We start from the raw sequence: 72,089 nt of genomic DNA on the forward strand, positions 1-72,089 counted from the left end.
TTCAAAATACGGAAAGTGCAGGGACGTTTGTGCTTACTCCTAACAGCACGTGGGACGTGTATGCACTAGCTTTTTATTCACATTAATAAATACATGTAATGTATTTTTATTCTATTAAAGTGTAAAGACCCCCCAAACCATATGGGTCCCTATCAGCAACATGTGGCACAAGCATGTCCGATACCACATATGGATATAAGCCCTGGACCAATCAGAATCAATCAGAGGACAGAGAGACACCCTTATGCACCTACACAAAAACTGAAAGAACCACCATGTGCCATAAAGGACAGAAAGATGAAAGGAACATTCTCAAGTAGGGCTGTCACGATCACGTTGTGATGTAATCGCGATTATATATTTGTTATGAGTAATAATTAATCTGCCATTAAGTTGTTTTTAAAAATTTGCTAATTGTGAGCATGGCCAGATGACAGGAAACGGTAATCTAGGCCTACCTGAGTATTGTTTATTTATCTACTTTTCAAAGGACAAAAAATGAACAATAGTGTTCATTCTCTGTAATTGAAACAGCTGTTATAAACCAAGCAGTAGAGAAAGTTTTGATGACAACTTTAAGTGTGTAGTTCTAATTAGGCTGTTTTATTACTATTATTATTGATATTATTATTATTGTTGTTATTAACAAATAATAATGATAATACTTATTATTATTAACAACAAGGGTTATTCGCATGGGTTTTCGCTGGGGGCTCCGGTTTCCACCCACGGTCCAAAAGAGTGTGGGGTAGGCTGATTGGCATGTATAAATTGGTCCTGTGTGTGCTCAGCGGTGCCCTGGTGCCTGCCCAGGGTTGGTTCCAAGGATGGCCTCCATGACCCCAGTGGGGATTAAGTAGTTAGGATAATGGATGGATGGATTAATGAATTAAGTACTAATAAAATCATCAATAGTAAGTACTTGCAGTTGAACTGTGATGGGTTGAATTTTGCAGACCTCTGACTGAAATATTTGCATGTTAACTGTCCTGTACTGTCAATGCAAGGGGTTGCCCAAGGTAAACCCTCATTCTGGCCCCAAAGGACAAAACCTCTGCGGGCCTTGCATGGGCTTACATAATGGAGGCCTCTGTGGGATTAGAGTGGGTTTGCACTGTTTACACTGGCTCACAGTAAACCCACACCTGCTGATTCGGGGTATGTCTGCTGGGTCGCTGGTTCAAATTCCATCCATGAGAGAATAGTCACGTCACCATTGGGCCCTTAAGCAAGGCCCTTAACCTCCTGAAAAATACTCCAGGGGCACCGGATAAATGGATAACCCTGTGCTCGTGCAGCAGTCAAGGATTCGACCAGAGCGGGCACGCAGTAGTAGTCGTGGATTCGACCAGAGCGGGCACGCAGTAGCAGTCGTGGATTCGACCAGAGTGGGCACGCAGTAGCAGTCATGGATTTGACCAGAGCGGGCATGCAGTAGCAGTCGTGGATTCGACCAGAGCGGGCATGCAGTAGCAGTCGTGGAGGCCATAGTTTATTTTCTAAAATAAAATGTGAGGGAGCAGTCAGTGACTGCAGGTAGGTAAAAGGCTGTCTCAGAAAATTACCAAATAATAGTTGGTGTACGCAAGCCAGATTGAAACCTATATAATCAAGTAATGAAATTGACAGAGACACTAAGGCAAAATATAGACGCAGAACACTGAACCAAATCAAATCACTGAGACAGACAGTGACCAATGCTGGAAACATCAGGTCATTTTATTAGCATAGCATCTAATCTAGTGCAGGATTACAGTGTGTACTTGGTTATCTTATATATTGGATTATATTTGAGCATCATTCATATTCACGTGAAAAGACAATTCATCCAATCCAGGTTATGAAAAGGTTTGTGTGTCAGGAAAGTTACAGAAATAGCCTAATGCAGGTTTACAGGGACCTAAATTGTGGCGTAAAACACAAGGACATGGACAGAGTAAGGCAATGGCACAACCCCTCAATATGATAAACTCATCTACTCTGTGTTTACCTCATAGTTTTCCAAATAATTGTCAGCAAAGTTGAGCATTTGCTTCATAGCCATGAGGAGCAGGATGTCACAGGTGTCATTCAGCTCAATCTCGTCATAGTAATTCTTCACTGGAATCACATTTGACGGTGGGATGCCCAGAGAATTGCCAGCTCTGTAGATCTGCAGTGAGACAAATACATTCATGTATTTTTTTCAGCTGCTGTATCGCAAGATTAGTGTCAAACAGGGTTGTAATAAGTCACAACTGAAATGGTATAAATCTGCCTTTAGTAGATGCTGCCAATTGTGAATGTACAGTAGAACCTCAGAACTCGAACACCTCTTAACTCGACCAACTCTGATATCAAATGGGTCTATCGATTGTTTTTCAACTTGTGCCTCAAGCAAAATCTTGGAACTCAACCATTCCTGCTAAAACGTGTATGGGTCGAGAAGCATTCAACTCTACCAGGTCAGACCTCTAAAGCGTCTATGGCGTTTAATCAGTCTCAAAACTCGTGCACGTAAAAACCATGTGCGCATATGCACTCGCCAGCAGAAAAACCATCCTCACTATATATTTGCATCTGCACAACACTTGCCCGCTCTCTCAGCGTTAAATTATTATTCTCAAAATATGAGGCACGTGCATATCTGCCTGTAAGCAGAAAATGCGCTCAGTGCACCTTCTTTAGGACATTTTGGACCAAAAATCTTAAATTCATCGCCAAGAGGTGGCATTATTTCAGGGCTACAGACGTTATATTTTTACCTCTAAAGACAACCATATAACTCCATGTACAGGCGGCATTATGCAATGTGTCTTGATGTCAACAAAGTGATCCTTCAAAATAAAAGCACCATTAACTTCTAACCACAAACACCATAACAAAGTCAGGTTCTTCACTGTTTGCTTATTATTCTGTGTGATTTTTCTTATGTGCAATGAAATAGACCAGGGTGACAAAATAACTATGACATACGATATTGTCATGGAAATACATCCATACTTATGTTTAATCAATTAGCCTATGATTACAGGTTAAAAGAAAATTGTAGAGCCATTTTCCTTTGCGTCCCAATGATTTTGATTTTACACACCATAAATAAAAATACATATTTGTTGATAGTGATTCATTTGTGATTTTTTTCTACAGATCAGCTGCACTATAGGGAGCCGCTAAGGGTGAGAAAATATATTTTTTAATAGTTTTGTGTTTCCTCTCAATAGTTTTGCCCTCCCTGGCAATACTTTTCCATTACTAATAATGACGGAACTGGGCACCACGATCAGCAAGAACCTTAAGTGGGAGATGAACATCTGTTCTCTCACAAAAAAAGCCCAACAGAGAATGTTCTTCCTGAGGCAGCTGAAGAAGTTCAGTCTGCCTAAGACTTTGATGGTGCACTTCTACCCTGCCATCATTGAGTCCATCCTCACCACCTCCATCACCGTCTGGTACCCTGCTGCCACTGCTAAGGACAAGAGCAGACTACAGCGCATCATCCACTCTGCTGGGAAGACGATCGGCTGCAACCTTCCACCTTTACAGGACCTGTACGTGTCCAGGGCTCTGAAAAGAGCAGGAAGGATTATGACTGATTCCTCTCACCCTGGTCACAAACTCTTTTGGTCTCTCCCCCCTGGCAGAAGGTTGCGGTCCATTGGGACCAAAACATCACGCCATAGGAACAGTTTCTTCCCCACTGCGGCCCGCCTCATCAATAAGGCCAGGAACACTCCTTCAAATTCTATTTCTCCATCCTAGCACAAGCATGCACTGTCTTAAATATGTATATATTTCCACTGCTGTATCATATTCAACATACACTAACTATTTATTTTTATATTAGTACCTGAACATGCTCCATGTACATATATATTTATATATTAACCTCCTCATCTCTTGAAGTCTGGCACCAACCACCAAAGCAAATTCATTGTATGTGTGAACGTACTTGGCAGTAAACTCGATTCTGATTTTGATTCTGATTCTGGTACACATTTGTGGATTGTCTTCTGTGGGTTACAAGTAATAAAATCCAATAAAAACATACATATAAGTGCCACATCCCATGTGATAGCGTGTAACATTGCAAACCGTCATCCAAATAATGAAAAAAATGTTGTCAAAAACATTATATTTTGTACCTGATACAGCATAACATGAAATGACAGATGTTTTTGTTTCAGCATCAGATATAAATCGTCATATCGCACAACCCTATATATAGTAACATAATGCATTTTGGTTATGTATTTTTTATGTACCCTGAATGTATACATATATATATGTAAAAGGAATTCAACTGGAAAGTGTCTCATCCACATAGTTTCAACAAGATGGTAATAAATTGTCATTTATTTCATGTTTATTGCTTTTGTATGTGTGGTTTTTCACATCTGTATTAGTTTTTTGTTGATTGATTGTATCATTAGTTAGCTAGGTTGATAGGTTTAAATAGGTAATCAATTGGGGGTCTGGAATGGATTAAATTCAATTACATTATTTCTTATGGAGAAATTTGACTTGGAACTCGACCAGCCTTCTGGAATGAAGTAAGTTCGTGTTCCAAGGTACCACCGTATAATTAAAGTGCTAAAGCTCCTGAGGGCAATTAAATGTCAAAAAATTGTACTACTTGCCAACAGTGTTTTTTAGTGTGATAGTATTCTTAACCCAAATGCTGTAAATGTAAATGTATATTTTGGACACAAATTTGTCATCCATCCATCCATAACCCCCATTCAGTGCATGGTGTGCCTATCCGAGGTAACAGAGGACCTGAGGAAGGAGACACCCAGGCCAGGATGCTGGGTTATGGAGGTGTGAGGCCACAGTGCTACAGACAGGGTCATTTTGCTGCCTGAAAATATGTTTTATTGAAATTGAAATTGAGATAAAGTTTTGTGAGCCATTGGAATATAATAAGCCAAAGGTTCAGACACCCCAGGGCATCTGCTGCAAGTTTCCACCAATACTGTACTGATACGTCAGTGCAGGCTTTAGTACTGATTACAGTGTTAGACCCTGAAACTCACCAGATCCTTTATGTAACAGCTGCGGTAGACCTTCGTCAAGTCCTTTTCCACATGAGGACATGCTTTGTCCACTTTGGTCAGTAGTGCCACTAGAGGCACATCTAAAAACAGCAACAGAAATGTCTCACTAGTGACATATTATATGTTCTATGGAATAAGCCGTCATCAGGTGACAGATTCTTAAGCAAACTCATAGCAATCAGCACACTGATGTCTGTCTTACTCAGAAGCACCTGCCAGCATCACTCTGCCCTTCCTGAATCCACATGTGTTCAGTTGAGCTCATGTTTATGTCCTAACATTCAGTCCCAACTCCTTAAGTGGGCCTTATGTTAAAAAAAGCCCTCAAGCTTCTCACAGATGGAGCAGCTCTATAGGGAGGAACGTCCAGGAGCTCCTTCAGTTATGGCATGAGTGCTGTTTATGCCAAAGCTATGGAAAACATTCAGTTTGCCATTTTCCAGTCCAGTAAACTGAACTTCTCTGTGTTCTTACTGAATATCCAAATACATTATTAAAATCATTAATTCAGGGGTGAACTTACATTTTTACTTTCCTGTATGATAATTCAGTATTATTCATGGTTCAGGAAAAGCAGGTGTTAAAGCATATTATAACATCAACATAAATAGTTGCTTATGAATTTTGACCTCCCCAGATCCAACCCCCCTCCCCCCCCACTGACACACACTCAGTCACAGATGCCACCTCCCTCCCTGTTCTCCTCACTGACTGACCTGCCAAGTTAGTTATCTTTTTGATTTCACCAATTTTATTCTTCGTTCCTTGAATTCCAATTGTGGTGGCATCTATCACATACACCACACAGTGGATCCTGTCCTTAAGAGCCAATGTGCTGCACGCCTGACAGTCATCAGCTTTCATTGGCTGTGCAGGGTTGAACTAAACAAAAAGGTGTGAATGACATACAGACATGCATTGACTCTGAGATCATAGGAAATTCAAGCAAAATGCAATGTGAGTCCTTTCGTATGACATTTATGTAACAACAGTACATTATGCCAAAAACAATGAATGAGATTTAATTTCCTGTATTCATATAGCAGTTGTTTTTGAGGCCTGGTTAGATACACAAGTCTTACCTGGTATTTGTCTGGTACATAGCCCTTCAGGATGCTCACAAAATCTTCAAGTTTCATCCCTCCATCCTCCCTTCCTTCCAGGCCCATGGTGTCACACAGTAGGAATGCCAGAGGTGGTCCACCTCGACCTGCCCTCACCTGGTAAGTGCGATACTGGAAGAACACACATGATGTCATTCATCTTCTAGCTGCTTATCCAGTTCAGCAGGTATCTCAAACTGATATAACTTGGTGGCCAATGGCAAGGAATTCTTCAGCTCAGGTGACCCACTTTTTTTAAACAATACAAGAATAATGTACTTAACAGCCAGCGTTAAGGGGGGGGGGGGGATGGCAGAACCAAAGAAATGCAAGATATCAAGTGAGTGCAGAAAATTTCAAACATGATGGGAAAATTAATACTTCTTCACTAAAGTCAAGGGGAAATGTGTCTTATTTGCAAGGAATCTTGCAGTCATGAAAGAGTATAATGTATGATGACACTATGAAACTAACCATCAAACCTACACATCCTACAATGATGCCATGCGAGAACAGCAAGTCAAGCAAATGGCAGCTAGCCTGCAAGTTCAACAACACTTTCTTTCTCGTGGTAACAAAACACAATAAAATGCCACACTGGCCAGCTACGAGGTAGCTCAGCTCATCGCCCAACACAGGAAACCTTTCTCGGATGGGGACTTTATAAAACAGTGCCTCACTATAGTTGCAGGAATAATGTGCCCGGAAAAAATGCAGGGCTTCAACAACGTTAGCTGATTTTTAAAACATAAGAAATTTACAAACGAGAGGAGGCCATTTGGTCCATCAAGCTCGTTTGGGGAGAACTTAACTAATAGCTCAGAGTTGTTAAAATCTTATTTAGCTCTAATATGAAGGAACCCAGGGTTTTAGCTTCCGCTACACTAGTAGGAAGACTATTCCATACTCTAACTACACGCTGTGTAAAGAAGTGCTTCCTCAAATTTGTTTTAAAATGTTCTCCCGCTAATTTCCACCTATGGCCATGAGTTCTAGTATTTAAACTAATATTGAAATAGCCATTTAGTTGAACAGCATCCAGACCTGTTAGAATCTTATAGACCTGGATCATGTCCCCCCTTAATCTCCTTTGCTCAAGGCTAAACAGATTCAGCTCAGCTAACCTCTCCTCATACGACATTCCTCTAAGACCAGGAATCATTCTTGCAGGTCATTCTTGCACCCTTTCTAAGGCAGCAATGTCATTTCCAAGGTATGGTGACCAAACCTGCACACAATATTCTAGGTGGGGTCTTACCCAAGGAATTATATAAGTGTAACATCACCTCCCTTGACTTAAACTCCACACATCTAGAGATGTAACCCAACATCCTTTTGGCCTTTTTAATTGCTTCCCCACACTGGCGAGAGTGGGACATGGAAGCATCAACATACACACTGAGATCTTTCTCATAATCAGCTACCTTTATTTCATTGGAACCCATAAAATATCTGTACTTTATATTTCTGCTCCCTGCATGGATTACTTTACATTTATCTATGTTAAACTTCATCTGCCAGGTATCAGCCCAGTCGCTAATTAAATCAAGATCCCCTTGTAGCCTCTGTGCTGCTAGTTTGGTATCTGCTACACCACCCACCTTGGTGTCGTCTGCAAATTTAACCAGTTTACTGTATGTATTGGTGTCAATATCATTAATGTAAATTGGGACCAATAATGGTCCTAAAATTGAACCCTGCGTTACCCTACTATGAATGCAGACCCACTGTGGCATTGAGCCTCTAATAACTACCTGCTGCTTCTTGTCAGTTAACCAGTTTTCGATCCAAGCTGCTACAATCCCTAAAATCCCTGCAGCTTTGAGCTTAAGCAAGAGCCGTTTGTGGGGGACAACATCAAAGGCCTACTGGAAATAGTAGTAGATTGTAGGCCTTTTTGTCATGAATTTCTCTTGTAGATTCCCCAAAGAACTCAAGTAAATTAAACAGGATCTACCTCTCCTAAATCCATGTTGGTTATCCCTCAGAATGTTATTTTAATCCAGGTAATCTACCATTTTCACTTGGATTATAGCTTCCATTACTTTTCCAGTTATGCAAGTTAAACTGATTGGCCTATAGTTTGCTGGATTACTTCTATCCCCATTTTTACATATGGGCGTTATATTAACATGCTTCCAATCAGAAGGTACCACACCAGCAGATAACGATTTCTGGAATAGTAAAGTGCAGTGTGTACTGAATAAATCTACGGAAAATAATTTCAAACAATTTCGGCAGATTATGTACGATGATGGCCGATTGTGATTGATGATTTGAGAAAGTATTATCGTTAGTCTACATCAGCGGTCACTAATAGGCGGACCGCACACTGAAAAAAATGAAACATTGGATCAACTTAAAATATTACTTCATTTTTTCACACTTAATTTTTTCAAGTCAGTTCAACTTAAAGTAATCAATCTAATACACAGGTGTCAAACTCCAGTCCTGGAGGGCCGGAGCCCTGCACATTTTTGGGTTCACCCTCATTTAACACACCTGATTCAACTCCTTGTACTAATTACCACACAGCTCTTGAACTGAATCATTTATGGTGGAACAGGGAAGGGACTAAACTACACAGGGCTCTGACCCTCCAGGACTGCAGTTTGACACCCTTGCCATAGAGTGTTAAGACAATGTGTCTCAACCTCTTCCCAAATTGCAAGCCCAAAATGGGTGGCCCATATCTGCCCCATTTTAATGTGCACTCATTTGAACTTATTTGGGCATTCAGCTGCTGTGTTTTACTAATCCACCATAATAAGAAAGACTCAGACCAACATAGCCTTTTCTCATTTAAGCATAACAGAAAAGGTGTTTTCAATCAGGTTAAGAACCAGTCATGTTCACCTGAGAACTGCATGTGGTGTAAAAGTGAGTTAAATGTATGGCACCAAGCATGGATTATAAAGCTAGACAATGTTAGACTGCATATCATAATTATTTAGCAGTGCTGCGAAAAGGTGAGAGGTTAATGGTGGAAGGAGTGTGTTTCTGCTAAAGCAGATATAATGGTTGGTGGCCTTATTGCTTTTAGACCACAACTTGGGATAGAAGAACAAATCAAATCACTTTGCTCATTTAATATTCAGAGTTTCATTTAGAAACCCACCACGATTGAGGATGGTATGGCACTGATATTAATATTTACCACCTGTTGCGCTCACTTTTTCCGGGTTGCCTGTGTTGGTGTATGTTAATTGGTCTCAGTAGTGCATTTTAGTCCTATATATGTGTATCCACAAAGAAATCTTCTCAATTGTATAGGTCTAGTAATATTTTAAGTTGATCCAACGTTTCATTTTTTTCAGTGCAGTCCGGGTCCGGACCCAGAAGCTGTCCCATACACAGCAAATGTGCCAGTGTTAAATTAACACTGCATGGTGTCTATATGTGACCACAACATTCAGTGTTACCTTTAACACTTTTCAGTGTGCAGTGAGTGTTGTTTTTAAAGTGTTAATATTTATTAACTCTTATAGTGTTCAATTTACAACCTAGAGTGTTGTCAAAGAGTCTCCACCTCCACATATCTGCCCCATTTTAATATGCGAACAAGACATCATGAGGATCTGAAGAGCCATCCCAGATTTACCCACCATCATGAGAAAGACTCTGACCAAACAGGACCTTACAGCTTTTTCTTGTTTTGTATTAAAGTTTTGCTGACTTGGTTCTGACTGATCTTGAAGGTTAGAGAGTTGGGTGCATGTGAGGATGTGTCTCCAGATTGGTGTATATGTATTAATAGCGTGGGAGAATGTTTGACTGCCTATCCTGCCTTTGGAAGATTAACATATGTGGAAAAGTGTCAGGACAGTTGTGATACCCTTTTCTGTGCAGCTCCTAGTACCACCCACTCCCCTGTAGACCAATGGTGCTAGATGTATATTTGCATAGCATGACACAGTACTGTTTTTGACTTAATAGATTTCTTTTTTTAATCCACCGCGATTGTGATGAATAAGGCAAGAGAACAAAAACCACCAAAATGGCTCTTGCATTCCAGCCAAGGACCAGGTGGGGTGGTTTAGCCTCTATGGCTTAACTAGAGAAGGCATTGGCTGGGAGGAAAATGCTATGGAAAACCAATCATTTGTTTCTTTTATATGTCTGCTCTTTCCAGGAAGATAATTTGGGTCTTCTGTATCTTTACAATTCAGATTACTTCAGGAATGCCCATATGCAAGAAATACATACGCTGCCCCCATCATTTAACATACAACAGGCACCTCAAAAATGCAGATAATGAAATGTGGTAAAGACTAATATCAGTGCCATACCAGCCTCGATCGTGGTGGGATTCTAAAAATTAAGCTTAATGAAAATCTTAATATTAAATGAGCAAAGTGATTTGATTTGTTCTTTTATCGCAAGTTGTGGTCTAAAACCAATGAGCCTACCACCCATTATATCTGCTTTAGCAGAAATACACTCCTTCAGCCCTTCTAAATAATTATGTGATGCAGTCTAACAGAGCCTAGCTTCATAATCTGTTTGGTGCCATACATTTCACGCACTTTCATACCACAAAGGATTCTCAGTACAGTTTTTTGATTATTATGAGCTGAACTGAAATAAAACTTGCATAAAAAGAAAAAAGGCTATATTGGTCTAAGTCTTTCTTATTATGGTGGGTTAGTAAAACACAGCAGCTGAATGTTCAAATGAGTTTAAATGTGAGAACATTAAAATGGGGCAGACATGGGCCACCCATTTTGTACTTGTGTGCCACCCATATGGGCTTGCAATCTAGGAAGAGGTGGCGACTCATTGACTTAACACTCTAGGTTGTCAATTGAACACTATATGAGTTAATAAATATTAACACTGTAAAAACAACACTCACTGCACACTGTAAAGTATTATAGGTAACACTCAATGGTGTGGGCCCATATAAACACCATGCAGTGTTAATTTAACACTGGCACATTTGCTGTGTACAGACCCGGACCAACAGCCAAAACATTTAGTTATTATTTAAAACCTGACGGGGCGCTTTTATTTTAACCGGCGCAGCGTTTGTAGTCTTTCGGTAGTGGTTTAGCAGTAGAACCGCCGTTTCCCACGCCAATGAGTTTATTTATATAACAGCTAGATAACATTACTTTATACATATGTTAAAATGCAGAAACTTTGTCTGCGCTAATGTGCCTTTCCTGTTAATAGCAGCAGTGAAGCTAACACCCGCAAACAAAAAGCGTAATGTTCCTAACAGAGTGCACGGCTGCACTCTCCTGAAATCATAAAGCTGAAAAGTTTTCAAATACAATATGTATTATATAACACATTGGATAAATAGACATAGTTTATTGTTGATTTCATGTTCGTTGAAGTTTCTGCATTTTAACATATGTATAAAGTAATGTTATCTGTTATATAAATAAACTCATGTGAAACAAAAAATTTACGTTTTCAGGGTTGCCAAATCTCAAGCATCTGGCATGACACGCTTTCAGACTCATGCTGGAAATCTTACGGCAAATCTATACTATTCCATTATAAAGCTTAAAATTAGCTACGTCAAAAGTGTATTTACACGGTTAAATACAAAAGCAGACTATTTACAAGGTAAGAACTGTTACATGTGTGCAGACATCTCGAATTGAAAATTTCACTCCAGCCAGCTGGCCGAAGTTCTATGTCACGTGACAATAAATAATGTCAAAACATTTTTGAATTGTACTAAATTAATTTGATTTGACAGTCAGGTACTGATTACATACAATGTTGATGCAACTAATAGGCTGCTTAAATATATATCACACTATTAAATAGTTAGACATTATGATCTTCTGGACCTTCGCTTCAAGAATTTTTCTCTAACTGGACCTCTTTAAATTTTAGTTGAATACCCCTGGTCTACATGATGCCCGCCGAAGATGAACAGAGTTCCCGAGCAATGCCGATTAGGCTGGCAGGTATCAATAATTGGATATTTGTCAATGCTGTGACCACCAGACAACGGATACTAGTATATTTGACTTGAACAAAGTCAACCTATCAGTACTCAGCCATCAGCATATTACTGAGACAGAAAAATGATAAATTTCAATACCTGCAAATCTACATGTACTTGAGGCAACAAAAACACAAAACAAGACAAGAAGAATAGTTGTGAACTATGAAATTTATTATCTAGTGTTTTCGTAAGGTGGGCGACCAGATTCTTTGGATGTGGTCACCCAACAGAGGTCTCCCAGGCGATATGTGGGTGACCACAGAAAGAGCTGCTGGGGTCCCACTGGGAGACCACCTTTGAACTGTAATTGTCCACCCCTGATCCTCCTGTCAGAGCAAAGCGTTGAACCTGGGGTGACCAAGCCTTCTCTTTAGCTGCTCCTTCTCTCTGGAAATTTTTACCACAACTCCTCAGACAATGTGAAGACCTGGCAACTTTCAAGTCTCTTCTCAAAAACCATCTCTTCAAATCTGCCTATAACCACTATAACCACTGCTCTCTGACCCACATGCATGTGCTCCTCTGGTTCATTCATTTGTTCTTATTTGTGCTGCTTTCCTATGTAAGTTTTCAGTACATTTTGTTTTAAATTTTTTGATTTTATGTAAGTGTTTTATTGTATATTTTAACTTAATTGTATCTCCAATTTCTATTCTTTGAGTACCTTGAAAAGTGCCCTATAAATAAAATGTATTATTATTATTATTATTATTAATTCTTAAATTTCCGTAGTAAACCACCTTGGTTGCAGCTTCCTAGATTTAGTTTTGCTTGAAACAGGTTTGAAGTCCTCTTGCACTTGCAACAATGTGCTTTTAAAAAATTCCCATGCCTCTTCAACAGTCTTGCTATTTAACTCCATCCAGTTTACAGTTTCTAGTTTCAGTCTCATACCATTAAAGTTAGCCTTTCTAACATTATATACTTTTATTTTGGACTTTGCTCTTCGCACACTAAACTTAACCTCAAATTTAACCATGTTATGATCACTACCGTCCAGTGCTTCTAAAACCTCTGATTTTCCAGTCCTGTCTTGGTTATTAGAGAAAATAAGATCAAGAAGGGCTTCTCCTCTGGTAGGGGTATTAACAAACTGAGTAAAAAAACAATCCTGTACTAATTCCACCATCTCAACTTCATTTACAGAAGAGCCAGAGACTGTGTCCCACTGTATCCCAGGTAAATTAAAATCACCCATAACCGCCACATCATTTTTATTACTCATAATCCTGATATCGTCATATAACATTCTGCTTTCCTCTGCATCTACATTAGGTGCTCTATAACAAACACCGACAATTAGGCCATCACTATAGTGATCATGAAATCTTTTAAGAGGAAATCAGTTAATGCAACAAACTGGAATTATATCGCCAGAACTTAAAATGCTCCAAAAATCTAAGTACACTCAAAACAACTGAGTTACTACTCAAACAATTAATTTTTGAGTAAAGTCAAATTTGTGGAAATGAGTGAATCCAATTTTTAGGCAAAATTAAGTTCTATTAACTTACTTCTTTTATTAAGAAGTACTGTTAGGTTTTACAGTGTAGGAGTCTAAAGGGCACAACAACAGGGAAAGACATGTTTGAAGCTGTGTCAGAAGCAATTGACAAGATGGGACTTGAATGGGGCAAGCTTTGTGGAGTTACAATGGATGGGGCTCCAGCTATGACAGGTGAGCGCAAAGGAATGGCTGCTATGGTGTGTGCCAAGGTGCAAGAGAGCGGAGGCGAGGCTGTTAAAATGCACTGTATAATCCAGCAAGAAACTCTCTGTGCCAGTACAGTGCAGCTTGGTGATGAGATGAACACTGTTGTGAAAATTGTCAATACATTCTGATCACGAGGGCTCTACCATAGAGAATTTCAAGCTTTCCTATCTGATGTTGATGCTGAATGCGGGGACATACTCTATCATTCTAATATACGCTGGCTAAGTCGAGGCTCCATGCAGCCACGTTTTTTTCTCTGACATCAGAAATCGACCAGTTTTTAAAAAAGAAGGGCCGACCTCATCATGAGCTGAGTGATACTCTATGGTTGGCAGACATGGCATTTTTAGTTGGTCTTACATGTCATCTTAATACACTGAACAAGAGCATACAAGGCAAAGACCAGCTTGTACAGCAACTTCATGCACACTTGAAAGCATTCTGTTTGAAGCTCCGTCTCTTTGAGACCCAGCTATGCAACTTCAGTGTTGCGCACTTTCCCACGCTGTCCCAAATCAAATTTGCTTTTCCAAAGGCCAACCTTTCTGCCAAAAAGGGGGAATATGTCTCTGTAATTACCTAATTACAGATAATTAATAATTAATTATATCTCATGACAGAATTCAGGCAACGCTTCCAAGATTTTTCTGTCATTGAGAAACAATTCAAGTTGTTCTCGACTCCTTTCCTGATGGATGCAGAATAAATGGAAGAGAGTCTGCAACTAGAAATCATTGAAATGCAGTGTGATAACATCAGCTTCTCTCTCTACCTGCCTTCTACCAGGGTTTGGAAAAGCACAAGTTTCCTCTGATTTGACGCCACGGTAAAAGAATGATCAGTCTGTTTGGCTCAACATACGTACACAGCAAATTTGCCAGTGTTAAATTAACACTGCATGGTGTTTATATAATTCTCACCAAATCAGTGTTACATTTAACGCTTTACAGAGTGCAATGAGTGTTGTTTTATAGTGTTACATTTTATTAGCTCTTATAGTGTTCAGCTGACACTATAGAGCGTTAGATCACTGTAACTCCACCTCTTCCCAGATTCCAAGCCCATATAGGTGGCACACAGGTGCAAAATGGGTGGCCCCTATCTGCCCCATTTTAATGTGCATACAAGATCTCATATGAGAATCATAAGAGCCACCCTGATTTATCATCCATCATGAGAAAGACACTGACCAAGAAGGACCTCTCAGCCTTTACTTATTATAGGCTGACTTTTTTTTTTTTTTTTTTTTTTGGCTTAGTGCTGATTTTTTTTTGAAGATTAGCGAGCTGTGTGCCACGATGTCACACAAAGCCTTGCTTTTTCTTGCATTTGATTTTTAATAAAAAAAAAAAAAAAGCTATATTTGTATTTATTTTAATGGTGGTTTGGTGTATTTGTTGATGTAAGCTGATTTTGGATACCTGTTCAAACCTTGGTTGATGGGTTTTATATATGGAAATGTATTACGAGAGTTGTGACACCTTTGATATGCATCTCCTGGTACCGCCCACTTCCCTGTAAACCAATGATGTTGGGTGTTTATTTGCATACCATGATATTGTACAGCCTTTTAAGAGATTTCTGGGTTTGTTTTTATCCACCATGATGGGGTTGAATAAGGCAAGTGTAAGAAACCTTAGTAAACTCCAATAATGTGAGCAATTACTGAAATGGAATTTCCATGGGCTTAATTCTGTAGGCTAGTGAGTGATTGATATTGCAGCTGGAGATAAATGCCATGGTAAGGCAAATGCTCACACACACACCATAGGTCAGTTCTAAACCCCAAGCATATGTTTACTCGTATAGAAAAAGACCTGGATTAATAACGCTAAAATGTGATCCATAACATACCATCCTAGAACACAGTGTGTTCTAAAATATAAGCCCAATAAAAAATCTGAATATTAAATGAGCAAAATAATTTGATTTGTTCTTCTATCCCAAGGTGTGGTCTAAAAGCTATAAGGCCACCACCCATTATATCTGCTTTAGGGAAAATGCACTCCTGTAGCCACTAGGGGAGCTCTCACCTTCTCTGAGCCCTGCTAAATAATTATGTTATGCATTCTAACAAGCTTTATTATCCGTGTGAATGAGCACTGTTGTTACACTAACACTCCTGCTGAGAGGCTAGTTTGATTGCCAGTCATGGCCTTTTCATTAGGAACACATGACAATTTGCCCAGTGCTGTTTCACAGTGGATTCTCACTGGTTTTCCCCAAAAGTGGTATTATACATTTTATTCAGTTTCATACCACAGGCAATTGCAAGAGGGCTCAATTGGTTTAGTCTTTTACTGGTACAAAGAAACTATTTTATATATTAAGAAATACAACTAACAGTTAAATATTTAAACACTATTTCTCTAAATAAATCCCCACTTTAATGCACAAGAAAGGTAACAATCAGAAGAGAGAAACATGTGTTGAGCTTACAAGAACACAGTGGGCTGGTCTTCAGAAAAATCAGAGCTAACCATATAAAGGTCATATAACAAGCGACAAGGCCTTGTTGGTTATAGTCTTTCTTATGATGGTGGGGTAATCAAACACAGTAGGCTGGCTGCCCCAGACATAAGCCACCCATTATTTACCTGGGTGCCACCTACAGTATATGGGCTTGGAATCTGGGAAGAGTTTCAGTGATCTAACACTCCATGGTGTCAACTGAACACTATAAGAGCTACTAAAATTTAACACTATACAAAAACACTCATTGTAGTGTTAAATGTAACACTGATTTGGTGAGAATTATATAAACACCATGCAGTGTTAATTTAACATTGGCAAATTTGCTGTGTATGTGAGCAATCATTTTCTCTGTTAAATCTGAACAAAAACAGATTGAGAACAAAAACCAAAGACAGACATCTGTGTGATGACCTTCGCATCTCATCCACCAAACTTACTCCTGACCTGCCAGCCATCTTTCAGTCCAAAGCGCAGCATCACTGCTCCCACTGAGTGCAATACTGTTCCCATTATATAGGTGAGATATAATAGACAGTATTCATGTTAATAAGCATAGTTACCTAATAAATTCAGTAAATTAAAGTTAATATTTCATAACAAACATTAGTGGATGTCTTAACAAGCCCAATAACTTATATAACAAGCTTCAAAAACACCTCTTTCCCCCTATTACCCCCCCCCCCCCCCCCTGTTTATAGAGGGCCGTGAAGGGGGATCACCATCCTGACTAAGAAGCAATCTGAGACTGCCATTTTCTGAATGAGCTGCCAACCATTTTTGTCACAAAATAAATCAAAATCACAATTAACGGAAAGTTGTGATGCTGGATATTTTTTAAACACATTAAATTATTAAGCATAATTATAATTTATTGACCAAACTTGATTGATTGAACTTAAATACACAAGAGATGAGCCAATATACCTAACGTCTAGTGAGTTGGCCCAGCCCTCTGAATATTTTTCTGTATGTGGCCCTCAGTAAAAAAAAGTTTGGACACCCCTGATGTAAACCAATCACTTGATCTGCGGACTGGATTTAATAACCATTAAGAATCGCTGGTCATTGCTCGACCAGTACGATATGATTTCATAACACGGAAAATAAATTTCAGCACCAAATGTCCTGTGGGTAATGGCAATAAGAACATGATGACAGAGGCTCAGTGGATGGTGCTGCAACTTCACACTTCTAGGGATTGGAGTTCAAATGATGCCTCTGGCTCTGTGTGTGAGGAGGTTGCCTGTTCTTGCTGTGTTATGTGGGGTTTCCATAGCTTCAAACTAAATATCCTGCAGCAGAGTTAATCCCTTCCTAAAGCACAATGAGGATAACAAACAGCAACTGAAACTAAAAATAACAGATGTAGAGCAAACACCAAACCAGAATATCGTCCTTCCTCTCAAGCAAGAACATTATATAAAGACGTTTGGATACATGAATGTTATACCAGGATATGAAAAGTTACACAGTCACATTACCTTCAAAGTCAGGCTGATTTCCATTTCTCCTGCTTTAGCTTGGTTTGTAATGTTGCCACGGAAAATGGAGTTGATGGAGTTGAAGAAGCTTGATTTTCCAGCTTTAAGCTGACCAATTAGAAGAATCCGAGCCTGAGGCACTGAATCAATAGTGGGCTTGTAATCTAGCAGGTATTGCATGAGATCGGTTCGTGTGCTAAAAGAACAGAAATTGGAATTGGAAATGGGAATTAGTCAAAATTCACAAGGAATATAAACAATCCCACATCTAATAAAATATTACTATAGCTTCCTTTACATTTCATTAGTCAACTGCAACTGAAACCACTTAATGAAGTATCATACATTCTTATTAGAAAGTGTTTATTTATTTATTAATATTTCATTTACAGGTGCTTTTAACCAAAGCCATGCAAATTTGAGAAGGCAAGAGTTAAGGGTCTACTTCAAGGGCCCAATGGTGACGTCACTCTGCCGAACATAAGAACAGAATCTTCAGAATCTTTATTGCAACATAAAATTGGCGTTGGCACAGCTTGCTACAATTGGAGACACCATGACAATAGAAAATAAGCAATTAGGGCATAAGAAGACAGATTAAATATAAGGCAAAGGATACACAACAGAGATGTATAAATGCAAGGTAGGTGATAAATACAGTGATCAACTGGTGAGCTAACCTGCAGGGCTGCACACTGGCCAGTGTTTATATGTGAGCTTGTGTGGGAGAAGGATGTTATAGAACTCATGCATATTTAAAAAATATATGCATAAAATTATGTGATGCTAGTAAAAAATAAACAAGTTGTTGATTATATTTGACAAAAACAGGCTTCATACCTATGGTCCCACACAACATTCCTCCAAGCTTTATCAAGGAGCTCTGGTTTTTTCTCCACTGTCACTGGGGTACTTTTTCCACTTCCCATTTTCCAAACACTAACGTCCAGACCTGTTGAATGAAAGCATTGTGTTTTCATTATCGGTTCACTAGTCCCTGGAGAAATTGGGGTTAAGGGCCTTGTTCAAGGGCCCAACAGGAAAAATACTAGGCCGATCAAATGATCTGAACCAGTAGGGCTGGGCGATATCATACCGGTATTATTATGTCACGCATGCGCAGTAATCACTAGTACTTCAGATGACAGGCGCAACATTTGGCAGTGCGCCAGCTTTTCTGTGCTATACGGACATTTATTTACGCCCACAATTTAAGCAGCTTAGTATGGCTAAATTATTAATGAGGCTTTGTATCAGAGCATGTGATACATTTAAAAGAGGGACAATTTAAAAGAGGGACAAATATTCTGCATGCCTAACAAATGTCACCTTAAACCGAAGCCTTATATCATAAAGTAATATGAGCCACTCAGAAAATATTTATTTTTAAGCAACATACAGGTATAGGCAACAACGGACAGGTTTGGCAATGGCATTCCACACAAAAATAGGCTTAACAATAAAGGAATCAGTGAGCTTAATAGCCTAAAGAATATACAGGCTAAGCATCCACGTTTTAAATTCCTCAATTTTTTTCTGTTGATGCTGCTGCTGCGTCTCTACAAAATAAAATGTCACTGATAGCATTACGTGAAATTTAAAAAATCCTATTAGACCTACTTTGAATGACAAAACGAATTTATTTGATTAGCAATATTAACTTTATAGGCTTTTATACTTTAATTTACTTTATAGACTTGATATGCTACAACCATATAAAACTTGCTCACGTTTTGCTTGCTTCCGCCTGTTCGCGTACACTGTAAAAAAATCAATTGTAAAATGTCAGTCAAAAGTCTGGCAGGTCCTGAAGACCAATAGTGCTGATGTATATTTGCATAGCATGACAGGGTACTGCCTTTGTTTAAACTTTTAACCATGACGGTGTTGAATAGGGCAACAGTATAATTGTGGAGGCGGCCGACCACAGCTGTGGCTGTAAGGTGGTCGGTGCTTGTTGCAGTGGCAAACCCACTGGTGGACACTGATGGTGCGGGATGCCTTCAAGCTGAAGAAGGAGTCCTATTGGGCCATTTTGGAAGCAGTTGATGAGTATCACCAGGCCAAGCGAAATGTGGCTTCGGCGGTCGCTGATCCAAAAACTCAGGTATGGGAGGAGTTATGCGAGGTCATGGAGAATGACTACGAGGAGATTTTGAACCACCATCCGGCGTCTCAGGGCGGGAAAGCGGTGCAGCATCAACACTGTTTATGGTGGGGATGGTGCGCTGCTGACCTCAGCTCAAGATGTTGTGCACTGAAAAAAAGAACGTGTTGGATTTACTTAATTTAATAGTGGACAGTGGTTGCACACAGATGTTTTGCTTTGGCAGCAACTTGAACAATTGAGTTAAATTAACACAAGTTATTCATATTCAATAAACCTGTGTATTTTCTGTTGATACAGTGTGATTGAAACATGTTTTGTTAAAGTAATTTGAGCTCTTGGAACATTTTAATCCTTCTTGATTTTATCACTTTATTCCATCACTATTCAATAACTTTTCCTCCAATACTATTTGGTCACTTAAATACTACAAGTTATTTTCATATTACATGTTAATATTATATTTGAGTGTCAATTACACAATTTTACAATGGTATTTTTCTTTTTCTTTCCCATCATTATAATTTAGAGCAGCAAAACAACTCTCCCATTTTCCAATGGTTTCAGTTCTAGACAACAGTTGATTTATTTTCAATTTCTAAACCCAAATGAATACAAAATGAATAATGAAGAAAATGACAAAATCCAAGTTACGTTATTTTTTGCAAAATATTTTCATTCATTGTGCGTTGTTGTAATTTTCGTGTTCCCAACATTTTGATATTTTATGTACACAGCAAATGTGCCAGTGTTAAATTAGCACTGCATGGTGTCTATCTTAGCACTGCATGGTGTCTTTACAGTGTGCAGTGAGTGTTCTTTTTACAGTATTTATCTTTATTAACTGTAATAGTGTTCAATTTACACCATAGGGTAAATCAATGAGTCTCCACCTCGACATATCTGCCGCATTTTAATATGCGCACAAGTCATGAGGATCAGAAGAGGATCAACATACACACCAAGGTCTTTCTCATAATCAGCTATCTTTATTTCAGTGGAACCCATAAAATACCTGTACTTTATATTTCTGCTCCCTATATGGAGTACCTTACATTTGTCTATGTTAAATTTCATCTGCCAGGTGTCGGCCCAGTCACTAATTAAATTAAGATCCCGCTGTAGCTGCTGAGCCGCTAGTTCAGTATCTGCTACACCACCCACCTTGGTGTCATCTGCAAATTTCACCAGTTTACTGTATATATTGGTGTCTATATCATTTATGTAAATTAGGAACAATAGTGGTCCTAAAATTGAACCCTGCGGTACCCCACTATGAACGCAGGCCCACTGTGACATTGTGCCTCTTATAACTACTCGCTGCTTCCGATCCGTTAACCAGTTATCAATCCAGGTCGCTACAGTTCCTAAAATACCTGTCGCTTTAAGTTTAAGTGAGAGCCTCTTGTGAGGGACAACATCAAAAGCCTTGACTTACCCTATGGTGTAAATAAAGATTAATACTATAAAAACACTCACTGCACACTGTAAAGTGTTAAAAGTAACACTGAATGGTGTGGACCCATACTGTATAGACACCATGCAATGGTACAGTTGCTGTGTACATAAAATATCAAAATGTTGTGAACACATGTAAATTACAATAATAATGCACAATTAATGAAAATATTTTGCAAAAAAAATGTTACTTGGATTATGTCAGTTATTTTCTTCATTGATTATTTTGTATTCATTTGGGTTTAGAAATTGAACATAAATCAACTGCTGTCTGGAACTGAAACCATTGGCTGCCAGGAAAATGGGAGAGTTGTTTTGCTGCTCTAAATTGTAATGATGGGAAAGAAAAATTCCATCTAATATTCAGTTATACTGTTTAGTTGTATAATATTCACCTGCTGTAAAAATTGGTATTTTTGTTTGAAAGGAGTTTTGAAAGAATTGTGTTTATAGCCCAACTGTTATGCACTTTTTAAAATGTGCTAGCTGTTGCTCAGTGGAATTTTGACAACTTGTTAAATCAGCATAGTTATGAATATTTCTTGTCATATCTATTTTAAATATGCATTTAATTCATGTTTCATTTAGAGAAATGGACAAAAAAGACATTTATATAGTTGTACATAATAAAATCTGAAAACAAAAGATTGTATAAATTTTTTTAGTAAATGCATTTCATTGGTATTTTAAATATATTTAATGTAGTAAATGCAAGTATACAAAAAAGACTTCTTGAAATCATACTATAGGTTGTTATGGTGCAGTATTTAACTTTTCTATAAAGCAAATGACTGTGTTGTAAAAACTGCAAACTTTAAATTGACTTGTCTAAAATTTCACTTCCATTAATAAAAACTATTGATTTGAATGTAATCAGATTATTTGGTACACCTAACCTAAAGCAAATGGGTTCATTAAGCTTGATTTGTGTGTTACCAATTGAAGCAATTTTTTTTAAGTTGGTCCAACAATTCTCTTTTTTCAGTGTAAGTGACCAAATAGTATTGGAGGAAAAGTTATTGAATAGTGTTGGAATAAAGTGATAAAATCGAGAAGGATTAAAATGTTCCAAAAGCTCAAATTACTTTAACAAAACATGTTTCAATCACACTGTATAAACAGAAAATACACAGGTTTATTGAATATGAATAGCTTGTGTTAATTTAACTCAATTGTTCAAGTTTCTGCCAAAGCAAAACATCTGTGTGCAACCACTGTCCACTATTGAATTAAGTAAATCCAACATGTTCTTTTTTTCAGTGTGGGTTGGTGGAAGGAATACTTCGAAGACCTCCTCAATCCCACCGACACGCCTTCCAATGAGGAAGCAGAGTCTGGGGACTTGGGGGTGGACTTACCTATCACTGGGGCAGAGGTTGCTGAGGTGGTTAAAAAGCTCCTCGGTGGCCGGGCCCCGGGGGTGGATGAGATCCGGTTCCTCAAGGCTCTGGATGTTGCGGGGCTGTCTTGGTTGACACGCATCTGCGGCATTGCGTGGACATCGGGGGCGGTGCCTCTGGATTGGCAAACCAGGGTGGTGGTCCCCATCTTCAAGAAAGGAGACCGGAGGGTGTGTTCCAACTATAGGGGGATCACACTCCTCAGCCTCCCTGGTAAGGTCTATTCGGGGGTGCTGGAGAGGAGGGTCTGTTGGATAGTTGAACCTCGGATTCAGGAGGAGCAGTGTGGTTTTCGACCTGGCCGTGGAACAGTGGACCAGCTCTATACTCTCGGCAGGGTCCTGGAGGGTGCGTGGGAGTTTGCCCAACCAGTCTACATGTGCTTTGTGGACTTGGAGAAGGCATTCGACCGCGTCCCTCGGGGAGTCCTGTGGGGAGTGCTCCGGGAGTATGGGGTGCCGGACTGCCTTATAAGGGCTGTTCGGTCCCTGTACAACCGGTGTCAGATCTTGGTCCGCATTGCCGGCAGTAAGTCGGACTCGTTCCCGGTGAGGGTTGGACTCCGCCAGGGCTGCCCTTTATCATCGATTCTGTTCATAACCTTTATGGGCAGAATTTCTAGGCGCAGCCATGGCGTTGAGGGTGTCCGGTTTGGTGACCTCAGGATTAGGTCTCTGCTTTTTGCAGATGATGTGGTTCTGTTGGCCTCATCAGACCGTGACCTTCGGCTCTCACTGGAACAGTTCGCAGCCGAGTGTGAAGCGGCTGGAATGAAAATCAGCACCTCCAAATCCGAGACTATGGTCCTCAGCCGGAAAAGGGTGGAGTGCTCTCTGCGGGTCGGGGAGGAGGTCCTTCCCCAAGTGGAGGAGTTTAAGTATCTCAGGGTCTTGTTCACGAGTGAGGGAAGGATGGAGCGGGAGATCGACAGGTGGATCGGTGCGGCGTCAGCAGTGATGCGGGCGCTGCATCGGTCTGTCGTGGTGAAGAAGGAGCTGAGCCAAAAGGTAAAGCTCAAGATTTACCAGTTGATCTACGTTCCTACCCTCACCTATGGTCACAAGCTGTGGGTAGTGACCGAAAGAATGAGATCGCGAGTGCAAGCGGCCGAAATGAGTTTCCTCCGCAGGGTGGCTGGGCTTTCCCTTAGAGATACTGTAGGGTGAGGAGCTCGGTCATTCGGGAGAGACTCAGAGTAGAGCCGCTGCTCCTCCGCATTGAGAGGAGCCAGATGAGGTGGCTCGGGCATCTGCTTAGGATGCTTCCTGGACGCCTCCCTGGTGAGGTGTTCCGGGTATGTCCCACTTTGAGGAAGCCCCGGGGAAGACCCAGGACACGCTGGAGGGACTATGTCTCTCGGCTGGCCTGGGAACGCCTCGGGATTACCCCAGAGGAGCTGGATGAAGTGGCCGGGGAGAGGGAAGTCTGGGTTTCCCTGCTAAGACTGCTGCCCCTGCGACCCGACCTCGGATAAGCGGGAGATAATGGATGGATGGATGGAGGAAAAACATGTTTATTGTGCTTGATTTAATGGTGTAACTAACACATGCATTAAATACAACCAATATGAAAATTCAAATAGTGTCCACTGAATATCAAGTAGATTCAACTTAATATAGCTTTTAGTGTATTTAATGATTTCTGTTAGTGTAATAATGATAGTTTAGTAACAATTACTTAATAATACTGAATTGGGACAGTTAAATTGGGACATCTTAAAAAGATCAATGCAAATAGTTAACATAACTTTTTGAGTAGACCCAATACATTCTTTTTTAGAGTGTAACCGACTGAGTCACACACTGCTCCGTTACCCTTTTGCATGACCCTTTTTAACAATATACTTTATACATTTTCAATATGACTTATGCTACAGGTAGCTAAGGAGTAAAATGTTTGTTAAATGGATTTTTACAGTGCTTGAAGCAGGAAAAAACGGGTGCTGATACTGGCCTTGTTATCTTTTACTGATACTAGAAAATCATGAGAGTTGCCAACATACTAGAAATGTTGCCGGTTCTCTGAAAAGAAAGACAAAGAGGTGCTGGTACAGCCTCTCTCTGAGCAGCCCACTTCAAGCACTGAATTTGTACCAACAGCGCCCCCCCTCCCCACCACTAACTACAAAATAAATGCATAAACAATAAGAGTGAAAAAATAAAAATGCTGCAAAAATACAAATACAGTTCTAATTTAACAGCTTTCAATTGCATGAATAATTAATGTACTGATATTTATTTTGAAATCAGCTCCCCATTAATGGCACAGTTTGAGAACATTGGAAACTCCCATTTCCAAATAAATATGCCCAGGGCTAGAATGGAATTAAAAACTGGCTTTGGACTTTTGTCCATAGAGACCTACCACACATAGAAATCTATGACAAAATTTAACAACCCACAACCCCATTGACCCAAACTTCCTTTTTGTAAACGTTCTTCCACCCCCTGACTTTTTATAGATTATTGTGAAAGTGAAAGTAGGAGTTCAAACATTTTGTATAGTTAGACATGTTTTACTCCACATTTAATAAATGCTTCATGGAGCAATTCTCATTTCAGGGTTACCGTACGGTAATTTAAACAAAAACATAGTTACGTACGTCTTATCTTATAAGTCGCTTTAAAGAAAACATATATTTATGATTTCGCTGACGTAAACTTTGCTTTTTTAAAAGGAAAAAATAGCTTAGTGGCTACGGTCCTTATGTTTACTTAAGAATTCCTAGAATTCATTTTTGTATTAATATCAGTCTACATGAGTTACCCAGGAATAACACCTTTTTAGGACAACGGTGACTAAAATTTCCGGTCAAAGATGTCTAAAAAAAATCTTGTAACCGGACATCTCATAAAACCACTAAATGAACAAGCTATAGGGTTTCTTACATGTTGTACGCTGTTGAAATATATAGGCTACCAATTTGACATCCTCACGTTTTCCTAACGATCTTCGACCGATTTTGATTTTACAGATTATTGTGAAAGTAGGAGCTAAACTCTGTAGTTCATTACTATTCGAATGAAGGAATTAAAACATTTTGTATAGTCACAGACGCGACATTTTTCACTTCGTAGTTCATAAATATTTCATATTGCAGCAATTCTCATTTCAGGGTTACCCAATAGGCCACGTAAACTGACAAAAGATGCTTGGCTATAATTTAAACTTAATTACAAATTATCTTATAAGTAGATTTAAAGTAAATCGTTCCTCAAATGGATTCTTGTATGCAGACAATCCTTGGTGTCCGCGGGTTTTGTACCTGCGGATTCAAGAAGCTGTGGACCGAAAATAAACAGACAAACAAACAAATAAATCACAGAAAGAATAAATTAAATGAACAAATAAAACCGAAAGTTCCAAAAAGCAAAACTTTAATTTCGTTGTCTCCATGCGAATGAGGTGATGTGTAGGTGCAGAGGGAGAAATAATTAAAGAGAAAATATAAATTAAATTTATGTACCACAATGACCTCGTCTGTACTGAACATGTATAGGCTGTTTTTTTCTTGTCAGTATTCCCAAAACAAATCATTAGGCCTAAAACCGCTATTTACATGCTGTTTACATTGCATTAGGTCTTATAACTAATGTAGAGTTCATTTAAAGTATAAGAGAGGATGTGCGTATAGAGGTCACCAGGAAGAAGCACACGCTGATTACAGCGCGTTGCTGCACCCGCCACAGGACAAACCACCTCAGGAATGAGAACCTGAATGCAGCTGTGCAGTGGGTGATGCCTCAGCAGCCCACTAGTCCTAATGGACCAGTGTGAGTTTTTTTCCGGTGGCGAGAGTGCCAATGTGCGTAGGTTATATGCAAATACTACGCCATTTTATTCAAGGAAAAATACAAGTACGGTTCTTATTTAATGTTTGCTAATTATTAGAAGACGTTTTGTATTCGTATTGGTTATGAAATCAATATTAGTTCCAAAGTAATAACACGGTTTGAGAACAATGGCAACTGCCGTTCCAGCCGAAGACTTCTCAACAGAACATAGTGTATCTGGAGATATCCCAAGACCACTACATTTACGGGGTTTCTTACATGTTGTACGCTATTGAAATATGCATATTTATTTGACAAACTCACCTTTTCCAAACTGTCTTCAACACCACAGTTTTTACAGACGGTTGTGAAAATGAAAGTAGGAGATCAAAGGCATTTTATATAGTCACCCAAGGAACGTTAACCACACCATGGTTCATGAATATTTAATATTGCAGTGATTCTCATTTCAGTGTTACACAAAAAAAGCAGACCATGGGTGTCTATTATATTATCCTAAGTCTAACATGTAGCTTCTATTACATAAAATCATGTTTTGTAGCTGAACAGTTTTAAATCATGTAGTTTTAGCACAACATGCAACGACTTAAAATTTAATAGAATAATTTTTGTTAACACATGGTTTAGGTCAATGGTTTAGGTGACATTTTAAGAGTTACTGTTTTCATTAACTTTTTTAAATAGCAAGATTCAACTGTAATATTTCAAGTTGCCTTGTTTAGAGTACTAAAAAACATATTACTATTAGAACCTACAGGCTAAAAAGGAAACATTGGATCAACTTAAAATATTACTTAATTTTTTCAAACTTTTTTCAAGTTTTTTCAAGTTTGGTTAATATAATTTTTTCAAGTCAGTTCAACTTAAAGTAGTCAAGCTAATACATTAGATTTTTGCACTTAAAACCAATAAAACTGCTCATTCTCAGCTAATAAATATAATTTGAAAGAACTAAATAACCCAAAGGCCAGTTTACTACAACAGTCCACTTTATTACAACACATTGTTGCATCCTTGCATAAATAGCTATAAACAAGATACAGTGGCCAGAAACAGTACCTTTTGTCTTTAGACCACAACTTGGATTGAAAACCAATGAAATCATTCTGCTCATTTAATATTCAGATTTTCATTAAGCTTAATTTTTAGAAACCCACCACAATTGAGGATGGTATGGCACTGATATTAGTCTTTGCCACATTTGATAGCTGCTGCTTTTGGTTTGATGTATATTAATTGGTCTAAGTGCTGTTATTCTTATGTGTATGCATCCCCCAAGAAATCTTGTTGTGCTTTGTGACACATTCTTTTGAAGTATATCAATTATGGAGGTACATACTGTATGGTCTGCATGCATTTCCTAGAGGGTCTTGGCTGTGAATCAAAGCGAAGCAAATCATCTTCCATATCATTTTATCTGAACCATAGAGGATACTCCATCTGAACTACTCACTGGCAAGCAGACTAAAGCCATGTATGTGGCTTTTGTTCTCTTTCCCTATTCATCACAATCATGGTGGATTAAAAAAATCTTAAGTCAAAGACAGTACTGTGTCATACTATGCAAATATACATCCAGCACCATTGGTCTAAAGGGGAGTGGGTGGTACCAGGAGCTGCACAGAAACTGTCCTGAAACCTTTCCAAATATGTTAATCATCGAAGGGCGGGACCTGCAATCAAATACACCACTACAACATTAAAATACAAATCACTCGGGAGACACACCCAGTACGTTTCCTAGAGTTTTTCATCTGTCTTGATATCAACATGCTATAAAACCACCAAGACCACAGCTCTCTAACTTCTAAGATCAGTCAGAACTGAGCCAGCAAAACTTCAATAAAAAGAAAAAAGAAAGAAAAAAAAAAGCTGCAAGGTCCTTTTTGGTCAGAGTCTTTCTCATGATGGTGGGTAAATCTGGGATGACTTCTTGTGCGCATATTAAAATGGGGCAGCTAAAAAACTGAAGTTGAATACATTACAGAAAATTATACATCAATCCTACGTGAAATTTTTAGGTCAGACCAGCTACACCCTTGTGACACTTTTTTCAGTGGGTTCTAATGGTAATATAAGTTTTTTTATTACGCTAAACAAGGCAACTTGAAATATTACAGTTGAATCTTGCTATTTAAAAAAGTTAATGAAAACATTAACTCTTAAAATGTCACCTAAACAAGGCAGGTTTATTTAACCTCCTGAGACCCGACCTATTCATTTATGTCCATTGTAGTGGACATTGTATTTTTGCATTTATTTTTTCACTGATGTTGGGAAACGTATTTATTCTTGTTGTGTACTAAAGAGGACATGCTGTGAAATTAAAATAAGAATAAATTTGAAAAAATCTAAATTGTAAGATGTCTTATTTCCTCCAAAGACAAATAACCTACAATTGAAGGACACTTTTTTCCTTGGGTCTCAGGAGGTATTTAATTTGACTCCTCAAACAAAGTTGACTAAACCTCTGTATCTATGTTAATCGAACTTGCAAAATAGTGTTGACAATTTAACAATCCAAGTTTATTGAAACTTTGTACCTAGGTTAATCTAACTTGTATTACAGTGTTGCCTTAACTCTGAAGTCAAAGTTAGCTGAACCTCTGTCTATAGGTTTGTTAAACTTCTGTAATTGAGTTGGCTAGCTTAACTCAAAAATGTTATCGCAGCATGTTGCCTTGAATTTTTGAGTTGGCTGAACATTTTTTTTTTACAGTGTGCCTTAATTTTACGTGGCATTGATTCAACAAGGTGCTGAAAGCATTCTTTAGAAATGTTGGCCCATATTGATAGGATAGCATCTTGCAGTTGATGGAGATTTGTGGGATGCACATCCAGGGCACGAAGCTCCCGTTCCACCACATCCCAAAGATGCTCTATTGGGTTGAGATCTGGTGACTATAGGGGCCATTTTAGTACAGTGAACTCATTGTCATGTTCAAGAAACCAATTTGAAATGATTCGAGCTTTGTGACATGGTGCATTAACCTGCTGGAAGTAGCCATCAGAGGATGGGTACATGGTGGTCATAAAGGGATGGACATGGTCAGAAACAATGCTCAGGTACACTGTAAACACTGTTACTTAGATTCAACTCAAAAAAATTAAGGCAACATTTTCCAACTACTTTTTGTAAGTTTAGTGAACTTCTTGTTATTTTGATTTGGTAAAAACCAGTATTATTCATTTTACTGTATGCTAAAAAATTAAGTAGAGTCTACAATATAAAGCAAAACATTTGAGTTAACCATTGTGACAAAGAGCAGCATATTGACCAAATCATACTTAGTTAAAATAAGTAAATAAACTTTTTGATTTTAATTAATTAATTTACTCTATTAATTTAGACAATTTCTTCAATCCACTTGAAATAATTAGTTAGCATTGCCATAACTTTAAATTAATAAGGAAAGAGAGGTATTCGTTTCCAACGTTTATTACTCTATAACAGCGGCCATATACAAATTTTTATGATACGTTGCAGAGAGAAGTGTCAAAAATATAATGTCCTCATCTTTTTAATCATGTAAGGGCAACAACTGTGACTACAAATCTATCAGTTAACATAACCTTTAACTCAGTGTTCCCCAACCGTTTTATCACCGCGGTCAAAAATTTTTTCGCGGACCGGGGGGACGGTTGCTCTCGTAATGGTGCGCGACACGTATCCGAGAGAATAATCCGGTCATCTTTCAAAATACAAGGATTTTCAAAATGAAATACCGGTACCCGTCCGCGGCCCGGTGGTTGGGGACCACTGCTTTAACTGACACATGTACGAGGATGAGAGACCATGCTACTAGTGTTTTGCTAGCTATTTCAGAAAGAGGCAGAACATTTAAGACGAGTGATTTGAGACAAAATAATTCACATTCACCAAAGCTAACGATATTAGACTCCTTAAACAAACAAAATGCCGATGTTTTTTTTAAGTACCCAGACTGAGCAGAAACATAATCTGGCAATATATCTCACATATACCTATCCTACGTTAACGTTAACGATAGTTGTTTTAAGATTAATGTTAATTTCAAGACCTTTGGTACGGCCGCATGGCGCCTGCAAAACTGACAAACTTAACGTTATTGTCTGAAACCTGGTGACGCTTTTACATTTTATAGTGCAATAAATGCGTGCTCATTCAGCTAAAATCTAACTTTATGCGATGTAAATAGTTGCTTACATGTGTTGCACGTTGTATAAAGCCCCCAAAAACCCCAAAGAAATCCGAAACTGGTCCGGTACAGGTGACAATGAGCAACGATGTCGTTGTTCTGCTGCAGCATGTGAGCGGGTCTAGTTTTACTTTGGATATAAACACTTAAATAGAGTTTTGTAGAAGCAACTTATTGTGAAGGTCAGTAAAAAACAATTTTTTGATAGGTACTAATAAGTTACAAAAACAATCACACTTTTTACTTATGTAAAACTTAAATGAATTCAAAAAGAAAAGGGAATCAATTTATTGGAAGAAATATACTTTTTAAAATTAATTCCTATAGACAACACCCCTGAAGAGCTTTTTACAGTGTAGGCCGTGGCATTTAAACGATGCCCAATTGGCACTAAGGGGCCTAAAGTGTGCCAAGAAAACATTCCCCACACCATTATACCACCACCACCAGCCTGCACAGTGGTAACAAGGCATGATGGATCCATGTTCTCATTCTGTTTATGCCAAATTCTGACTCTACCATTTGAATGTTTCAACAGAAATCGAGACTCATCAGACCAGGCAACATTTTTCCAGTCTTCAACTGTCCAATTTTGGTGAGCTTGTGCAAATTGCAGCCTCTTTTTCCTATTTGTAGTGGAGATGAGTGGTACCCGGTGGGGTCTTCTGCTGTTGTAGCCCATCCGCCTCAAGGTTGTGCGTGTTGTGGCTTCACAAATGCTTTGCTGCATACCTCGGTTGTAACGAGTGGTTATTTCAGTCAAAGTTGCTCTTCTATCAGCTTGAATCATTCTGCCCATTCTCCTCTGACCTCTAGCATCAACAAGGCATTTTCACCCACAGGACTGCCGCATACTGGATGTTTTTCCCTTTGCACAGCATTCTTTGCAAACCCTAGAAATGGTTGTGCGTGAAAATCCCAGTAACTGAGCAGATTGTGAAATACTCAGACCGGCCTGTCTGGCACCAACAACCATGCCACGCTCAAAATTGCTTAAATCACCTTTCTTTCCCATTCTGACATTCAGTTTGGAGTTCAGGAGATTGTCTTGACCAGGACCACACCCCTAAATGCATTGAAGCAACTGCCATGTGATTGGTTGATTAGATAATTGCATTAATGAGAAATTGAACAGGTGTTCCTAATAATCCTTTAGGTGAGTGTATATATATATATATATATATATATATATATATATATATATATATATATACAGTATATATATTATTTATTAAAAATGTCTTCTCAAATGTTGAAATTTAGTCATACACTGAGCTGTTTTACTAGTGAAGAGCAACTTCTAAACATGATAAAAATTGAAAGAAGAAAAAACAAATCATGAGGGAAATTCATATATTTGAAAGTACATGCTGACATTTGCAGATGTGCCTAATTATTAAGCATGTTTTTCAACCCTGCAACTTCTGTAACATGGTTTCCCACTCCAAATGGAGAATGACCCAACCCCAAAAAATCATGATGCATGTATAGAATTATGAAAACAGGCATATCTGTTGAACTTAAAGACAAAGTTGACAAGTTAATTAATATTTGCCAGAACAATTAATTTTTATCACAGCTCTTTTTTCTCTCTTTTAGGAAATATCAGTGGCAATGGGTATAGTGACAAAAGGTAAAAGAGTAATAAGTAATAAGGAAAGATCTATGGAATGGAGCTGGTGGAGTACATGCTGTGGTGCAAGAATTTTGCAGTTCCTGGATCTTGCTGAAGGCATATGTTTCAGTTCTGAAAATTGGTCAGCAATGGCAAAAAGATTATTTGGAGATTAGTCAGAAGCAAATAAAAAGTGGCTAAGGACAGTATGGAACCAAAACAGGAACAAAGTAAAAGACAGAGTTCTGGAGCATCAGACAGTGTTCTCAGGCCATGCAGAAATGAATCTCTCAAGCTTATCAAAATTGTGTTGCCCCATTGCACTTTAAGTGGATGCAATATATTAAGAAATAACTATTACAGACAAAAATAATCTGAAAAAGCAAGGTGTGTGCATTGTCCCCCAGGTTCCCCTGATCAATGCACACTTCATAGGACATGGTATGGAGCTAAATTAGGGCCAAAAGTTTCGTTAATTTGAAAAAAAAATCTGAAACTGAAAGTTCAAGTTTTGCTGTTGAACTTTAAAAAGTACAACGATGTATTCAAAGTAGGGCTGTCAAAATTAACGGGTTAACTCGGATTAATCCATCATCATGATTAATTTGATTAAAAATTTTAATGCAATTAACCCATCTGCAGCGCAGAATGACTCAAAATCCCTGAAATGTGTATGTCAACCCGTTTCGGGCAGTTTTGGTGCGTTCCATTTGCCCTGGGAACTCGTATTCCAAGTCGTATTCCGGAGTTTTGAAGCCGGAAGTGACAACATGCCCGCTCCCATTTCTCGGACATCTAAGAAATATCTCGGAACAGCACAGATGATCCCGAGTTCAGAATCGGAGATGGCTGCGCCTTTTATCAACAGAAGGGAAAGTTGCGTAGTTTTATACTGTTTAAGCACTACTTCTCATTTGTGGCTCATTAAATCGGTCACGCACACTATACCGTCCAACTTATCTGTGGACGTGTTGCTACGGAGTTTTATACATAAAGTACCACGTGTAATGTGTTATCAACTGATATTGCTAACAATGGCAATTAACCGGGCTAGAATTGGATTTCATGATTAGTCGGATTATTTGTCGGATTTATGGTAGTTCGGGCTAATTGTAAGTGAACCATTTAAGCTGAGGTACCGTAAATACCACAAGTTGTCGGGTTAAGTAAAATATCTTGCTTTTTGATATGGGGCCATTGCATTGCACTTCAGTGGCAGATGGAATGCATCCGACTCGTGTTCAAGATGTTCAATAAACATGTTATTGTGCATATATATTGTCTTTTTTCTTGAGTCTGTTTGCTCATGCAAAATGAATTGTGATTAATATAGATTAAAAATGAATGATATTTAATCGTGATTAATCTAAATTAATCCACAACAACCCTGTGATTAATCTGATTAAAAATTTTAATCGTTTGACAGCACTAATTCAAAGGAATTCAGAGGAATCCAGTTCCGCAAATGCACTCATAGTTCTGGTTGCTTTCCGGCTTAAAAGTCCTTGTAATGTTCCAAAATAATGTTTCAAATCCACCTTGTAATGGGAGATGTTGGGCATTCTCGATGACCATTTACATTTGTGAATATAGAATTTACCTAGTAATATTAAAAGATTTAACATGAAAATGTGACTCTTCTCGATATCTCTTTTATCATAATAAAAAATGACATCTCTTTTACTTATATTAATTTTTGATCCACTCAGTGTAGTAAATAAAGATTCAACATTAATCCAAAAAAAATTAACATATATACATTAAAAAAAAAGATGTAAAACAGATTCCACATACATTCCACGAAAAGAACAAAATTCAGAAAGATCAGCTTTATATCTCTTGAGAAATTGGTTAGTTGGATAGATGATATGTAATTATGTATAATTTTAAAATATACTTCACTAACTTTGTTATTAACACAATATTTGTTGTTATACGTCCAAATCAATTTCCAGTCAATATTCTCAAATTGGCTATTCCAAAAGTATTTATGTCGAAATGTTGCAGGGCAATGAATCAAACATGTTAAAAATTTGTTATTACATTTTCTGTCTTTGATATCAATACCATTTCAACAAATTTCTTTACTCATTGAATACTTAAAGGAATCACTAGAATCCTGCAAAAGTCTCACAAATCCTGCTGGTATTGCGTCAATTACAATACTAAATTCACGTGGCGGGTACTATATATGCCGATGGCACGGAGGCCGTCCATTACGTCACTACGTTAGGCTGTCACTCATCATTCCACGCCCCTCTCAGCTGACACCACGCCCCTACGCCAAATCAATCCCAAAAGTCCGAAACTGAAAAGTATGGGAGGTATTTTCTGCAAAAAATACAATTAAAATGAAAATGATAAAAAGAAAATACAATCTCCACTTTGCCATTTACTTCCCAAAGTCTGTGCGTAAAAATCCTGCACAAATTAAAATTGATATATGAAATAGCACTATTTGCATTTTAATTTTCCACTCATGTATGAGTCAGATGTGAAAAATTGAAAAATAAAATTAAAAACCCTTTTTGTCTTTTCATTTTCCAATTTGACTTTTCATTTCCTACTTTGGCTTTTCATTTTCAAGTTCACTACATGCAAATATATGTTAATCGGAGCGGGGCGGTGGGTGGAGCTACTGATCACTGCTGCGCTTCTCAGTGCGTTTGCAGATTCCTTTCTTCTTGTGTTTCTTGCCCGTGTCGCCCGTGTCGAATTTGAGAAATTTTATATTTATTGTCCCCCCCTACTGTTAAATGAAATTTACGCCCATGGGTGTCGGCTCCAGGAGAGCCGACACATTTTGATAATTAAAAAATGAATATTACACAGAGCAGCAACAGAAGAATGTCAACATTCATTATGTGTTTGAGTGTAAATGTCCAGTCATGGACAGTTCCTCTCTCTTTTCTATTCTCTTGCAGGTAAGTGTCCATGTTTGCTGAAGCTTTTGATGTGATAGTCCCTGTTTTGCCTTCTTGTCTCCTCACTGTATGCAGTTGTGACAGACTACCTGTTTCCAGCTGTGACCATTGCACTTCCCACACCTATTGCTGACTTTGTAATCTTTGTTTCTTGGGCAGATCTGACGCCTCTTTCTCTTCGGTTGGCCCTGTCTGGTTCTTTCCTATGGCTGGGTTGTGGCTTTTGTCACCCCACACCTTCCCATTACTTCAATGATCGGGGCTTGCAGTTGTGGGCAGCCTTCCAGTCAACTCCTCATGTGTCCATTGAATTTAATTCAATTAGAATTTAGTGATTAATTGTCATTGCTGACACACCTCAGAACACAACAATGAAATGTGTTCTCTGCATTTAACCCATATGTAACAATGTGACATAGCAGGGGGCAGCTAATTCAGCGCCCGGGGAGCAGTACCTTGCTCAGGGTACCTCAGTGGTGCCCTGTTGGTCGGGGATTTGAACCTGCAATTTTTCAATTACAAGTGCACTTCCCTAACCATTAAACCACCACTGCTCTTTGTGGAAGAGTCGTCATAAATTGGTGATACCTCTGTTGAATTCAGGGTGCTGAGTCGTGAAAAAGGTATAGAAATTTAGGGTGGCAATGTCAAGGATGTTGTACCACAGCACCATGGGCCACCTCTGTGTTTGTCGCTTGCAGGTGTAGGTGCCAACCATCTGGTCCATGGTGTCAACACCTCCTTTGGTCTTGTTGTAGAATGTGATGGTAAATGGACTGCATTTATATAGCGCTTTTCTACTCCTACGAGTACTCAAAGCGCTTTACAATGTATGCCTCACATTCACCCATCCACACACACATCCACACACAGTTGATCACTTCTGTTTTTTTCTTTCTGCTGTTTTCATCCACCGTATTATCGTGGTGCATCGTGCCCAGGAGGACAACAGCCATTCCTTTCTTTCTGACATAGCTGGCCATGGTAATGCTGGCATTGAATCCAAACTCTGTGCTGTGAACCTCCCTGGACTTGGAAGCCTTCATCAGAGGAGGGATGTCTGGCTTGTTCTGTCTTAGAGTCCCCACAACAGTGAGATCCATTTCCAGGAGATGCTGAACAAGAGGCACACTGGTGAAAAAGTTATCTGTGGTGATGTTGCAACCTGTGTTTCTGAATCTACTGCACAACTGCCGGACAATGTTTTCCCCCAGATTCTTCTGAACTTCTTCTCCTGGTTGTCTCCCTGTGTAAACCATCCCATCTATTGCGTATGGGATGTGTGCATCAGGTCTTGCTGTGTAAAATAATCGTCCTGTTCGGTGACACTTCTGACATAGGGTGTGTGGTCCATAGTAAATAAATCCCTGACAGCCACAACTGATAAGAATCACAGGTTCCCATGAAATTGTATGAGAAATGCATGTGGGTCATTTTTGACCCACTTATGGAAGCTTGGGCTAATAATACAAATATTACAATTTCTTAAAAAGTATGAGCTAACTTTTACTTTTATGGAATGATATAAAAACATGTTATTTGAGGAATACCTGGAATATGAAACGATAACAACTTTTCATTACAAAGATATTGCAAGAAAACGACCTCACCAGGTCATTTTTGACCCACCTGTGCATCCTAGGGGTAACACTTTTCAACCCAAACAAAAAAAGTTATATATGTGCTAAACACATGTAACAGTGACTATTCCATTTTCAAGGCAATTACAAGAGAAATAATTTGATGGTATCGAGCAATCCTTGAGCATTTTAATGAGTTTTGGTAAAATGTATAATGCCCAGGTGAGGGGAGAATAAGCAAGGGCTACAGAATGTACTATCCTCCACAGAATTTCAGAACCATATATTCCTACTGCTATAAAGTAAACACCTCATCTCCATTTTACAAAGTTTTTAAAGAGAATTTAACAGTTGTATGACATTTATCTGAATGAAAAGACCCAAAACAGTATCTAAAACATTTAATGAATGATGTGCAACATCCACTGTTGATTCTCATTCATGATCCCTACAATTATCTTGCATTCCATTGGATTGGTCAGAAAAAAAGGTATAAACAAGGTACTGAGCATTAGAAAGCTTTAACATTAAAAATGTATCTAAAATACAATAAAGTGTACTTCAACTACAAATGGTTAGTCGTGGACTTTTACCTATCTAGATGTTAGTCATCGCAAAGCTGTCAATTGCAGTGGCACCATCTGTATTACTGCTATTGTACTTTCTCACCAAAAATGTTAAATAAGCATGGATTACCTGTGAAATATTAAAGTCACAATATAAACTGTTTAAAATTAAACTTTGTCTTCAATACACCCCATCTCTATAAGGCAATTCTATAAATTTAGAGCAAATCTACAATTTCTCAGTTATCTATTTACATTATTTGTATAAGTGAAGTTTCAGTAATAAATTACAGCATATATGTCATTTTTCAGGATCACAGTCACATTAGAAATTACATTTGAAATACTATATATAATGTCCAAATTGTGCTCAATATTAGCCTGTTGTTTTAGTATTACCGTATTGGCCCAAATATAAGACGACCTGAATATAAGACGACCCCCCCCCCCACACTTTTCCAAGTTCATTTTTGGGAAAAAGTTTTTTGAAGACCAGATTTTGTCTTATATAGAAAACTTGTTTATTTGATAACGCTGTTTACAATTTATTGGAAAAAATGTGTTGATCACATACCGCTGAAAAGACAGAAGCTTCTCTTCGAAGTCTGTGGGCAGGCCCTGGGCAAGGCTTGTTCTGCGACGAAGTGACAGTCCATTGCGCCGCATCATTCTTTTACACCACCCGAGACTAGCTTTAAATTCATTTGTGGGTATATTCAGCTCCTTGGCTATCTCCAAAGCCTTTAGCTGTATTATGGCTCTGGTTATGGGCATTCCATCTTTACATTTTTCTGTCACATATTTACAGACTCTCCTGTCAATTTCTTGGAAACATCCGCATTGAGGGCCACGGAAAGACTTTCTTTGACTGTTAGCATTTTTAAGACGTTCTTTCTGGGCTCGCCACTGACGAACATTGCACTCCGTGACCTCATATTTTCTGGCAGCTTGAGAGTTACTTGAGGATTCGGCCGCGTTCACTACTATAATTTTGAAATTGGAGTCATAACTCCGTCTAAGATGTTGGTTAATTTGACAAGCCTTCGAACCACTTTGTTCAAGATAATCTCTTGACATCTTCATTATTCAGTGTTGTGACATTGTTGTGAGAGACGGTGGCCGATTCATTTAGGCTAAGTCAAAACGCGAATAAGACGGCCGCGAATATAAGACGACCCCCCCTTTTTAAGAGGTATTTTTAGAACAAAAACTGTTATTAGAACAAAAACTATATTCGGGCCAATGCGGTACTTAATTAAAATACAACCTTAATGTTTCTAACTTAATCCGTGGGTCCGTGGATGAGAAGAGATTCGCAGCTGAGACGAGGAGTAGTTGCAAGTCACCAGTTTATTCTCTGACTGATTATAATCAGGGAGCAACTATCTGACATACATTCAGCATGTACAGTAAGAAGCTCAAAACATAGCTGGTCGGCTCTGTCTTTTTATAGACCTTCTGGGTGTTGCCCCCCTTCTCTTGATACTTCTCCATCTACGTGACTTCAACATATTTTGACATTTGTCCTAGTTCGTATGTACATTGACATTTGCTCTAGTTAGTGAGTACATGTCCCCCTCCCCTTTATGTTAAGCAAAAGTTAAAATAAGTATCGCTTATAGGATGTGTTCCTGTTTTCCAGCTGTCTGAGACGAGGTCACCCTGACCTGCTCGCACACTGTCAGTTCCTGTTTCTATTAGCTGTATTATTTTAGAATTAACCCCTCAATTTCGTCATGCCCTGCTTTAAGCTATATTCTCCTTTTCCTCTATTCATTGTGTAGGAATTATTAGCTCAGGTTAATTTTAATATCTCCACCAATATGTTTGAGTTAATTAAAGTTTAATTAATTACTATTTAATGCTGATTATTAACTTAATTGTTATGCCGAATGGTCGGCTCCTCCAAACTCGATTGCGGTATCCCTGTGAGTCTGTTAATGTGAGACTTAAGTGGGATTCACTAATTACCAGTATCACTAGTAACCTGGGTTAGAAGGCTCGTCCATCAAGCTGCGTCACCAGGTAATATAAACGATTGGTAGCGAAGCTCCCCTCACGGCCGATGAGAGAGAGTCTCGCGATGTTTCAGGCGAGTTTGAGGTTTCAGAGCATGTAGCAAGATTGCTCAAGGCAGGGACTATTGTGAACACTAAATGAACGGAGGCTGAAGTTGTGTAAAAGACATGCATTTATTCCTAGCTAACACTACAACTAACATAAGACAGACATTACACCTAACACAAACAACAAACACGAAATAACGGAATAAAAACAAACAATGTAATTATGAAAATGCAATGACCGGATGTAAATGAATAACCTTAAAAGGGAAATACTGTTCTGCAAAGCAAGCACAGTTTGTGGAAACACAACCCTAAAGTCTTATAGCAGGTTAACAGAACAGCTTAAGTTGTTAGAATAAGAGGAAGTTGGTTGGCAGTTGATGGAAGAGCTGTTGAGCTGATGGCACTCAGGAAGGCGCGACGTTTGGAGAAGTGGAGTGGAGCCCCTTTGGATTCTCTCTCCTGGTGAAGCTTTGTCTTGGGTGCTGTTCTTTGTTCAGCTGGGCCTTCACCGGAGGACTTCTTGTGGGCTTCTCTTCTCCCGGGCTGATGGTCTTTTTCTGCGCTGCTGATGGTCGTTCTGCGCTGATGATCTGTTTGCCCACCTTTGTTCTGAGGTGCCAGGTTTTTATGGTCTAACGTTCATGAATAGGGATGACCAGGAATTTGACTCACTGACCAGATTTGGAATCAGGAGTGATTTTCCATCAGTTTGACACCAAACATGCCATACTAGCTTCACAGGTTCACAGCTCAAAAGGGGGAAGCAGAACATTTTCACGAATCATTGCCTATAATCAAGGTGATCTCCTAGCGGAGATCAAAAGGGGGAATTGTGGGATTCCAGGTGGCCTGAGACAAGGTCGAGCCTGGTACGAGAGGCACCAAAGGGGGGTTACACACATAAACACACACACACACACATTTAGGGACCTTGTCCGGAGTGCGCATGTATTGTTTTGGAGAGGGTCCGGAGACCCTCGAGTGCCCTGGTCACTGAGCCGTCTGGTGCTGTGTTATTAGGAATGCAAGTACAGCATACTTCCCCCTTTAGAACTCCAAAGAGTTCCACACACAATCCTGTCCATCCAGCCTAGGAAGGAGGGCAAAAACCCTGAGCTTCAAGGAAATTCCACTGCCAGCCCGCCACAGGCGCGGCCCCCCTTCGGGGTCCATGGCTGGCATGGCTCACAAACTACTAACACTGAGAATCAACCAACAGTAGCTCAGGGGGTACAGCAGGACTACAAAATCTACTACAAACTCAATATGAAAACAGATATATGTAATACAACAATAATTAAAAGATTAACTAATGACATTACAGACTAGTATAACAAAGATTAACTAATAACATGGCAAACTACTATAACAGAGACTCCGTCGTGAGCAGAAGAATCCCAGATGTCGTGGGAGGCAGGCATGCTGCAGGTCTCCCCTTTGGAGTATTCACGGGCAGTATGGCCGAACTTCAGCTATGGGCAGGACCGCATCCAAGGTGTCTGTGTCGCCATCCGTTCCCGTGTTGGTCCAGGAGGATGCCACTCCAAACGGTCCTCCCACCACCCTAGATATTGCAGCTATAGTCGTCTGCCGGGATAGTGCTCTCCCCACTAGGGAGAGAGCAACAAAAAAGACTACACAACAAAAAATTAGTAACAGAGCAACTGCCCCACATTTTATACCACCAGTCAAACATTCCTGCGTGTTGACCTGCATCTCTTGCCATCTCATCCTGTAACCCCTGCAATTTATCACTTTGAGGTATACCCTGGGGAGATGAGTGGTTTGTCCTGTGTCTATGTCTTCTCTTGCCGTCTTGCTTTCCCCTCTTCCTGCTTGAAAATAACTTCGCATATTTGAATTAGATACCCCATGTACAACTTCAACGCATAAACCTTGTTTTTTTCCCCCCCCTTGCACAATGGTCAAGACCCTACGCATGCATTATTAAGATGTCAACCACACGACAAAGACACAACCAAAAATCCATCACGGTTGTGAAACAGACCATCAGAGTCCTTAGCATCCCCTTTGTTTCCACACAGAGGCCTCATAAGGGCCCCTCCCGTGGCTGAACTCACACCCCAAGTATACAGCCTGTTCTTATCAGTTTTGCAGCTCAGCTTTGGGCACCTTAAGCCCCCCTTTCACTAAGACCTTCAGCAAAGGCAGCTTCAGTGCCTGTGTATCTCACAAAGAGCAGATCACCCACATACTGTAGCACCGTACTTAAGTTTCTCTAGGGTTATTCGGTAATTCGGGTGAACTTCCTCCTCTACCGTGACCATCTGTTCGGACACCACGTACCCTGCGACCCTCTTCGCTTCCTCATCTGCGGCCTCCCCTTCGCTATCATTGTTCCTGATCCTTCATGTCCCCTCTATTTTTTCTGCTCCTAAGTCTGGTCTGACCTTCTCCTCTTTCTGAACTTGGTTCTCCCCCGCTCATGTGGTCTGCCATGTTGATCCCTTCGTGAGAAAAATTCAGGTTAGGTGCCTCTATTATTTTACTAAGTCTCTGCTGCCTGAGTGACGTCATGGTAAACGTCTGTGAATTCACATAAGCCACCACACTGTGCGAGGTCAGGATGTGCAGCGCGTGTCCCATCACTTTGTGTGCTGTTTTCTGAATAATTTTGGCCGCTCCCACCGCATGCCTTGTCTTTTTTCTATAGTGTCGAGTTTTATGCTGATGTACATCAGCACTCTCCTTTCTCCCCCTTTTTTTCTGACACAGGATGGCGTTAACAACGTCTCCTGTTTCAGAAACATCCAAATGAAATGGGAGAGAGTAATCTGGGAGGGCTAGGTCGTGGCCTGTGCTAGCCTCTGCTTTAAGGTGATAAAAGCCTCCTCCGATGCTTGGTCCCAGTTAAGGGGCGCACTGAGGTTACGTAGGCCGTGTTCTCGGACAAGAGCCCTTAGGGGCTGTATAAGCCCCGTGTAATCTGGAATGTAGGTGCGACTGTAACCTGTGAGCCCTAGGAAGGATAACATGTCTTTTACCGTGATGGGCTTTGGGTAATGGAAGATAGCCGACCGATGAGTTGGGGAGAGGCCTGTTCCTGCCTCTAACCGCACTCGCCCTTGGAGGGTCACTGCTGTCCTAGCAATCTGCAATTTGTCCTTACTGACCTTAAAACCTTTTTCTAACAGACGGATTAGACCTACATCTGTGGGGCTGGTAGACCACATGGAGTCTGGCAGGGACGCCAGAAGGGCTGCCGCCCTTGGGTGGTCCATCTTTTCATGCCCATGGTCTCTAGCTATCTGCTCATGTTGCAGGAGGGCCGTGTCCTGTGCTGCGACCTGTATGCGATATGTACTGCAGGAGGGCGAGAAGGAGACCTGTGGGATCTGGGTCTGTACCCAGTCCTCAGTTTCTCTGGCCCATTTCACCATCGGGCCCAAATCCTTGACCTGGTGTTTGGGATGAAGGGCCAGAGAAACGTGTGGGACAGCTTCCTGTCCCATCATGTACCAGGGCAGCTGTTCTGAGGTCAGCAGCGTGGCTGAGGCTACCCCTTCGGGATCCACATATAAGTTCTCAGAGGCAACTTGCCACTGTCGGTCTTTTAGTTGCTCAACAAACAGTTCCTCATACCAATCAGTACTATCCCTATCGTAGAAAAGGGTCACATGAGGAGGGTCAGGTGGGGGCACATAGGGCTCCAGGAGCGAGATCCAGGGCCGCCACTCTGAGTAGGCCGCCAGGATGCCAGTCAGGCTGGGTTCCAGTAGGCCCCAATAGATATCCACCAGCCACTGTCCCTAGTCCGTAGTCCGGGCATCACACCGCAGACGAGTGCTTTCCGGCAAGGTAACCACCAGTCCGTCTGCACAACACAGGATGGAGGCCCCCAGCCTCACCAGCATATCCCGTCCCAGGAGGTTCACTGGAACGGAAGAAGACACCACGAACGGGTGGAGAAAGGTCTGCTTTCCCATCTGGACTTTCACCGGCTTAGTCACTGGCAGTCTCTGTTTCCCCCCCCCCCGAGAAGCCCACAACGGTCACTGTTGAGGTAGACAGGTGATGTTGTTCGGGGACCACGTTAAGAGTGGAATACGTGGCTCCCGTGTCTACCAAAATGGCAGTTCTTCATCCATGACCATGAGGGACAGCATGGGGTCTGCCTCCCCTGTGTCCTTGGCTGCTCGCAGGAACCGTCACTGAGCGGAGTAGGGGTCCCAGTCCCACTCCCCTTCGCCTATCGCCAGATACGGTCCTTCCGTGGGAGCCGCCTGTGGGTTGGGGCCATCACCTGGTTCCTAGGAGGGCCTCTCCTGCCACGCCCCTTGCCCGAGACCGGTGCTGGGCAATGCCTGGCCCAGTGTCCTTCCCCCCTGCACCTACAACAGGCACCTGACGGCGGCCCCCTTTGTGACACGCCCCTTTCCCAGCCCCAGCCCCTGTGACCTCGGCCCAAACCGCCTCAGCCCCTTCTCCATCGTTGGCCCCACCTCCCCTCGCGGGAACATCTCCCGCATGGCGTCACCTAGGCCCATTATCACTGCCCTCAGACGCACACTATCTGCGCATGTAGTAACTTCTGCTCTGGCTTCTAGGTCTTGTAAGGAATGCTTAGTCATGCTCTGGGCTGCCACCACCCGGAAATCTCCTAGGGCCAGTGTCATACCCTGAGTAAGTTGATCTAACTTATCCATCCACTGCCCCCCCCCTCTGCCGGGGGAGGCATTTTATCTGCCAGAGCCTGCACATCTCCTATGGAGAAAGGTTTATATCTTTCCCTGTCACCTTCCGGTCCTGCCTTACTAGCGGCTTCCACACCACATTTTCCCGGGGGCGCCCATCCCCTGTCATCCAGCTCCCGATCAAACTCGCGGTCCATTTCCAAATTGCCCTGACTGTTTTAATCCCTCGTCTAACCACCCTTCTGCCTCCGGGTGTTGATTCACTCACCCACACTTAGTACACCTGTTTATTGTAGTGGAATGTCCTACTATCAAACACCACCAATACATAAAACAACAACTTTATAAACAAGACGGCATTCAAACGTAGCTTACTGTTGTGTCCCCCCCCCCCTGAACAGGGCACGCCTCACAAGCTCAATCCCAGCCAAACAGGCCCGCTCCCAGCCGAGACCCCCCCGATCCCCAGCAATGCCAACTTGGAAGGGGGTGTTCTGTACGCACAACTGAGACAACACAGGCGGGAGTCAGCTTATGGGCCGCACTACCGGTCTGACTTGACCAGGGTCGCAAAATAGCCTTCAGGCGTCACCTACCCTAGTGAGAGTCCAAGCTAGGGCCGTTCTCAGAACTCACCCCAGATGAGGTCCTCCTCAAAAGTTGTAATGACCGCCTGAGGTACCTGTCAGCCCTGCCCTTAATAAGTCAGTGGGTGCGGCCGGGCTGGCGTGCTTTTGAGCGTTCAAATGCTGAGAACTCCCCTTCAGTTCTGACAAACTGTAAGATCGCAAGCAGTGACAGCAGAGCCACAGGCGAGTCCGACCAACAGAGAGCGAACGGTGAGCGCCCAGGACAGGAAGAGCCCACAACCTTGCTCACACACAAATCAGCACAACGACACACAAAGTGGTAGTTTGAGACTCCTAGTCTCGGGATTCCAACCCGGTACTTTTGGGATTTTAACCCAGGGACTCCAACTCGGTACTTTTGGGATTTTAACCCAGGGACTCCAACCCGGTACTTTGAGGACTATTCACCTCGGGACCCCAACCCATTTTAGAGAGGGGGACCTTATTCCCTCTTGCCAAACTACAATTCGGGGGTCCTGAATTCACCGGGCCTCTAACCCAGCTTTTCTACCGCTCGTCAGCAAGTAGTGGGGTTGCCACACCAAGGACACTGCGGGGGTCCCGTACCCTCCGCTCCTTAAGGTCCTGTTTCACTGCGGGGGTCCCATACCCTCCACTCCTTAAAGTTCTACTTCCTCACACATGATGCCTGCACACAGTCCCTGAACACAATGCATACACAACACATAGACACTACATATACAACATGTGAACATGGTACATGCAAATTCTCCTTCATGTTAATTTACCGACGAGCCACTGGACACTTCAAACTGCTCAATTTGACATAGCCAATATGCAGATTTTGATATAACAGGCTCTGCTGACCTCTTCTAGTCGGCGCCTTGCAGTTCTCTGTGTCCAAGCGGGCTGCGTCAATCTTGCGAATCTCCTGCTCATCCCGGACGAGCCCCCAAATTGTTGGAGTAAGCAGTCTCCACCGGGTCCGTGGATGAGAAGAGATTCGCAGCTGAGACAAGGAGTAGTTGCAAGTCACCAGTTTATTCTCTGACTGATTATAATCAGGGAGCAACTATCTGACATACATTCAGCATGTACAGTAAGAAGCTCAAAACATAGCTGGTCAGCTCTATCTTTTTATAGACCTTCTGGGTGTTGTCTCCCTTCTCTTGATACTTCTCCATCTACGTGACTTCAACATATTTTGACATTTGTCCTAGTTCGTATGTACATTGACATTTGCTCTAGTTAGTGAGTACATGTTCCCCCCCCCCCTTTATGTTAAGCAAAAGTTAACATAAGTATCGCTTATAGGATGTGTTCCTGTTTTCCAGCTGTCTGAGACGAGGTCACCCTGACCTGCTCACACACTGTCAGTTCCTGTTTCTATTAGCTGTATTATTTTAGAATTAACCCCTCAATTTCGTCAGGCCCTGCTTTAAGATATATTCTCCTTTTCCTCTATTCATTGTATGTTCTTTATAATTCTATTGAATCCCACAAAAGCGATAAATATGATGCAGTGACTATTATTAACACTCGGGAGGAGGGCATCGTCGACCGCGTATCTTTCTCGTGTATTTCAGTTTATATCTCGCTGAAATCATTATGTAGAATCATGAAAAATAAACACTGTCTAAATCCGTAATCTGTCTTCTTTTCAAAACTTCCACTGTCGGAAGTATTAAAGTTTTTAAAATTAGGTTAAATAGGCAAAAAAGCAAACCATACCTGTATCACCTTTCTTTGTTTTACTTGCATTGGGAGCGTGTGCCATATTGTAGCCGATCAGTGTAAACACTACCTAGACATGTGCTCTTGTTTATGTCGGTCACAATGGGCGTATTCACATATTTCTTTACCCAATAATAACTGTCGGATTATCATGCGAATAGCGCGATTTGAAAGTCGGAAGGCGATCAGAGCTGCTTCGAGAGTCAGACACTTAAGTCAGTCACTCTTGTTCTTTCTATTAGTGTCATGAAGCTGTAAAAATATATTTACTTTCTACCTATATATATTTGAAAAGTAGACCATCAAAGGTTTCTGAGGGTATTTTTTAAATGTGTATATGACAAAAACTCACATAGTTATTTAAACGGTTTGGCGAAATTTCTGTCAGATCCCGCCGGCAGGACCGCCGACCCCAGGGGGTTAAATACATCTGACTAATTAACAACAACGAGAAACAGCTGAAAACATGGGGATGGGGAAGACGTAGCGAGGGGGGCATGGCACACGGGAGGATCGGATGAGCAGGGCATGAGATAACCCCCCCCCCCAAAGGCGCGCACTCTGGGTGTGCCTAAAGGGACCGGAGGGACAAAACTGGGGACAGCACAGGATAGGACCTGGGGAAACAAATGCAAAAAACAAAAAAACAAAACAAAACGAAGCACTGGGAACAGGACCAATACGCAGAACAGACACAAGAACAGCAACCAGGACAACAACGGACAAACCACAGGGAACGCAGACAGACACAAAGGCGCCAGAGATGGAAACAACAGAGAAACAGCAGGGGGCATGCCAACAAAAGGAGGAGCAAATGGTCCAGGAGGGAACGAAGGTGGATCAAAGAGGAGCAAACACGGGTCAAGGAGGGCGGGGGGAGCCAAGAGAGCCAGAGGGAACCCCAGTGGGCAGAAGGCGGGAGCTGCAGGGGCCACAGGCGACCGCGAGGCTGGAGCCGGAAGGACCCTCGGTGACCGCGAGGCCGGAGTCAGAGGAGGCACTGAAGGGGGCGAGGAAGAAGGCAGAGGGACTGCCAGAGGAGTTAAGGAGGGAAGCGAAGGAGACACCAGAGCAGGAAAGGAGGGAGCTGAAGCCACGGCAGGCGAAGGCACAGCCATAGCCATCGAAGGTGCAACCGACTGACGAGGGGGAGCTGGGGAAACCGCAGGCAACCGATGAGGCGTCGGAGGCGGAACCGTAGGCGACCGACGAGTCACCACAGGGGCTACCACAGGCGACCATCGAGCCAGAGCCACGGGGACCGCAGGCGACCGCCGAGCAGGAGCCAGGGGAACCATAGGTGAGCTAAGGGGCAGGGTGGGCGGGAACCGACACCGGCTCAGGTGTCCTCTCCCTCTGCGGGACACTGAGAGACGGGGGCCTGGCCAGTATCTTCCATGCTGAGCTGGCGTTCAGGGTGACCCACTAGATGGGCTCCTCAGGGCAGACATCAGGGAAATCCCTGAGGGGTCCCACTTGAGCTCCTCCATCTCCACCAAGGGAGAAGGAGCGGTGGTTTGAGAGTCCGGGACCTCCTCGGGGACAGGGGGCATGGGAACTGGGACAGGAGCAGGGACCGGGGAATCAGGAGCCAAGGGGACAGGAGCAGAGACCAGAGCAGGACCACAGGGACTAGAGCAGGAGCCAGGGGGGTAGATCCAGGACTGGAACCACAGGGGCTGGAGCAGACCCACCCCCCCCTTCTTGAGGATCCACGGAATGGCATCCCCTACAGACCTGGCACCCGTTAAAGCCAGGCGTGTTCCCTGGAAGGGACAAGCTTCGGGCGCAGACAGTGAAGCAGCAGGCAGATGAGCTTTGGGCGCAGACAGCGAAGCGGCGGGCAATTCCCGTGACGCAAATACTGCCGGGTCAAGAATCAAGACGGGCTCCTTCAGACGCGCTGCAGGGGAGGCAGCAGAGACCAAGATGGACCCCAGTAAGACACCTGGCATGTCCTCCTGTCTGTCTCTGTGCTTCTTTCTCCTCCTGCGTGCTAATGCTGCGGAGGCTTTTGCGAGGTCTGGCAGCTCGCATGGCAAGGGAGGAGGAAGACCACAGTCCATGCTCACCTGCTGGATCATCATCTCAGATGGGTCAAGTTTTTCAGCACCTCCTCCACTGTTAAGAAGGGCACTGGTAGCTGGGTCCTCCTTTGTTTCTGGCTGCCTGAGCCAGTAGATCACCTCGTCAACCATGTCGAGGTACTCCTCTTCAGTGAGGTGAGGTGTCTTTTTGGGGAGTCCGGTCATTCTGTCATGGTATGCTCAGGGCACGGACCGTGGAAGCAGAGGTAGGACTCGAGGAATCGGGGAACACTGGGTTTAATTCAGGGCGAAGACAAGCAGGACCACGAAACAGGCAAAGAACAGGCATAAACCACGCAATGACGTTAATGATCAGACTGGGGAAACATACTCTAACATTAAGTTGTTTAGGCAAGACTCTCAAGTAGAGAGACGGAAAAAAAACATAAATTGTTTCAAATGTATTACTACCAATGCTGGTGACTGTGAAAATCTCCCCTCTGATAGGCTGTCTTATGTTGCTTAATTTGTAAAAATACTTCATACATCAGTCATGGGGAGAAATCTCTGGTCCTGGAGGGCAGGAGTCCAATCAGTTTTGGTGATTTCCCAGCTCTGACAGCTCTGATCTAATGAATTAGGTAATTAACTGCTGAGTTGAATCAGGCATGTCTGAGCAGTCGAACCTTCAGTCTGTGTAGGAATCTGTCCCTGTTACCCACCCTTGACAAACAGTTTTCAAAAACAAATTCCATTTTGGAACCGATACAGTATTTGTATGGACGCCAAATCTAACTTTTTCACAGAATTCTATGACCTAGTGCACAGAGTGCAGGGATTTTGCTGATATACATTTATAATATGCCCACCATAAATAGGCAAAGGTAAAAACAACTAAGATAACTTCTGGATAGTGCCATTCATCCGCTCCACCAAACCATTTGTTTGAGGATAGTAAGGAGAGCATAGACTTCTTTCAATTGCAAGTTTGGTGCAAACTTGCTTCTTGATCTGTCAATAAAAATTAATATGTAATAAATCTGAAAAGGTGTACAGACACCAAAATAAGGAATATGTTTGCAATTTAAGTATCATATTCTCTCTGCATTAAAGTAAGTTATTTAATCAATTCAATTTACTGCATGGACTAACTCCCTTAGTCAGTTGAGATCCTCTTCGGAGCCTCAAACTGGTAGTTTATAATGCATGCAGTCACATCGTCTGTACATTCTGATTTCAGTGGGTAGGCTTAGTTAAATAATTCACAATAACACATATATATCTATGATCATGCTTTTTTGTCACCAGTTTTCTGATCAGGTCCATCTCAATCAGTTCAAATGGCTGTGTGACCTTAAACAGAAGAGTAAAATAATATAACACATAACAGAATGCCATTATAGTCTGTGGTGGTGGAATGCTTGGTTATGTTCAGAGGATAGGATACAGCCAGCATTGAACCAAACTTCAGCATTACCATTATTCTGATCCTTGTGTAAATTACAGGGAGACCTAAGTCAATTTAGAAATGAATGTATGCTGAATGATGTAAATGTCTGTACATTTGCTCACTGTCTGCCAGTATAAATCAACCGGAAATTTAATGTTTAATGTTTAATTTGATAACATGAGCCTCTCAGATTTGAGTTCATATTTCACTGACACGTTTAGTGTTGCATATCCTAAAACATTCAGAAAAGAGCTAAACTGAGATTTAGCTTCTCCAAATTTTTGGAATATAGCAGAATATACATATATTTCATTAGTGAGTGACTTTGACTGTTGTGGGGGTCTATATATTTTAGTTTCGGAACTCTGTGTTAAAACTACTCGTTAAAACAAACTATACCTATCTTTATGGGTGTATATTCCACTTGTTGTTTAATTACATTCTGGCTGGCCTGGAATACCACACACTCTGACACTGATAAAAAACATCAAATACTGTAGGTGAAATCAAGGTGGCAGAACACAATCAACTGCCACTCATGAAATATATGGTTCTGCAAGATTGAATGAATAAAAGTAAAAAATGGTAGATATCTCTAAAAAGATTTCAACCATCACAAAAATGAATGAATTAGAATTTAAAAATAAACACTTCACAAAAATACATGAAGAAAGACATACCCAGAGATATTTGGAAACCTTTGGCAACAAAGGAATGAAATATTTCATGTTCATGGAGTATAGTAGAGGAATACTGTCATTGTTTTGTTTCCTCTGTGTCAATCAAGAGTCAGGAGCCGCCTGCACATTCTTCATTTGTCATAATTGAGGCAAAAGGTCCTCTAAATTGTTTATATACACACACATACATATTCAAATTCATATATATATATATACACCTATGCACACTGTCATGTTTGGGCTAGCGAGCTGGCGGTCAAGTAGGCAAGCGGAGCCGTGGATCAGGACAGAAGGGGTTTATTAGACGAACAGGCAGGGAAACGGAGGTTGGACATCAAATGCAACATTACATCACAATGACAAATCTGGGGTACACTGACTGAGACTAGGACTAAATACATGAGATTTTTTTTTATCCTTTTCTTCACAGTGATACACCTTGTACGCTTACCTGGACTTCCAAGGAGCCAAGGACTTCCATGTTCATAAAATAGTACACTAATGACAAGAAAAATAACCTATGTTCTCATTCAAGGATCATTGTCTACCGGTCATCACATAATTTATCAGTTTAATATGGGTTAAATGCAGCTTTCTTAACAGTAATAAACATCTTTTAAATGAGCAAACGCAATTTAATATTTCTGTTGCACATTCAGATGGATGGAATTACTTCTTTTCCCCCCTTCAAATCGAAGCCCATTCCCGACAAGGGGTGCATTTCACGGCAGGGGTGCCAAATTCGTCACAAGAATTGCTACTGCTAGAGTTTATGGTCTGCTGTTTGAACAGCTGAAGTCTGCTACAACACGACTTAGAGAAGTGATATATATAATGAGATATATATACAGTATATATATACACACACACACACACACACACACACACAGTCAAGCCCGGAATTATTCATACCCCTGGAAAATTTTGACTTAAAGTTACTTTTATTCAACCAGCAAATTTCTTTTTGATTGGAAATGACACAGGCATATCCCAGAAGATAAGACGATGTACAAGAGGCATCATTGTGGAAAAAAATATTTCTCAGCTTTTATTTATATTTGAACAAAAACTGGCATGTCCAAAATTATTCATACCCTTCTCAATAATCAATATAAAAGCCTTTATTGGCTATTAAAGCAAACAAACACTTCCTATAATTGCTGACCAGCTTTTTTCATGTCTCAACTGGTATTTTTACCCATTCATCTTTAGCGATGAGCTCCAACTCTTTCAGGTTGGAGGATCTCCTTGCCATCACCCTGATCTTTAGCTCCCTCCACAGATTCCCAATGGGATTAAAGTCAGGACTTTGGTTGGGCTACTGCAAAACATTAATGTTTTTCACCACTTTTGCTGTGCGTTTTGGGTTGTTGTCATGCTGAAATGTCCAGTGGTGCCCAAGGCCAAGTTTCTCTGCAGACTGCCTAATGTTGTTGTTGAGAATATTTTTTTTTTAGTTCAGTAAAGTCCTTTGTTTTGTAAAGCTGCAACTTGGGGCGGTCTCCTAAGCACACAAAAATGCAAATGTCTCTAAGACGTGGGATTTATAAGCTGCACAATGCATATCGTGGTTTATGTGGTTTTATAAATCTGACATTCACTTTTCGCATTAATACATCAAGTTTTTGTATTAACATGTCTTCTCCCACAAGAATGTACAGACATTCTTTTTTATAAATGAGCCCCATGGCCTGGATTCAGACTGCAGTAATGTGGACTCAAACACAGCACTGGGTTACGATGTTTGAGTGCCCTCTAGTGGTACATAAGGATGCAGAAAGATTAGACGCATTGCTTGGAAAGTGAACATTTTCCATATTCTACATACAATGTAATGTGTGGAAATCTGATTGTGCACATCAGAGAACTTTGAAGTATGTACTAATGTTCGAAAATAAATCACTGTAAAAGATACAGGCTCTGCAAGCAAAGCTCCATTACATGTAAACAATGGAGAGACGGGAACAATGGGAAGAATTAGCAGGAAGATTCGCTGGTTCTGCCTTTCTGGGATGTAACCAGCAGCTTCTTGGTTCTGCAGATGGATGGGGCTCCAGACTGCGATGTCTATGAACTCCTCCCTAAAATGTTCCAGAGTACAGTCATAGTAGCAAAGAATCTTGGGAGCTGTCTGCTGCACTGTCATGTAGCTGACCACATATTTGCCAGTATAGAGACCGCCTTCACCATCAGGAGCCAGGCAGGTGGAGGGGGATGAGGCCTAACTGGACTGTAGTGTGTTCAAGACACCCTGAAAAATTCTACAAGTACTACAGGAAAAATACACTGCCCGGCCAAAAACAACCTTGTAACCTGGCCATTCAGTAGATGTGAGGAACTTGAGTTGATAAGCATAGCATTTTATACCTGCTACTCCTCAGTGACCTATAACAAATATCGTCTCCCTCCTGTAAAACTAATATGAGTCTTTTGTGTCTTTTGCTGACACTAATAGATGAAAAGTGCCTGAAATAAAACTTAGGTACAAGGAAATTTAAAGGTGCCATAAAATGTATTTTTTCATTACTTTGATTCTCTGGTGTATATATAGAATGTATGTGAACTTGGTTTGCTTGAAAAATGTTATAGCTTAATGTAGGATCTATTTTTATCAACCAAACTCCACACATCGATTTTATCACTGCTCAGAAGATATGAGCATGTGCACGCCAGTGATATCTTCTGCTCAGTGATATCATTGGTGAATTTGGTAGATAAAAATAGTTCCTACGTTAAACTGTTCACTACAAAGTCTGTGGATTATCTTGAGTAACCGGGTCATGATTCCTGATAAGGGACATTCCTGTTGAAATTTTTAAATGCATATTTCTGGCGCTTTAATCACTACAGAAATAATGCCAATCAGTCCCATTATATTTGAAAGAAGACCAATATTTCTATGGCTTATCTCGATAATTTGTCAACTACCAGCAGAACAACCTTGATGGATAGATAGCTCTAAAGCCCCTCTAAATCATATCTTTTCAGTTTTGGGGTGAACTGCCCTTTTTAGAACTCCAGTAATGAACAGAGTAATGAACAGGTTGAATCTGAGACCATTTTAACTGATTGTTTGCAAACCCACAGTGATAATCAAATTGACATAGACACTGAAACAAACTCAAAACATAGACGTTAAACACTGAACCAAACCATGGTTAAGATTGTGATGGATACTGACCCATATTTGAATCATCAAGTCGTCTTACTAATGTAAGAGTTAAATTGAGTTTAACAGTTGTATAACTACAGAGATTATGTTGGAAAAATAAATACTGATGTTATATTTGAATATTCAATGTTAATTCAGCAGTATCCATTTTGTATTGTTGGATATTGTTGTGAGGACTTTTATTATGAGGAGAGAGAGGAATGGCGGGAAAACCGGAATAAAGGAGAGGAAGCGTTAAGAAGAGCTCGTCCGTGTCTGAGGGTTTTATTATATTAATCTTCTAACTTTCTCAGTTTTAAAGCCCCGAAAACACCCACAAACAAGTATTACACTAGCTTAGCATCTAATCCACTGCAAATGTGACTAACAGGTGTGTGCCTGGTTTCAGAGTTTAACTTAGTGTAGCTACATGACTCAGAATAACTCTCCTGTCCGGGAAGGAACACAGGTCTTAGCTTGTGTAGAACCTACCCTGGTTGTCTCTTTGTGTAGAACAGTGAATGTGAGATTAACTCTTGCTTTGCTGGATTAGAAAACATGGGCAATATGGAATACTTAGATTCAGTGGGAATGAATCATATAATTGAATCAGTGTAGTTTAAGAACATGTGATACACATACTCTCAAAATTGATGTATAAAAGTATTAAAATGTTATTTTACTTTTAATCAAGTGTCTTGAAGTTTGTCAGAAATTAAGAGAGTGGACAAGGACTCTGCACAAGATTTGCAAGGAAAGGCAAGATTAGGAAGGATAGGGAACAAATGGCCTTGGAAGATCATGTTAACTGGAAGGAAACAGCAGAGAACAGCTGGTGATCTTGTGCAGGGGTGTCACTAGCAGAAAAAGTTTAAAAAGTATGTTAATTTGTAAATAAGGGGCTTCTGCTTTCCATGTGGGGGAAGCCGTGTTCGAACAGATGCAATAAACAGGACACCTCTCCTACCCTAAGGTGTTAGTATTTCATTTTTTGTCCATCCAAATTTTTTAACTTCCACAGTGTATACTTGATTATGTATTATATATCTGATTGTATTTAAGCATTTCTCATTCATACCAAAGTGGAAAGACAATTTTAAATCCAAGGTGTGAAAAGGTTTGTGTGTAAGGAAAAGTAAAGAAATAGGCTAATGCAGGCTTACAGCAACCTAATGTGTGGCGTAGAACAAAAGAATCACAAGAACATGGACAGCAGCTCTCGACAGCATCAGAGTGAGGCAACGGCACTGCCCCCAAAAATGATGAATTCATCAACTCTGAGTCTTCGTCCCAGTTGTCAAACTAATTGTCAGCAAAGTTGAGCATCTTCTGCATGGCGGTGAGGAGCAGGATGTCACAGGTGTCATTCAGATCAAGCTCATGGTAGTAATTCTTCACAGGAAGCACATTTAACACTGGGATGCCCAGAATTTGATGCACTTTATCGATCTGCAGAGAGACATGCAGTACACATATATATTCCTCTTCAAATATATTTTCATCAGCTGCTGTATTAATAGAAAAATGTCAAACAGGATTGTAATAAGTCTCATTTGAAATGGTATAAATCTGTCTTTAGTAGATGCAGCTACATGCAGATGCACAGTGAATGTTGTAAAGCTCTTGAGGGCAATGAAATGTCTCGCACAAAGATTTCATGTCTCCATAGATAACTACCTATCCAGTACAGGGACATGGTGAGTCTATCACAGAAAACACAAGACCCAAGGACTGAGACACCCAGGCCAGGATGCCGGCTCATTGCAGGTTACATAGTCACACACTGTGGGCAATTTAGAGATGCCATTTCCCCCAAATGCATGTTTTTGAACTATGAGAGGAAACACATACAATTTCAGGGAGAACATGTGAACTGTACAGACACCACAGAGCGATTTGGCTTCTTGGAAATATGTTGTTTTAGGAAAGAAACATTCAAGACAAGGGTTTGTGGACCAGTTGAATATCGAAAACCACAGGTTCACACCCCCAGGTCTCTGGGCTCGATTCCTGCTGTTGGCTCCGTGTTCGATATTTCACCCTGTTTCCTCTTACAGCCCACATACATTGAGCCAGGTGAGCTGCTCTCTCTCACTTAGTCATTGTTTTTGTCTGGGTGTGTTTTGTTGCCACGGGTAACCTGTCCAGTAGTTGGCATCTTGTCAAGTTGTACTCAGTGTCAACTTTTAACCGTTTACTAAGCTGCACATTTCTGCAGCAGAAATTCAGGTTCATTTCCTACTCACGGGTCCTGCTGTAGGTTTCTACTAATACTGTCCTGATATGTCGGTGCAGTCTTTAGGACAGATCCCAGTGTTAGACCCAGAAACTCACCAGATCCTTTATGTAGCAGCTGTGGTACACGTTCTTCAAATCCTTTTCCACAAGTGGGCATGCTTTGTCCACTTTGGTCAGTAGCACCATTAGAGGCACATCTAAAAACATCAATAGAAAAGTCTCACTAATTACATTTATAACAAAATATTGAATGGAATAGACCATCAGATGCATGGCATTCAGCACATTGATGTCTGAAATACTCAAAATCACCTGCCAGCATCACTCTGCCCTTCCTGAATCCACACACTGTAAAAAAAAATTCAAGGTAACATGCTGCAATACATTTTTGAGTTAAGTCAACTCAATTACAAAAGTCCAACAAACCTATAGACAGAGGTTCAGCTAACTTTGACTTCAGAGTTAAGGCAACACTGTAATACAAATTAGATTAACCTAGGTACAAAGTTTCAATAAACTTGGATTGTTAAATTGTCAACACTATTTTGCAAGTTTGATTAACATAGGTACAGAGGTTTAGTCAACTTTGTTTGAGGAGTCAAATTGAATTTAAATAAACCTGCCTTGTTTGGGTGACATTTTAAGAGTTAATGTTTTCATTTACTTTTTTAAATAGCAAGATTGAACTGTAATATTTCAAGTTGCCTTGTTTAGAGTAATAAAAAACTTATATTACCATTAGAACCCACTGAAAAAAGTGTCACAAGGGTGTAGCTGGTTTGACCTAAAATTTTCATGTAGGATTGATGTATTATTTTCTGTAATGTGTTCAACTTCAGTTTTTTAGCTGCCCCATTTTAATATGCGCACAAGACGTCATGAGGATCAGAAGAGCCATCCCAGATTTACCCACCATCATGAGAAAGACTCTGACCAAAAAGGACCGTACAGCTATTTTTAGTTTTATATAGGAGCTTTGCTGGTTTGCTTCTGATTGATCTTGCAGATTAGAGAGCTGTGGTATTGGTGGTTTTACTATTAGTTTTACTGGGTTTATGCATGCTAGTTAGTCTGAGTAGTGTAGTTCTTATATATTTTCTCAGTTGTGTAGCTGCATATTGCCTGGGTGCTTTTCCTAGAGACTGTACACTGAGGAGAGCGTTTTCTTCCCAGCCAATGCCTTCTCTAGTTAAACCATCTCGCCTAGTCACTGGTTAGCATGTGAGAGCCATTTCTTTGGTCTTTGTTCTCTTGCCTTATTCATCACAAGAGTGTTGGATTAAAAAACAAACTGTTCATTCAACAACTGTACTGTGTCATGCTACAGTATGTAAATATACATACAGCACCACTGGTCTATAGGGGAGTGGGCAGTACCAGGAGCTGCATAGAAAAAGGTATGACAACTGTTCTAACACCTTTCCACATATGTTAATCATCCAAGGGCAGGACTGGCAATCAAACACACCCCCACACCTTTAAAAGATATACCACTCAGAAAAGAAATTCTGTACATCTCCAAGAGATTTTTTTCCTGACTTGATGTCATTATCTAAAACCACCAGGACCACAGCTCTCTAATTATTAAGATCAGTCAGAACCAAGCCAGCAAAACTTCAACACAAAACAAGAAAAAGCTGTAAGGTCCTTTTTGGTCAGAGTCTTTTTCATGATGGTGGGTAAATCTCGGACGGCTCTTCTGATTCTTTTGACTTCTTGTGCGCATATTAGAATGGGGCAGATATGCGGAGGTGGAGACTCATTGACTTAACACCATATAGTGTAAATTGAACACTATTAGAATTAATAAAGATTAACACTGTAAAAACAACACTCACTGCACACTGTAAAGTGTTAAAGTTAACACTCAATGTGGACCCATTTAAACACCATGCAGTGTTAATTTAACACTGGCACATTTGCTGTGTAAGGTTCAAGGCAATGAGTTTCCTTAAATGAACTGAGTAGCCACAACTAGGTTAAAAGTTGCCACAACAATAATGTAATAATAAATGTTAAAGGAAGAAAACTGAGTAAATAAAAAAATAGTAGCATTTACATAAGGAGGATGCATTTGTTATTGTTACTCAAGTCATTTAAATCAAACTAATGAATGCAGCTGATGCTCTTAACTTGATTTATCTAAGTTGCTTAAATTATGAATAGCTAAGTGACTTTTACTCAATACAAAAAATATTTTTACTTTAATTGTTTGAGTTCATAAACTTAAATGATTTAAGGCAATCAGTTTTCTCAAACAGTTTGAGTTGAACTAACTCGTCAGGTTTTAGTGTAGTGATCATGAAGTCAACTAAGAGGAAATGAATTAATGCAACTGGAATTATATCGCCACAACTTATAATGCTCCAAAAATCTAAGTACACTCAAAACAACTCAGTTACTACTCAAACAATTAATTTTTCAGTAACGTGAAATTTGTGGAAATGAGTGAATCCAATTTTTAGGCAAAATTAAGTTCTATTAACTTACTTCTTTTATTGAGAAATTTATTTATTTATTTATTAAGAAATACTGTTTTACAGTGTAATTAATGCAGCTGATCCTCAACTTGATTTAACTAAGTTGCTTAAATTATACTTAAGTTACTTTTACTCAATACAAAAAATATTTTTACTATAATTGAGTTCATAAACTTAAATGATTTAAGGCAATTGGTTTTCTAAAACAGTTCGAGTTGAACTAACTAGGCAAGTTTTATAGTGTAAATAAGAATAAAAATTCTTAACTACCTTTGTGGGCAGTTTGAAGTCCCTGAGATGTCTGAGGTGGTATAGGCCTTCTTCACCTGTTGGTATGACAGGACCAGAACAGATCCTGCGTAATACTGACACCTAGGTACCAGAAACTGTCCATTCTCTCCACTAGGGCCCTGTTCATTATGACCAGATGGTGGCTGCTCTCCTGCTTTGTGCTGAAGTGCACAATTAACTCCTTAGTCTTACTGATGTTCAGGAGTAGGTTGTTCTTCTGGCACCATTTCTCCAGGTAGGCACATTGGGCACATAGTGGGTGTTGAGTGACTGCATGAGATATGGAGAGAGCTTATGGGAGTAGCACTCAGAGAACACAGTGAGTGAATGACTGAAATAATTTAATTCATAAAAAACATTTTCATATTTCATATTTAAAGAAAGATGAAAGGAACATTCTCAAGTAGGGCTGTCGCGATCATGTTGCAATGTAATCACGATTATATGGCACAAGCACAATACTGCACCAGAGCTTTAGATGACGGATAAACATTTGTCCGGATGCCAGCTTTTTGGTACTTAATGGACATTTACTTATACGTCCAATTTGGCTAGCAGATTAGTAGTGCGCCTAAAATATTAATGAGAGGCGTATTGTGACACCCAAAAGTCAATAGTCTGTATAAATTCAGTGTATCCTTATGTTTATTAAATTACATTAATTAAAGTACTAAATACTTGTCTTGGTGACTGTGTTCAGTTCTAATTAGGGAGGGTCTGTTGAACTGTGATGGGCTGAATGCCATTGGACAACGTTTTACTGTCATTTTTGCAGACCTCTGACTCTGCAATATTTTCATGCTAACTGTCCTGTGCTGTTGATGCAAGTGGTTGTGCAAGGTAAACCCTCATTGGGGCCACAATGGGCAAAACAGCTGTGGGCCCTGCATGGGCTTACCCAATGGGGGGCTTTTTTGGGATTAGAGTGGGTTTGCACTGTACACACTGGCTCACAGTAAACCCACACCTGCCAATGCGGGGCATGTCTGCTGGGTCGCTGGTTCAAATTCCATCCATGACAAAATGGTCACATCACCACTGGGCCCTCGAGCAAGGCCCTTAAGCTCCTGAAAAATACTCCAGGAGCACCGGATAAACGGATAATCCTGTGCTCCTGTAGCAGTCGAGGACTCGACCAGAGCGGGCACGCAGTAGCAGTCATGGATTCGGGCACGCAGTAGCAGTCAAGGATTCGACCAGAGCGGGAAACAGTGATGGGCGGTGGTGCCGCTACATGTAGCGAAGCTATTAGTTTAATTACATTTTCTAGTAGCTTGCCTGTAGCATTGCTGATTTCTGAATCAAATAACTTTCTAGTAGTTACGTTATTTTTTTTGATCAAGTAGCGACGTAGTGTCCACAAAAGCTACAATTTCCAGGACATGTCTGAAAAAAGCAGAGGTTTCCTCTGCAGTATGATTTTGAAACGCGACAATCAGACAGAAATAAAGCATGTTCATGCGCGACCTTCTACTCTGCTTCTACTGTTTGTCTATGGAAACTAGTAGTGTGATCGATACTGAAATATCGATTCCGCCAATACCAGTTATTTATGTTCTAAAATCAATTCTCATTTTAAAATACCGATATTTTAGTCATTTGGGGTAAATGTGTAGTGTATCATTAACAGGAACACAGTGGAAAGTAACTATATTATTGGGATCGTGTAAACTGGAAAGAACTACTTTCTTTTCCACCTGTCACAGTCATATGCGTAATACGGCTGTATAAATGCATTGCGCCGCGTTGGTGTGCTCCCTCGCAACACTGGCTGAACGTAAACGGAGTCATGTGTGGAGCTATTTCACCTCCACAAACAGCCAAGACGCGGTTTGTGACACATGCGGCAAGACAATAAGGTGTTGTGACAACACCACAAACCTCGTCAAGCACCTCAGAGTAAATCATAACACAGAATATGACGAGCTTATGTTGAGGCGAACTGAAGAGGAGGAGAGGAGAGGGGCCGGTGCCATTAGGGTGAGACAGCAGCCTCTTGCAGAGTCCTTTGGTGCTGCAGGCAGGCACTACCCAGGTATAGAGGGAGAAGATATATATTATATTAATAAATATGGTTATGAAATAAGTAATGAAATAAATATATGCTACAATAAATAGCTGTATGAGTTCAGCTTAGATTAATATGTGTCCCTGAGCTCACATCAATTCAGTAGGACTAGATTAGTCAGGTAAGGTTGTCTGTAGAGTAGATAATTTGAAGTGGATTACATAGGCTAGGTGTCATTAAAATATACAGAGTACTTGCAGTAAAACAGGTATTGTGGGCTTTAAAACTGAAAAATATTTCATACATAAGATAGATAATAATACTTATGTGGTATTTATTTATTTATTTTACTCAATTTCAATTAGTCACACTCTATATAAAATAGTTAGTGTATGTAAACTATCAATTCCTTTCCCCTTAGTGTAGGGTATTTTGAGAGTCTGCATACATACAGTAGCTGAATCTAAATATTATTAAACATTCAGTGCAGTGTAGCCCTATCACTTGTTTTGCCCTGTGTATATTATATTGTTTGTAGATGATTCCCCAAGAGCAGCAACACTGACGAGATGCCTTGTAGAGATGATTGTGAAGGACCTCCAGCCTCTGTCCATAGTGGAGGACCAAGGTTTCCAGAGATTTGTGAGAGCTCTTGACCCAAAATATAAATTCCCAGGAAGAAAAAAACTGACAGAGACTGATCTTGTTAATATGTTTGATAAATGCAAAGGCAAAGTAAGGGCATCTTTGCAAAATGCTTCTAGTGTCGTACTTACCACTTATATGTGGACTTCAGGGTCCACAGAAGCATTTTTGACCGTAACATGTCATCTGATTGAAAACTGGCAAATGAGGGAATTTGTTCTGGAAACCCACGCTTTCCATGGGCAGCAAACAGCAGACAATATCAGTTTAGCGCTTAAGCGAATCACAGAAAAATGGGGCATAACAGAGAAGGTGGTTGCAGTTGTGACAGACAATGGTGCAAATATGGTTGGTGCAGTGCACAAAGCTGGATGGAGGCATCATCCATGTTTGGCACATACACTGAATGTAGTTGTAAGGGATAGTGTAAAAGCTGTCCCAGAAGTGATGCAGGTGCTGGAAAAATGCAGTGCGATCGCGTCCTTTTTTCACCACAGCACAAAGGCCTCAGAGAAGCTCAGGGATATTCAGCAACAGTTGAAAGTGGCAGAACACAAGCTAATTCAGTCAATAGATACTCGCTGGAACTCTGTTTTTCACATGTTGGAGAGGCTCTGTGAGCAAAATGAAGCTGTGACCACAGCCCTCTGCCTTTTAGGAAAGAATGCATTGTGCTTAAATGTGGGAGAATTATCCCTCATCAAGCAAACAGTCGACACACTACGGCCGTTTGAAGAAGTAACACGGGAAGTGTCATCTGAAAAATATGTTTCAGTCTCCAAAGTGATTCCACACAGCAAATGTGCCAGTGTTAAATTAACACTGCATGGTGTCTATATGTGTCCACACCATTCAGTGTTACCTTTAACACGTTACAGTGTGCAGTGAGTGTTGTTTTTACAGTGTTAATATTTATTAACTCTTATAGTGTTCAATTTACAACCTAGAGTGTTAAGTCAATGAGTCTCCACCTCCACATATCTGCCCCATTTTAATATGCGCACAAGACGTCATGAGGATCAGAAGAGCCATCCCAGATTTACCCACCATCATGAGAAAGACTCTGAACAAACAGGACCTTACAGCTTTTTTTGTATTTTATATTAAACCATTGCTGGCTTGGTTCTGACTGGTCTTATAACATGTTGCCTCGTTGTTCTTTCTTGTTCTCGGTTTCAAACCTTTCACGGTCCTTTATTTTCTGGTATTTTTTGTCTCATGCGAGTAAAGCTGCTGTTAGTTCAGCTCACTGCTGTCTCTGGGTAGTAACTCCCTCGTCAGGCATGATACAATTAGTATAGTAAGATTTATGTTCATTTCTTTAGTTTAGTCAATTGGTTTTATTCCACAACTTCTTAACCACAACCGAGGCCAAATCAACATTTTAGGCAGTAATATGGGAGTCTGTCGTTAAACTATTTCTAAAAATGAGAGAAAATTGATACGTCATGGTAATGAGTTTTAGAATGATCCATATTGTGTTTCAGAACAAATGTCATGCTCCATGTGCCAATGCAGTGTGATTAACACTTGACTGGGAACACCTGGCCAGTTCTCATTAAAACCATGCTCTCCCTCACACTCTATGTGAGGTATTGTTGATCTAGATGTTACTCATTGAGCAGTTTTCTTGTGTTCTTCGTCCAGACCTGATCTGTCTTCATGTTCCCAGTCCTGCCTCATACCCTTCTTCCTCGGACCTTATCGCTGTTCTCACCTCCTGTCTCCCATGTCTGTGCAGGACGGATTATCCTGGTACCTGACCCTTCCAGCTCTCTGACCATGACGACGAGAACTGCAAGTCGATTTCAACCGTTTGCCTGTTTCTGCAATAAATATTTTGTGTACAGAATTTGAGTTCCCCAAGCTTCATTTGTTACAACGAATCCATATACTCTGGATTTTTTCCCATCTTCATTCATTTAGTTTATTAAGACACAATCAAGAGAGGCCAACAGTAAATCAGGTTCTGACACTATTAAATAGAAATCCAACACAAAGTTAATGTCAACGCACTAAAGACAGACCTGATGTGTCTTCTTCAAAACCAACAGTTTCAGTCTTTGTGGCTAAATATGTTACCACAAGCTATAAAATACTGAAAACCAGTATCTAATAATTTCTTGTAATAGAAGTTTGATAAAGAAGTGTATCATTTATTTGTTCTGTAGTGTATTTCAGTTTGAATAAACATATCTGCCACAGATCCCTCCTCTCTAGGGAGAATATGAGGACATTCAGATACTTAAGTCTCACACCATGACAATAAGACTCACATGAACACATTACCTTCAAGGTCATGCAGACCATACCCTCTCCTGCAATGGCTTGGCTAGTTATGCTTCCACGGAAGATAGAGTTTATGAAGTTGAAGAAGCTAGATTTTCTAGCACCAATTGGACCAACTACAACAGGGGTGTCAAACTCCAATCCTGGGGGGCGGGAGCCCTGTGTAGCTTAGTTCATTCCCTGTTTCACCACAAATGATACAGCTCAAAAGCAGCGTGGTAATATAGCACAAGGAGTTGATTCAGGTATGTTAAATGAAGGGAACCCCAAAAATGTGTAGGGCTCCAGCCCCCCAGGACTGGAGTTTGACACCCATGAACTAGAAAAATCCGAGCCTGAGGCACTGAATCGATACAGGGCTTGTACTCTTTCAGGGATTTCATGAGATTGAGTTTTGTGCTAAAGGAATTGACATAGCTATCAGAAATGGCAGTTCAAAAGTCAAAATTCATAAGGAATACAAACAATCCCGTATCTAATAACATATTACAACAGCTTTCTTTACATCTCATTTTCCATCTGCTATTGAAACTACTTAATGAAATATCACGTTTTTCTAAGAAAGTGAAATTAGGATATTGTTTATTTACATTTAGTTGGCAGATGCTTTTATCCAAAGTGATTTACAGTTGAGAAAGCAGGTCAGTCAGTCCCTGGAGCAATTTGGGTTAATTAAGGGTCTCGCATAGGGGATCAATAGTGAAATTGGTCTGCCAACCACAGGATCTGAACCAATGACCTTTAGATCACGGGCATTATAGTGGGTTATTGTACTCATGCACATTTTAACATATATGCCTAAAATTGTACAAAACTAGTAAAGAAAAAAAGCTTTATATTTGATAAAAAGAGGCTTCAAACCTATGGGCCCACTCAATCATCCTCCATGGTTCTTTAAGGAGCTCCGGTTTCTTCTCCTCTTCTTCTTCTCCCATTTTCCAAACACCAACTTCTAGACCTGACAATGAATGCATTGTATTTTCTTTATCTGGTCAAGAATGGTAGGAAGGCATACAGAGAGCGACGCTGGAAGAGCTAGCTGTTAGGGACTGATCAGGGCACGTCTTCAGCGTTCATTCTTTTGGACGGCTTCACGTCAGTAAGGTTTTTATTTTCCCCAATGCTTAGTAAGTTGTGCTCCTAAACGGTCAGTCAGTATTTAATTTACTGTTATTTATTTTTACATTGAGCTGCTGTTTATTTAGTGAACCAAATTTATGCACGAGTACTTACCTAATATATGCTGTTGGCAATGCTCTGTGCCCGTTGTTTAAAATAACTTATTTTGGTAAGCTGTTTCACTGTGCAATTTTTTTTTTCTTTTCTTAACTACACGGTTAATGTCAACATAGTGCATCTCACTCTCTGAGATTCAGTCCCCCCCCCCCAGCAGCCGGGTACTCTTATGCTCTAGCGGTGTAAAAGCATAACCTGACGGTGTCATTTTTTAAATTTTCCCTCTCTGCACCGGCTTTCATTCCTTAGGCACATATCTATTTCTTATTTTTTTTGGCCATGGATAGTGAGGGCTTATTTGATATGGATGGTCTAGCTAACCCGGCTAGGGGCTTTACTGCACATGGTTCTGGTAGGGAGCGGGGCTTGTCTTTGTCCAGTGATGGGAGGGATGGAGTAGCGCCTGTTGTGGGGAGAAGTGCTATCCAGGCAGAACGGCATTACTTAGGTTCCACTATGGGGCCCAATACTTCTACTCCTGTTCCGCGGTCTCACCCCAACCCTATCCAGTTGGTATTATCTGATGCGCTAAGTGGCATAATCACTGACCTAGCAAAACAGATTGGGGATAATATTGCAGCTGACCTGTCCACCATGCACCAGCCCAGTGGTATTCAGTCTTTTACTCACCCGTCTAACCAGTCTGCTAATGGCTCTGGACCTTCACAGTTGAGGGTGGTAGTGGATGTGTGGATGTGTCACCTTCACCATGTTGTAACTGTAAGTTCGCCCAGCAGCCTACCCCTGAATCGAGCATTTCCCCGGACAGTTTTTGTGCTAGTGTTAGTGGTTCCTTTCCGACTAAAGTTGACACCCCCACTTACGGCCCCAAACCCAACTGTCCCGTCTGGCGTCGCTACTCTGTTGCTACATGTGCAACACAAATAAATCCTATGACGTGCACGAATACCCTTCCATGCATAGTTCTGATTACTTGTTACAGTTGCGATCCACAATGTAGATTAGGATTTTTTAGAATGTTTGTAGTAATGTTAATTAGCCATTTAACCACTTAATGACCAAGTCTATCTTTACAAGAAACACTGCTTTTGTAGCGTAATAATAAACTTAATTAAAGCATGTAAAATACTGTACATATAAAGAAAATAAAAATAAAAATAAATTTGAAAAAAATTTAAATTGTAAGATCTCATTTCCTCCAAAGACAAAAAACCTCAGGTCTCAGGAGGATATTGCAAAAATTAGGTTTCACTCTTTTTCTCAATAGCTTCTAGGCTATGGGAGCCAGTGATCCAACACCAACTGCAAGTTGTAGTACTACCTGAGCCTCCCATGACACAAAAACTTTCTTTAGTTTTTAACCCTCTGTGTTATCTGTATGATTTTTTTTTTTGGCAAAATTATTACTTTTTTGGTCAATAGCTTCTAGGCTGTGGGAGCCAGTGATCCAAAACTCAGTGTAAATTGTAGTCCTACCTGACCCAGGACCCAACTTTGATTCATTTTGGACCTTTGTGTACTTTGTGTCTTTTTTTTTTTTTTTGCAAGAATCAGCTTCCAGGCTATGGGAGCCAGTGATCCAAAACTAGCTGCAAATTGTTGTACTACCCAAGCCTCCCAGGGCGCAGCAAATTTCATTAGTTTTTAAACCTTTGTGTAATTTATATGATTTTTTTGGGGGGGGGGATTGCCTTTGGGTAGTATTTTACAGGGTGTCTTGAGATTCCAATCTCATGACCAAGTGTTTTCAGTGTACGAGGAGAAAATGAGACCCCATGAATCCTTGCAGATTTTTAGGAAATATTTTATGTTACATTTTTGTGCTACAGAATTATGAACTATCACGAACTTAATTGTAAAGAGCTGAACTGAAATTTAAGGTCACTTAAAGAATCTTAACTTACGGGATTTCCCAGTTTCCTTTCTGTAACTGCTGAAACTGCATCTTTGCCTTGTGTTCATCCATCGTACAGAGACTACAGATAATCTACTTTGTGGCATGACAGTAGACCTCCATGGGTTTGTCATGGACAAACAGCTGATCTTGTCCTGCAGATGGCAGATCACATCAATGACCTTGTGATGTTTTGCATGGTTAAGCCTATTGTGAAGTTGCAGTATCAGTAAGAGGTCAGACATACCAGACAGGTCTTGACAGCACATTTTGACAGTTGATCTGGAAATGTGTTTCACTTCAAAAGCTTTATTAACTGATTACACATGAAGTAACTCTGCACCAGACAGTTGTTTTTGTCACAGGCGCCTTCACTGAGATGTCATGGCAGAACTAGAAACGTGAATTTTCCATGACAGAATTAAATCAAAACAGACTAACCCCTGTTACTGGTCCTGGAGAGTTTAATGCAGATAATTACTCATTCAGATTTCATTGTTTCAATTTTATTACCTCAAAATAGTGATCAATTCCCGGATCTGTACAGATCTGTTCAAACAGCTTATATACTACTCAAAAGCAGACACAGAACATACCCTTTGTAATGGGTCTACTTGCAAAATCTTGTTTCAGCAAAACAATGGTTGTAGAAATACACCAGGTACTGAAAGGCAGCTGAAATACAAATTATGGGCAATAGGCTATATGCACAGAGCGGTGTGATGTAGTTCTGGTAAAAGTTCAGCCAGCTAAGTAATTTCCAGTACCCTTTCGTTTGCTGCGTTTAGCTCGTGTTTTCAGTGTTACCACCATGTCTCTGAAGAAAGCGTTTAAATGTCAGGGAACCGATAGCACAACATCTGAACACTGTTGTGTGCCTTTGTGTCAGGCATCCAGTAAGTACAACAAAGTACTTAGTTTGAGTACTTAGTACTTGGGGTTTGAGAGAGGAGAGAGCGACCCACGGAGGATGAAACGCACAGTGAAGCTCATACTGTCTCCCCAGACCACAATTATACTTCAGCTCTGGATCCCGCCGTTGTTGACCTATAGCTCTGGAGGGAAATGCTGCTCTTAGAGAGGAGATTCTGCAGCTGAGGAAACAGGTGGAGGAGCTCACTTTGAAGCAGCGGTTTGGCATCCACCGTTTTGCAGTCTCAGACAAAAACGTTTTTTCACAAGGTAAGATATCGCTACACTGAAAATGGATAAGGTGAATTAAAAACTGTAAGGCATTGTTAGAAGAGAACATGCTAACATATCGTATTTGTATTATGCAAATTTGCATCCTATGAGCACCTCTTGCACTTCTGGGCATTAATAGAGCCGTCACTGCCGTTTATGGTCAACGTAACAAAGGTGCAAAGAGGCACCACAACAGAGCCAAGTACATCTGCAGTAAGTATTTAGTATGACGTATTAGTTACATGTAACTTAACGTAATATCTCCAGTGAATATTGAAACCTGCTGCTATTCGGATGTGCAATGTTCATCTGGTAATTTACCTGTGTAAATTACCACGTAACAGTATTTATTCTATTTATATATATTGTATTTCTGTTTCTGTATATATCATGGTGTACATAGCGCAGAGTCTCTCATAACTTTATTTTTAGTTCTTATTCTTATATCTGATATTCTTTTCTTTTATGTTCTTGTCCTGTGTCTATGTGTGACCGTCTGTAGTAACACGAGCAATTTCCTCCGGGATAATTAAAGTTTTTCTGATTCTGATTCTGATTCTCCTAGATTTACAACAACTCCTTTTATTCTAACATTTAAGTACACAGTACACACTTCAACTACTTTAATATATGTTTTATATGTTTAAATGTGGTAAAGACTAATATCAGTGCCATACCATCCTCGATCGTGGTGGATTTCTAAAAATTAAGCTTAATGAAAATCTTAATATTAAATAAGCAAAGTGATTTGTTCTTCTATAGCAAGTTGTGGTCTAAAAGCACCGGAGAAAACACTCCTTCAGTCATTAAGATAGCTCTCACCTTTTCGCAGCCCTGCTTAATAATTACGTTATGCAGTCTAACACAGTCCAGCTTCGCAATCCGCATTTGGTAACTGGTGCCATACATTTCACGCACTTTTATACCAGAGGCAGTTATCAGCACAGTTCTTTGGTTAAGAACTGTACTGAAATAAAACTGACATAAAAAGAGAAAAGGCTATGTTGGTCTGAGTCTTTCTTATTATGGTGGGTTAGTAAAACACAGCCGCTGAATGCCCAAATGAGTTCAAATGAGTGCACAGTAAAATATGGAAGATATGGGTCACCCATTTTGTACTTGTGTGCCACCCATTTGGGCTTACAATTTGGGAGGAGACACATTGTCCTAACACTCTAGGTTGTAAATTGAACACTATAATAGTTAATAAATATTAACACTGTAAAAACAACACTCACTGCACACTGAAAAATGTTAAAGGTAACACTGAATGGTGTGGACCTATATAGACACCATGCAGTGTTAATTTAACACTGGCACATTTGCTGTGTAGCCGCTATTTGGATGCTTCCTCAAATCTTGTTGCCTAAATTAAAATTTTGCTATAACAAAATGATCCTTATACATTTTAAGAAAAAACTTAAACTATATACAGTATGTCTGGTGTTTTTTGATACAGTTTGATTATCAAACTCTAAAGGCCAGCCCTTGGGTGCACACTTGTGCGCATGTCTGGGGCTTTGCTGTGTGTGTGTGTGTGTGTGTGTGTGTGTAGGGTGTATATCTTGCGTTGAAAGTTAAGGTTATATTGTATACTAATTTAAAGTAACACATTTTTGTTTGCCTATTTAACAAATACATCTAAAGTTTTTATACCTTAAAACATTAACAAAAAACATTTTTTTTCTTTAAAATTTACAAGTCTGTTTCTGTCTGTTTTTTTGCGATAAGTTAGTGAACGACTAAGTTAGTGTGTTAGGAGGCTTGGATACACATCGCGATCACCAACCTAAAGTTAAACTCTAAATGTTACGCCTCACGGCGCACGGAGTGTTGACGAACGCTCAGGAAACCAGAAGTCGGGGCGAACTCGGGATTTTAATAGGAACCACAACGAGAGGGACAGGCACAACACTGGGTAACATTACAATGACCGGACTGGGGAAACAAACTGAAACGCGAACTAAATACATTGCACTAATGACAGTAACCAGAAACAGCTGATAAACACGGGGAATCCACATGAGGTTAACGAGGGGGCGTGGCACATGAGAGGAGCGGACGATCGGGGCATGACACTAAAGCCCCTGACCATCAGTGTGTGTGTGCGTGTGTTTGTGCACATGAGCGTGAACAAACATTTACTGAAAAAACGTATTTATTAAAATAACTAAGGTTCTGTTTCACTCAAGAAAGGCTGCCAGACGGCTAGCCCAGAGGGCTGGAATATAATCCGCGCTTGTGCGAGTTCTGAGGTAGACCTATAACAAAACATTACATTACATGTGCACTGAAAAAAATGAAACATTGGTTCAACTTAAAATATTACTTCATTTTTTCACACTTAATTTTTTCAAGTCAGTTCAACTTAAAGTAGTCAATCTAATACACAGGTGTCAAACTCCAGTCCTGGAGGACCGGAGCCCTGCACATTTTTGGGTTTCCTCTCATTTAACACACCTGATTCAACTCCTTGTGCTAATTACCACACAGTTCTTGAGCTGAATCATTTATGGTGGAACAGGGAAGGGACTAAGCTACACAGGGCTCTGACCCTCCAGGACTGCAGTTTGACACCCTTGCCATAGAGTGTTAAGACAATGAGTCTCCACTTCCACATATCTGCCCCATTGTAATATGCGCACAAGAAGTTATGAGGATCAGAAGAGACGTCCCAGATTTACTCACCATCATGAGAAAGACTCTGACCAAAAAGGACCTTACAACTTTTTATTATTTTATTTTGAAGTTTTGCTGTTCTGATTGATCTTGGTAGTTAGAGAGCTGTAGTCTTGGTGGTTTTTCTGCTGACATGTGATTTTATAGCATGTTGGTATCAAAAAATTGGTAGAAGAACTCTTGGAAACATATTGGATGACTCTCCTGATTGGTATATATTTTAATTGTTTGGGGGTGGTGTTTGATTGCCAGTCCTGCCCTTGGATGATTAATATATGCGGAAAGGTGTTAGGACAGTTGTGATACCCTTTTCTGTGCAGCTCCTGGTACCGCCCACTCCCCTGTAGACCAATGGTGCTGGATGTATATTTGCATAACATGACACAGTACTGTTTTTGACTTAACAGATTTTTTTTTTTTTTTTATCTACCGCGATTGTGATGAATAGGGCAAGAAAACAAACACCACAGAAATGGTTCTTGTGTGTTATCTTCTATGGTTTAAGTAGAAGAGAATTTGGCTGAGAGGAAAATCAATTTTTTTGTTTCTTCTCCAAGCTTTGGCTCTCTAGGAAAAGCATCCAGACCTGTACAATTGAGAAGATTTCTTTGTGGATACACATATATAGGATTAAAATGCACTACTCAGACCAATTAACATACACCAACACAGGCAACCCGGAAAAAGTGAGAGCAACAGGTGGTAAATACTAATATCAGTGCCATACCATCCTCAATCGTGGTGGGTTTCTAAATGAAACTCTGAATATTAAATGAGCAAAGTGATTTGATTTGTTCTTCTATCCCAAGTTGTGGTCTAAAAGCAATAAGGCCACCAACCATTATATCTGCTTTAGCAGAAACACACTCCTTCCGCCATTAAGTTCTCACCTTTTCGCAGCACTGCTAAATAATTATGACATGCAGTCTAACACAGTCTAGCTTTATAATCCATGCTTGGTGCCATACATTTAACTCACTTTTACACCACATGCAGTTCTCAGGTGAGCATGACTGGTTCTTAACCTGATTGAAAACACCTTTTCCGTTATGCTTAAATGAGAAAAGGCTATGTTGGTCTGAGTCTTTCTTATTATGGTGGATTAGTAAAACACAGCAGCTGAATGCCCAAATAAGTTCAAATGAGTGCACATTAAAATGGGGCAGATATGGGCCACCCATTTTGGGCTTGCAATTTGGGAAGAGGTTGAGACACATTGTCTTAACACTCTATGGCAAGGGTGTCAAATTGCAGTCCTGGAGGGTCAGAGCCCTGTGTAGCTTAGTCCCTTCCCTGTTCCACCATAAATGATTCAGTTCAAGAGCTGTGTGGTAATTAGTACAAGGAGTTGAATCAGGTGTGTTAAATGAGGGTGAACCCAAAAATGTGCAGGGCTCCGGCCCTCCAGGACTGGAGTTTGACACCTGT

The 72,089-nt window shown here is 40.5% G+C and overlaps 1 protein-coding gene across 1 annotated transcript; it reads right to left on the bottom strand.

Moving 5' to 3' along the window:
* Positions 1 to 1,698: 1,698 nt before the first annotated feature.
* Positions 1,699 to 26,969, bottom strand: LOC111857287 (interferon-induced protein 44-like). Its single transcript, XM_072706680.1, has 7 exons — positions 26,840 to 26,969; positions 18,618 to 18,729; positions 17,778 to 17,973; positions 6,119 to 6,271; positions 5,753 to 5,918; positions 5,016 to 5,116; positions 1,699 to 2,152 (listed from the first exon to the last, which is right to left on the bottom strand). The coding sequence occupies exons 2-7, from the start codon at positions 18,704 to 18,706 to the stop codon at positions 1,976 to 1,978; spliced, it is 882 nt and encodes a 293-aa protein (XP_072562781.1). The 5' UTR covers positions 18,707 to 18,729; positions 26,840 to 26,969; the 3' UTR covers positions 1,699 to 1,975.
* Positions 26,970 to 72,089: the final 45,120 nt, after the last annotated feature.

This window comes from Paramormyrops kingsleyae, chromosome 24 (assembly GCF_048594095.1).
Source record: "Paramormyrops kingsleyae isolate MSU_618 chromosome 24, PKINGS_0.4, whole genome shotgun sequence".
In the NCBI taxonomy this organism is placed as follows: Eukaryota; Metazoa; Chordata; class Actinopteri; order Osteoglossiformes; family Mormyridae; genus Paramormyrops; species Paramormyrops kingsleyae.

Excerpts from the sequence above, each read along its gene's own strand:
- LOC111857287 (XM_072706680.1), bottom strand. The coding sequence starts at position 18,706 with ATGGGAAGTGGAAAAAGTACCCCAGTGACAGTGGAGAAAAAACCAGAG. Across the intron at positions 6,272-17,777 it reads AAATCAGCCTGACTTTGAAG|TATCGCACTTACCAGGTGAG; the intron begins GTAATGTGACTG and ends GTGTTCTTCCAG. Across the intron at positions 5,117-5,752 it reads AAAGATAACTAACTTGGCAG|ATGTGCCTCTAGTGGCACTA; the intron begins GTCAGTCAGTGA and ends TGCTGTTTTTAG.